General features: G+C 41.2%; 1 protein-coding gene across 1 annotated transcript; it reads left to right on the top strand.

The window, feature by feature from the left end:
* The first annotated feature begins 39,179 nt into the window (after positions 1 to 39,179).
* Positions 39,180 to 67,936, top strand: PPP1CC (protein phosphatase 1 catalytic subunit gamma). The gene is made up of 8 exons (XM_078154304.1): positions 39,180 to 39,302; positions 55,168 to 55,299; positions 56,745 to 56,975; positions 60,303 to 60,407; positions 65,343 to 65,566; positions 65,723 to 65,857; positions 66,535 to 66,595; positions 67,544 to 67,936. Exons 1-8 carry the CDS (start codon positions 39,248 to 39,250, stop codon positions 67,612 to 67,614), a joined length of 1,014 nt encoding a protein of 337 aa, XP_078010430.1. The 5' UTR covers positions 39,180 to 39,247; the 3' UTR covers positions 67,615 to 67,936.
* The last annotated feature ends 4,153 nt before the right edge of the window (positions 67,937 to 72,089 follow it).

The following is a 72,089-nucleotide window of genomic DNA, read 5'->3' as shown; positions in this document are numbered from 1 at the left end:
GGGGGAGGGTTTTACCTTTGTGGATTTGAAACCAGGCAAAGCCTGAGATGGAAAAGGAAGAGTTACTTGGAAAGTTCTGAGCTCTCTAAAAAGGAGAAAGCTGTGGGAGGAGTTTAATATTCTGCCCTTCAGCTCTCCTATCAGAGGGGAGAAGAACCTGAGGGAGCCGAGAAGGTGCTGGGTATCAAAAATTGAGTCAATCTGCAAGGTGATGAGGTTTCGGGTAATCAGCTTATCCTAGGGAAGGCAGCAGGACCGGAGATGGAAAATAGAGAATGAAGGGAAATGGCCACTAATGCCCACTGGGGCTACCATGGCTCTGCTTTCACTGGGCTAGCTCCCTGCTGGATGTGGTGTCTGAGCTAGACTTTGCTCATTGCTGTTCTTATAATGGCTAGTGGGTAGAGTAGTCTCTGTGGGATGCTGCTCTACAGGTTTCCACATAGTCTCATATTAACTACTGAGCGTATAGTCTCTGCTGTGTACTATTCCTTAGCAGCAGCTTCAGGGCTTCATCTCTTCGGGGCCGACTACCAACGCCCTCAGCTCCAATTCGTTGGGGTGTAGTAGTTAGAAGCTGTTCCCATAAGGATAGGCTGACAGCTCTTTACTCACACCCACCAAACCAGCCAGAGTGACCCCAGTCTATAATTATCTTTTCTCTTAGTCCTCCATGTTTTAGAACAGCATTTACTAGCTTAGGGTTAGCTGTTCCAATCTTCTCTGAGCATGCAAATGAATTTAAGTTAAAATAAAAACAAACCAAGGGTGTGAGATCATTGTTCACTATCCACCTACCCTGAATTCTTTCCTTTATTATGTGTGTCTGTCAACAGAAAAATCCCATCACTTTTAGTGCTTTATTTTTGGTCATTGAAAAACCTGAATGGAACTCAAAAATTCTGTGTCCAGCAAACCCAAAAATATAAATAACTTAAGAAAGAAAAACTGGGAAAAGCTCAAAGGTGGTATTGAGGAGGGAGAGAATTAATTCCAAGTATGGGGACAGACAGTGAAAATGCCTGGATTTACAAGTGAATTCTACCAAACATTTAAAGAACAATTAATTCCAATACTATATAAACCGTTTGGGAAAATAGGTGAAGTCCTACCAAATTCCTTTTGTGACACAAATGTGGTGCTGATGCCTAAATCAGCAAGAGCCAAAACAGAGAAAGAAAATGATAGACCAATTTTCCTAATGAATATTGATGCAAAATTTTAAATAAAATGTTAGCAAAGAGATTATAGCAATTTATCACAAGGATAACACACTATGACCAGGTGAGATTTATACCAGGAATGCAGGACTGGTTCAATATTAGGAAAACTATCAGCATATTTGACCATATCAATAACAAAACTAACAGAAATTGTATGCTTTTATCTCAAAAGATGAAAAAAAACTTTTTTTGAAAACATTTATTTATTTTTAGTTTTCAACATTCACTTCCATAAGCTTTTGAGTTTTTAATTTTCTCTCCCTCCTTCCTTCCCCTCCCCTCTCCCCAAGATGGCATGCAATCTGATACAGGCTTTATGTAAACATTCATTTTAAACATATTTTCTCATTATTCGTGTTGTGAAGAAGAATTAGAACCAATGGGAAGAACTGCAAGAAAGACGAAACAAAACAACAAAAAAGAGAGAGCAAATAGTATGTTTCAATCAGCATTCAGACTCCGTGGTTCTTTCTCTGGATGTGGATAGCATTTTCCATCGTGAGTGTTTTGGAGTTGTCTTAGATCCTTGAATTGCTGAGAAGAGCCAAGTCTATGAAAGTTAGTCATCACACAGTGTGGCTATTACAGTGTACAATGTTCTCCTGGTTCTGCTCACTTCACGCAGCATCAGTTCATATAAGTTTTTTAGGTTTCAGAAAGACCTTTTGACAAAATACAGCACCCATTCTTATTTTAAAAAAAAACACTAGAGAGCATAGAAATAAATGGAGTTTTCCTTTAAATGATTAGTAGTATCTATCTAAAACCACCAGCAAGCATTATATGTAATGAGGGTAAGCTAGAAGCTTTCCCAGTAGGATCAGGGGTGAAACAAGGATGCCCCTTATCACCACTATTATTCAATATTGTACTAGAAATGTTAGCTTTAGCAATAAGAGAAGAAAAAAGAAATTGAAGGAATTAGAATAGGCAATGAGGAAACAAAACTCTCACTCATTGCAGATATGATGCTATACTTAGAAAATCCTAAAGAATCAACTTTGAAATTACTTGAAATAATTAACAACTTTAGCAAAGTTGCGGGATATAAAATAAACCCACATACATCATCAGCATTTCTGTGTATTACCAACAAAGCCCAGCAGTAAGACATGGAAAGAGAAATTCCATTTAAAATAACTGTAGACAATATAAAATATTTGGGAGTCTGCCTGCCAAGACAGACCGAGGAACTATATGAACACAATTAGAAAGCACTTCACACAAATGAAGTCAGATCTAAACAACTGGAAAAATATTAATTGCTCAAGGGCAGGTCAAGCTAATACAATCAAAATGACAATTCTACCTAAATTAATTTACTTATTCCGTGCCATACCAAACTACCAAAAATTATTTTACAGAGCTAGAAAAAATAATAACAACACTCATTTGGAAGAACAAAATGTCAAGAATATCAAGGGAATTAATGAAAAAAATGCCAAGGAAGGTGACCTACCAGATCTAAAACTGTATTATAAAGTAGCAATCATCAAATGTATTTGGTATTGGCTAAGAAATAGATCGGTATATCAGTGGAATAGGTTAGGTACACAAGACACGATAGTAAATGACTATAGTAATCTACAACCCAAAGATTCTAGCTTCTGGAATAAGAACTCACTATTTGACAAAAATTGCTTGGAGAACTGAAAAATAATATGGCAGAAACTAGGCATGGACCAACATCTCACACTGTATACCAAGATACGTCAAAATGGTTATGTGATTTAAACACAAAGGATGATACCATAAGCAAATTAGGAGAGCAAGGAATAGTTTACCTATCAGATCTATGGAGAAGGGAAGAATTTATGACCAAACAAGAGATAGAGAACATTATGAAATGTGAAATAGTTCATTTTGATTACACTAAATTATGGGGGTTTTACACAAACAAAACCAATGCAACCAAGATTAGAAGGAAAGCAGAAAGCTGGGAAACAATTTTTACAGCCAATGCTTCTGATAAAGGGCTCATTTCTAAAATATATAGAGAAGTGAGTCAAATTTATAAGAATACAAGTCATTGCCCAGTTGATAAATGATCAAAAGATATGAACAGGCAGTTTTCAGATGAAGAAATTAAAGTGATCTATAGTCATATGGAAAAAAATGCTCTAAATCACTATTGATTAGAGAAATGCAAATTGTGACAACTCTGAGGTACTACCTCACACCTATCAGATTGGCTAATATGACAAAAAAAAAAAGGAAAATGATCAATATTAGAGAAGATGTGGGAAAATTGGAACACTAATGTATTGTTGGTGGAGTTGTGAACTGATCCAACCATTGTGGAGAGCAATTTAGAACCATGCCGAAAGGGCTATAAAACTGTATACCCTTTGATTCAGCAATGCCACTACCTGGTCTGTATCCCAAAGAGATCATGAAAAAGGGAAAAGGACCCACATGTGCAAAAATATTTATAGCAGCTCTTTTTATGGTGGCAAAGAATTGGAAATTGAGGGGATGCCCATCAATTAGGGAATAGCTGAACAAGTTGTGGTATATGAATGTGATGGAATACAATTGTGCTATAAGAAATCAAGAGCAGTTGGATTTCAGAAAAACCTGGAAAGACTTACATGAACTGATGCAAAATGAAATGAGCAGAACCAGAACACTGTATACAGTAACACTAACATTGAGTGACAATCAACTGTAATACATTTAGCTCTTCTCAGCAATACAATGATCCGAGACAATTCCAAAAGACTCATGATGGAAAACGCTATCCAAATCCAGAGAGAGAATTATGGTGTTTGAATGCAGATCAAAGCATATTATTTTCACTTTTTTTTCTTGTAGTTTTTCACTTTTGTTTGATTCTTCTTTCACAACATGACTAATGTAAAGATATGTTTAATATGATTGTATGTGTATAGCCTATATCACATTGCTTGTCATCTTGGGGAGGAGAAAGGGGAGGGAGGGAGCAAAAAATTTGGAACTCAAAAATCTTATAAAGGTGAATGTTGCAAATTATCTTAACATGCAATTGGAAAAATAAAATACTATTAAGGGGGAAAAAATAAATAAATTTGGTGGTTCTGAAATAATTAAAGTGACAACTTTAAATTTAAAACTCTTCAAGACCTTCTATAATGGGCTTCCAACCTACCCATCCAGCCTCATTTCACATTATTTCTCCTGCATATAGTTTTTGTTTAAGTCAAACTAGGCTACTGTGTAGTTGCTGTCCTTGTTCTACTATCTCCTGCCTTTGTGTTTTTGTGTCCTTTTTGCTTAGATTCATCTTTCTCTATGTTGAAACATTGGTGACTTTTTCCTGAAACCTCCATTTTGAGGAAGTGCCCAGACCAGTCATGTTTCACTCTCCAGGCTTTGTCACCAGAATCTTTCCCCTGCCCCTCTTCAGCTCCCTTTCACACATATTCTCTTCCCCCATTAGAATATAAGCTCCTTGAGGGTAGGGCCTGTTTTCTTTTTCTTTTTACTTGTATTTTTAATCCCCAGAGTTTACTTAGCCCAGTTCCTGGCTTGTTGGCCAATGGCTGAAGTCCCTTCCTGGCTTTTAAGAACCAGCTCAGGAGCCATCTCCTCCATGAAGCCTTCTCAGACACTCCCTTCCCTTAATCCTCCCTCATCAAGGTTTTCATGATACTTTTCCTGGATAATCTTTGCTCCTATCCCATTCTACTTATGCTTATTTGTATATATGTTGTATCTTTACTGGGATACTCCAGTCATGGGATTCATGAGCTAGGGAGGTAGTGCCCCACTGCCACCACCAGTGTCATTGCCTTGGGGCAAAGTCCCAATTGTTGTAGTTGCCCCACCCTTATTATGGCTCTGGATCCTATGATCCATGACCTCTTTGTTTATTCTGTGGACCTGTTATGCAGACCTGTTGGCAATAGCCTACATGGATCTGACAGGTCAGTCAGCCATCATATTCACTAAGAAGGGAATCCAAGTGGGGTTTGATGCAGCCACTGAAGAGGCAACAGCTTCCTCCATCACCATGCCTGGAGGCAGCCATCCTTCCACACTTCAGCCTCAACATCACCATGCAGGAGGCCTGTCATATCATCAGATCCCTGTTGGGTGGGCAGGAGGGGGAGGACAGGGTTCAGCAGGTACTGACCAGGCTGTATGCAGCAGGAGGAGGAAGGGCTGACTCCCTAAATCCTCACCTTCCTGCCTGCTCATTCTCCAAGTGACCCAGCCCACCTCATACCTTCCCTTCTGCCCAGGCCCAAAGCTAGGTCACCAGGAAATAAGGAGCAAGCCAGTCCTACCGGCTGTCCTACTCTGGGTACTCCCTGCCCAAGGCAGGGCAGGCTCCTCTCTGCTTTCAGAGCTGAAACCTGAACTTGCCATAGGTCCAACAGCCTGACATGGACAGTCACTTAATTATACAGAGAGAGGAACACCTGGAGTCAGATGAATGAGGAAGAGTCATTGGGGATGGGGGAGAATCCCAACAGCCATGGTTGATTTCCTTCTGAGCCCCACCTGGGAAGCTGGTGAATAGCTCAGGCCTAAAAACCTGCAGATCTTGGGAGCTGCTTCTGGCTTTAACCCCATTCTGACCCAGCATCTTGGATTCCCTAATGTACGCAGCAGGGGAGGGAGGATTCTGAAGGAGGACCAGCACCATCAACTCAACCCACCTAGCCCAAGGTGGGCAATGACCACAGCAGCTACCTGGGCAATATAGCTAGGACTCTCTCCATGTAGGAGAAAAATGGGACAGCCCTGGGGGCTGAGAGCAGATTAAGATAGGCCCAGCTTGGGGTGGTACCTTGTCTCTTATGTTTGGGTAGGGATGTAGACCAGGGCCCTAAAGTGAGGAAGATGGACAGGCAGCTAGATGGTGCAGTGGATAGGGTGCTGGACCTGGAGTCATGAACACCTGAAACACTTCCTAGCTGTGTGACCCTGAGAAAGTCATTTTATCTGTTTGCCTCAGTTTCCTCACCTGTAAAATGGGGAGAATAACTGAACCTACCTCCCAGGGTTGTTGTGAGGATCAAATCAGTTAATAATTATAAAGCACTTAGCATAGTTCCTGGCACATAACAGGTCCTATAAATGTTAGCTATTATTACTATAAAAGTGTCAGCACTTAGCACAGTGCCTGGAATAGAGTAGGTGCTATATATATATATATAGCATAGATATAGATATAGATATAGATATAGATATAGATATAGATATATAGATATAGCATGTAGATATAGCATATATATATACACACACACACACATATATAGTACACACACACACACACACACACACACACACACACACTGAATGTTACAAAATTATGAATAACAAGCATGGCTATAAAGAAGAGATATGAGGAAACATTCCCAACCTTTGAGGAGGTGGAAGGTCCATGGGTGCCATACATTGAACTTTTTTTTTACTCTTTCTATGTACTAATTAATTTCCTCTCTTTTGTCTAAAAAATGCTATTTGTTTGTGGCAGGTGGGTGGCACAGTGGATAGAGCAGTGGCCTTGAAATCAGGAGGACCTCAGTTCAAATCTGGCCTCAGACCAAACACTTGACACTTACTAGCTGTGTGACCCTGGGCAAGTCACTTAACCCCAATTGCCTAAAAAATAAGAATACTATTTGTTATATGGGGGGAGGGATTTTTTTAAAAAAGACATCTTTAAAAATTGTTTTTAAAAAACTGGATGTTGTGGAATCATAAAAACCAATCTTGGCTCCAAAGAAGAACTCTGCAAAGACACTTCCCCTTATTCCTTTGCAAAGAGGTTGGGATCCAGTGGGTATGAAACATTGTATATTACATGAGAGTTTTTTCATTGTGTTGATCAGTTTTGTTGAATTATTTTCTCTTCTCTTTTTCTTTTTAAATTCTTTATTAGAGATTGTTCCCTGGAAGAGGTAAAGGGGATAGATAAAAGAGGAAATCAAGGTGCCCATAAAAAAGATAAAATTTATCAATGAGAATCTTTTTTAAAAAGTCAGAGTTCAAGAGGAAAAAAAAGGACAGGAGTTAGTGCTTAAAGTATGCTGCTGACCTCCACTCAGGATGGAGAATGAGACACATTTTTGGATCAGCCAAGGTAGGAATCTATTTTGTTGGCCTAGGTATATTTAGTATGAGGATTTTGTTTTTTCTTTTTTCTTCAATGGAGGAGGGAGTGGAAGGGAGAGAAAATAAGTGTTTGTTAATTCAAAATAATCCTTAAATTTCTAAAGAAAATTGAACCTGAGATTTAATACAGAATTTGAAGTAAAGACCCTAGCTTCTGGTGAGAGTGCTGCCACTTACCAACTGTAGGACCTTGGATAGGTCCCTGCCCTTCTCTAGGCTGTCTGCGGGAAATGGTGGTATCAGGCTAGATCTCTAAAAGCCCTTCCAGCTCAAGAACTCTGAGATCCTGGAAGAGAAGAAAGGGGCGTCCCACGGAGGAAGCCCATGCCACAGGCCAAGCAGCAAATAAATCCTAGGCTAGAAAGGGAGTGCCCCACCCCCGATACCACCCCACCCCCATTAAAGCCACAGAAGAGATTTCTCTGTAATTACCCCAGCTCCAGCTGCAAAAGAAAGTCTCTCCTCCAAGCACTCCAGGGAAGCGAGTGGGTGTATTGGTTGATTCTTCCGTACTGGGAGTTTGCAGCCAAGGCATTTGGGGAGGAGGGGGGCGGTCTGGGCTGTCTTCTGTCAACCCCTAATAGCATCCTCCCCCCCAAACCTAGCAATTCTGATTCATCCATCTAAAGACTTCTCGGGTCAGTGTGCACCTTTGCCTGGGGGAAGGGCAGGTTGTTGCTTTTCTTATTCAGTCACATCCCATTCTCCATGACCCCATTTGGAGTTTTCTTGGCAGAGATATTGGAGTGGCTGGCCATTTCCTTCTCCAACTCATTTTGCAGATGAGGAAATTGAGGCAGATAGGGTTAAGTGACTTGCCCAGGGTCACACAATTAGTGAGTGTCTGAGGCAGATTTGAACTCAGGAAGTTGCGTCTGTTTGGTGGACAGGGCGTTGAGTCTGGAGTCAGAAGACCTGAATTGGATATTCCTATGTGACCCTGCCTAAGTTATATAATTATTTTCCACCTCAGTTTCTTCAGCTACAACATGAGAATAACAACAGTACCTACCTCATAGGGTTGTTGTGAAGATCAAATGTAATAATGTATATACCACACTTCGCAAACCTTCAAGGAGCCCAAGTCATTGGGGAGAGCTCTAATTGTTAAGAAGTTTTGTCTGAGCCTATATCAGATTGCTTGCCATATTGGGGAGAGGGGAGAGGAGGGAGGGAGAAAAAAATTTGAAACTCAAAATCTTATAAAAGTGAATGTTGAAAACTATCTTTACATGTAATTGGAAAAAATAAAATACTATTAGGTGGGGGGAGGAGGGAAAGAAGTTTTTGTCTGACTTCAAGCCTAAATTGGCCTCTTTGAAATCAGGTGTTCCAGCGTCAAAGGTTGGCCTCTGTGGTTGGGTAGATGGCCTGGACTTGAAATCAGGATGATCTGAATTCAAATCCTGCCTCAGATACTTCTTAGCTGTGTGACTCTGGGCAAATCACTTAATATCTCTTGACCTTAATTTCCTTATCTGTAAAATGGGGATAATATTAGCATCTATCCCATAGAGTTTTGTGAGGCTGAAATAGGATGATGTGTAAAATGCTTTGCAAACCTTAAAGCACTCCATAAATGGTAGTTATTATTATTTCCTGACTGAAATCAGTTCTGTATCTGCTATGACACCTAGCTGCCTCCAGAATTAAAGACAATGGACAACAAATAGCTTTCCTTCCTCCTACTCAAAGCTTCCTGCCTCCTGTCCAACTGACCAAAAAGTCCTTTGGTGAATCAAAATTACTAGGTTAAAAATATATCTAGATAGGCCTAGAATTTTGAACCTAGGGTCCACAAACTTATTATAACAAACATTTACTGTGTTCCAAGCACTGTACTAAATGCTTTACAATTATTATCCCATTAAATTCTCTTCATTTTGCAGATGAGGAAACTGAGGTGGATAGAAATAAAGTGACTTGCCCAGAATCACATAGTTAGCAAGTGTCTGAGGTCAGATTTGAACTCAGGTTTTCCTGACTCCAAGTCTAATGCTCAACCCACTATGCCACCCAGGTTAATATCCAGGGATACCATTGACATTATATATATGTGTGTATGTGTATATACGTATATTATATATATATATATATATATGTATGTATATATATGTATGTATATATATATGTATGTATGTAAATATATATAGAATGCGTAATAACTGTTTACTTACTTGAATTGAATTAATACCAGGCCAAGATGGAACCCTTTGTCCAACTCCTCATAAATTAGTGTGACCTTTGCCTTCCCCTCTTTCCATCCCCACCCACTCACACCCAGCAAGTCCCTTTACAATTGACTTGTTTGCACTTTCACAAACTCAAGTAACTCTTATCTGCCACTCAATGGATTCCCACACTTTCCTTGTTGACCTCCAGAAGAAATGCTGTCACTGATGAGGTTGTCCATCCCCTCAATGACCAAAAGCATGGTTGACTTGGGTCTTCAGAATATCAGTAAATTGCTTGCTCTCCTACCCTGTCCCACGTGGAACATTGACCATTATGTTCCTTGTGTCTCATACAATGGTTAAAGACTTTCTTTCCTGTTAGAGAAACACTCAGATGGAGTTTCCTTAGAGGCAACTATGCTCTGGGTCACGGGTAGGCAACCTGCAACCTCAAGGCCACGTGTGGCCCTCTAGATCCTCAAGTGAGGCCCTTTAACTGAATCCAAACTTTAAGAACAAATCCCTCTAATAAAAGGATTTGTTCCACAAAACTTAAGACTCAGTCAAAAGGCCGCACCCAAGGACCTAGAAGGCCACAAGTGGCCTTGAGGCTGCAGGTTCTCTGCCCCTAACCCCATTCCTGGTTTAAGATTTCTCTTCTAGCTAACTTCAGGTGCCCATCTTGCCACCCATACCCCATCCCTTTTGGACTGTGAGCACCTTGAGAGCAGGGTCTGCAAACAATGACAATTATCTTTGCATCCCTGTGGCCAAACACAGGGGCATAAACACTGTAGATACTAGAGAAATGTTTGTAAATAACAAATTGGAATGAGTTACCAAGTCCCATGCTGGGATTAAGGGAGAACGAAATATCACAGAATCTCCAGCTCTGAGATTCTATGATTCTGACATTCCCTGTTCTAAGACCCCTCCTAGCTCTGACAATCTCTGATCTAAGGCCCCTCCCGGCTCTGATATTCTCTGTTCTAAAGTCCTCCCACACACATTCTCTCTTCTAAGGGCCTTCCTAGCTCTGATATTCCTTCTCCTAAGGCTCCCTCCCAGACCTGACATACCCTGTTATAAGACCTCTCCTAGCTCTGACATTCCATATTCTGACTCCTCCCAGATTTGACATCCCCTGTCCTAAGACCCCTCCCAGCCCTGACATTCTGTGTTCTATGGTCCTGTCCAGCATTCTGTGGCTATGATTGTCCTGCTAGAACCAGCATGATTATACTGGGTGTTCCAAAAGCTATTAAAGGTTAAAACTCGGACTTCCGGAACGCCATATATTATTCTCCTCCCGGCAGCCAGCTCTGTTCCTCAAGGTCTGTGTCACTTCAAGGAGATTTTTATAGGTTGTTTGTTGTTGAGAGCTTCCACACTGCCCCCAGCCCCCACTCCCTTTCTCCATAGCATGTAGGTCACCAGCCAGCCTCGGGGATCCACCAGCTGACATTCACCATCAATTGCAAACTCACCCCTGTGTCCAGTTTTCTTGAGGCAATTGGATTATGGACACTGCTGATGCCGGAGCTTCTGCAAATGGGATAGAAGTGCAGTACAAGTGCTGCTGCTGGTGAGTTACTGAACGTCAGAGCTGGGACAGACCTGGGAACATAGAAGAGCAGAACCAGGAGGCCCTCACAACAAAGAATCTCAGAATCAGTCATTAAGTGCCTACTATATGACAAGCATGAGACTAAACCTTTGGGACACAAAGAAAGACAAAGACAGCCTTACTTTCAAGGAACTCACGTCTCATGGGGCCTTTAGAACATAGATTGTCAGGGCTGGGAAGGCTCTTAAAACAGGGAATATCAGAGCTGGGAAGGCCCTTAGAACATAGAATGTCAAAGCAAGGGAGGAACCATGGAATAGAGAAGATAACTGGTCTTTAGAACACACAACACCATTTCAGAGCTAGAAGAGTCCTTAGCTAATTCTGCTCCCCTGGCCCATTTCTCATATGGGGAAACTGAGTCCCAATGAGTAACAAATCTGAGAGCCTAGACTTCATGGGTCTAGGACCTCTTCTTGCCCTGGCAAAAAGCCTTAGTTCGTGGCCAGACCCCATCCCAGTGTCCGCAGACCTCTCTATCTGTCACCTTATGCTGATCTGGGCTGGAAATGTGATTCATTGTGACTTTTCATTGCATTTCCCTATCAGGACTAGATCAGATACATTTTCTAGATCTTTGTGGAGGAACTGTATTGGGTAGCTCAGCCATACTTCTTGCCACTCTGTCCTCTTGGCTCTGTCTCCAGGGAGAGAGAAGGGAGAGTCTTTCTTTGTATCATAATGCTTAGCTCAGTGTCTCGCATACAGTAAGCCCTTAATAACTGCTTGCCAGTTAGTTGATTGCTTGGTTAATTGCTGATGTCTGTAAATAGCCCATGGAACAGCTCTTGATCTCTGCTCCTAGGCTCCTATCCCAGCTGCAGAGTAGTAGAGAGCCCTTCCTTCCTGCAACAGACAATGGCGGCAAAGTACAATGGGCAGCTGGACTGGTGTGGGGAGGGAGAGGGCAGGGCAGGTAAAATATGAGAGGTATAGAAGATTTGAAGTCTATTCTCAAGAAGCTTACTGTTTAGCTGACAAGACAAAAGTCTGTCATTTCTAACCCTCTCCCACACATTTAAACATCTGGGTATTGTAAACATCTGTATGTCTGATTGACCTTTTCACTTTCATTCATGTTCATTATTATCTCTATAACAGAGAGTGATGTATAAACAGAGAATAATGGAAGTAGGAGGTGGGATAGATAGATATAGATATAGATATATATATATATAGATAGATAGATAGATAGATAGATATAGATAGATAGATATATATATATATATGTATCTTTGCCTAGGCCTCCACTCTGACCAAGCTGTCAACCTTTTTGTGGTCTCAGCAACCCAGGGTAGCTCCTAAGGAAGAAAGTGAATGGGGCATTATCTTCTAATCAGCTAATGAAACACATTTGAACTGACTGAGGCCACCTAAAGATAGCCCCTGCCCCAGCCCATCACCGGTGGGATGAAAAGACAACACTGACGCCGACCCACATTCTGATCAAGTCTCCCAGTTACCGGTCTGGCTGCTTTTCCAAAGGCGTGATATGTCAACAAGCAAAGAAAATTGGACTTGAAAAAATTCCTTGCTTTAAGAGCAATTGCTTCATATTAAAATTTAAAAGCAAAACACTTCTATAAAGAAATGAATGTTTTGCATTAGGGCCTAAAATTTTTCTGACTCACTAGACTTTTGGCAGGACAGATTCATTAAAAAAAAACCCCAACAACTATTTGGCCCTTTCCTGTTTACTTTCTCTGTCTCTCTCTCTGTCTCTCTCTCTGTCTTTCTCTCTCTCTCTCTCTCTCTCTCTCTCTCTCTCTCTCTCTCTCTCTCTGTCTCTCCCTCTCTCTCTCTCTTCCCCCTTTCTTTCTCCCTTCTGTAACCATGCCTGGCCTCTGCCACCATCACTACCATTTTAAAAATCCCACCTCCTACTTCCATTATTCTCTGTTTATACATCACTCTCTGTTATAGAGATAATAATAAACATGAATGAAAGTGAAAAGGTCAATCAGACATAGAGATGTTTACAATACCCAGATGTTTAAATGTCACTTCAGAGCCGATCAATTGAAAGCATTTAAGTGTCTATTATGCACTAGGGCCTGGGGATACAACTATGAAGAATGAAATAGTCTCTACTCCAATGCAGTTTACATTCTAACAGGGAAATATACATGTGCGTCTCAGAATAAATATAAAGATAATCGATACAAGACAGCTAGGGTGAGTTGGGGAGGCTCAGGAATGGTTTCCTGTAGAAGGTGGTGCTTGAGCTGTATCTTGAAAGAACAGAAGAATTCTATGAGATGGAGGTGAGGAGGGTGAGCATTCCAGGCATGAGGGATGGCCAGTACAAAGGCAAAGGTGTGGAGGTGAGAAATGGAGTATTGTGTGTGAAGAACAGAGGGAAGACCAGTTTGGCATGATTGCTGTTGCATGTCCTTTGTCCTCGAAGATGACCATAACATCGGGAAGGTGATGTCATGACTTGTGAGTGAATTGGATTTAAGTGAGGCAAGGCTGTGCAAGGTCACCAGCCTCAGTTTCTCCTCCAGAGCCATCTGGGTCCAGTGGCCAGATACAGATCAGGATGACTGAAAATGGACCCCAATTTGGCTTGATAGCAAAGCATAGAAGGGAGGTTATAAACATAGGTTGGGACCAGGTTGCAAATGGCTTCGAAAGCCAAGGAGTTTATATTTGATTCAGGCAATAGTGAGTCATTGGAGTTTGTTGGGAAGGAAAGTATCGTGGTCAGATCAGCACTTAAGGAAAGTTTGTTTGGCAGCCATATGTAATGGGGGACTGGAGTGGGGAGAGACTTGAGGCAGGAGCTCAAATAGGAGGCCTATGCAAGAGGTGATAAGGACCTCAGCTAAGCTGATGCCTCTGTGAACACCAACTCTGTGAGGGGTCAGATGTGAGAGATGCTGCAGAGACAGAAAAAGAAACGATTTGGCAACTAACTAGAAATATAGGATGAAGAAGAGTAAACAAAGATCATGAACAAAGCAAAGTTCTTTTTCTTGCTTTTTTATTTGCAGCATAGCTAATGTGGATTTATGCTCTGCATGGCTTTATATGCATAATGGGTATTATATTTCTTGCCTTCTTGATGGGTTTAGGAGGGAGTAGAGGGAGGGAAAGAATTCAGAACCAGAAAATTTTTTTTCAAATTTAGAATTTTTTTAAAAGAATAAAGTCAAGATTATGATCTTCAAAAACTAGAACAAATGTTTTTTCTTTTAAAAAGTTATTTCTTTAATCTATCCTGCCCTACAGTAAAAGAAGGGGAAGAACACAAGAGAAGGGCAGAAGATAGAAGGGAGGGCAGATTAGGGGAAGGGATATTCAGAACGCATGCTGTCTTGGGGTGGGGGAGAGATGGGATGGGGAGAATATTTGGAACTCAAAATCTTGTGGAAGTGAATGTTGAAAACTAAAAATAAATTAATTAATTAAAAAATTTTTAAAAGAAAAAAGTTATTTCTTTACTAAAAATAGGAAAGTTTGGAAGAAGGCTGGGTTTGGAGGAAAGATGAGTTCTGTTTTGGGCATTTGAGATGGGTTTGACATTCCTCTAGGATGTCTAATTGGAAATGTCCAACCAGCTATTGTCAATGTAAGGATGCAGCTCAGGGGAGAGAAATGAGGTCATCAGGTGACACAGAGGATAGAGCACCAGGCCTGGAGTCAGGAAGACCTGAGTTCACATCAATCCTCAGACATTAGCTGTGTGACCCTGGGCAAGTCACTTCACCTCTGTCTGCCTCAGTTTTCTCAACTGTAAAATGGGAATAACCAGAGCACCTCCTTCCCAGGGTTGTCTTGAGCATCAAATGAAATATTTGTAAAACACTTAGCACATTACCTCACACATAGTAAATGCTTAATAAATGCTTGTTTTCTCCCTTCCTTCCCAGATAGGTAGATCTGTGAACTGCCTGAGTGAAGATAATAATTAAACCAATCAGGACTGATAAGGTCACCTAGAGCAAGAAGAGAAGAGAACCCAAGGCAGAGCCTTGGGAAACCCCACCCAAGGATGATGGAGAAGGAGGGATCAGGCAGGTAGCAGAAGAGAGAGTAGCACCCCCAAAAGTCAGGAGATACTATCCAGAGGACAAGATGGTCAATAGAATCAAAGGTTGAAGAGAGGTCAATAAAGTTGAAGACTTAGAAAAGACCATCTGATCTGTCCATGAAAATCTCTTCATTAATAACATGCAATTTAGACAAACATATAGAATGGCAGGGATGGGAAGGAGTCTGGATAACTGAGAGACTTCTTCAGTTTCCATCTGGATTATTGACCTTGTGGACCCAACTGGTATGCATGTGTGGGCAGGGGTGGGAATGAGGATCAGCTCTCTCATTCTTCAGTGTCTCCATCCTTGATCCCATAAGGTCATAGGATCATAGATTTACTCCAACTAGTTATTTTTGAGTACAATCACGACTTTGGAATGTCCTTCCCTAAGACTCCAGTGATCATTCAGTTCCTTCCACTTGAAGATGACTGAACTCAGGGAGTTGTTGGGCTGGGCAGGCCTGAGACGGGATTTATCTTTCATTGGGTGCCCAAAAGCCTAGCCAGTCACTGGAAGAGGAAACCAAGCCTCACCCACCCCCAGCAGACTACGCGTCACCAATGCCATCAAGTGTTAGGACACGAGACTGCCTGACCCTTTGCAAGCCTTTCCAAGGATCACTCCACCCATAAAAAGTGTTTGACCAACGGGCTGACATGTTTTAGCCCTCTCCATGCTTCTCTTGTGTTGGAGTCATTAGGCAAGGAGCAGCAGGACATTCTGACCTGCCAACCTGACCTCAGACTTTATTAAAATTCTTACTATGTTCACAAGATTCTTGAGGGTTTTCATTATTAAATTCTCATTTTATGAAAATATTTTGGGGGCTGATTTCTTCTAGGCCTTGGGCCTAGTGTTAAAAACCCATATGCTTTAGAGCCTAATACGTTATTCCTTGAGGCAATATTGTACAGTGGGAAGAGGGCTAGATTAAGAGTCATGTAACCTGAGTTCAAGGCTAGCCTGTATGACCATAGGCAAATCATTTAACTTCTCTGGGCTTCAGCTTCTTCATCTGTAAAATGAGATGGCTTGACAACCAAATCTCTGAGCCTATGATCTACCAAAGCCAAAGGGCCATGCTAGCCAGGGTAAAAAAGAAATGAATGAAAGAAAAAGCATTTCTATAACTCTTGCTATGTGCCAAACACTAGGCTAACACTAAGCCCCTTCTAGGGCTCCTTCCCTAGGTCCCATTTCAAAACTGAGGAAACTTCAATCCAGAGAAGTGACTTAACCAAGGTCAGATGTGTAGCAAGTGTTGGAGATGAGATCTACCCTGAGTTCTGCCAGCTCCAGAACTGGAAGGGAACTTAAACATTGTCTCGCCCAACCCCTCCCTGAGTCAGTATCCTCATTCCATTCATGTTGATTTCCCGCCAACCTACGTTCCTCCAGATTTCTCCATCATGCCCCACTCTTCATCCTGAAAGATCTCCTCAGCCCTGGAATTCACCCTCCCCTGCAGCCCTTCTCTCTGATTGGATGGGTCCACACACAACCTCCATTTGAGGTGGGTGTCCAGGCCAATCATCTCTTCCTTTCTCGCCAGGCTGGGTTCCTCTGGAGTTCTCCATCATTCCTTCTCTCTCTTCTCTCTCCACCCACCCACCTCATATGCCTCTTAACTACACACACACACACACACACACACACACACACACACACACACACACACACACTGCTTGACAACCAGAGCTGTTTTTCCTTTTTTTTTTTTTTTGCTTATCAAATGTTTATTGACCAACTCTTCTACAATATCCTCAGCGAGGAGTCAGCCAGCTTTTATTTGAAAACCTATAGTAAAAGGAACGTACTACTTCCCAAGGCAACTCCTTCCACTTTTGGACAGCTTTGCTCATTAGAAAGTTTTTACTGACATCAAAGCGTGCTCTCCCCCTGCCCCAAATGTATTTTTTTATATCTTCAACCCAACATCAAGCCTGGATTTTCCTCTTTATATATAGTTGTTTGCATATCCCTCCCCCTCCTCACTCCCCCCCCCATAGACTGTGAACTCGTTGAGGACAGGAACTAGCTTTTGCCTTTCTTTGTATCCCTAGCACTTAGCATAGTGCCTGGTACATTGGTGTTTTTCAGTCATGTCAGACTTTCCCTGTCCCCATTTGGGGTTTTCTTGGCAAAGATGCTGGATTGGTTTGCCATTTCCTTCTCCAGCTCATTTTACAGATGAGGAAACTGAGGCAAATGGGGTTAAGTGACTTGCCCAGGGTCACACAGCTAGGAAGTGTCTGAAGCCAGATTTGAACTCGGGGAGATGAGTCTTCCCTAACTCCAGGCCTGGCACTCTATCCATTTTACCACCTAGCTGCTGGACCTGGTACATGTTGTTGTTCATCACTTAATCCTGTTTGCCTCAGTTTCTTCATCTGTAAAAAGAGCTGGAGTGGTAGGTACTTAATAAATGACTGGCTAACTTTATACTTCCATCCATTGTTCTGACCTCTAGGGTCAGATTGACATGACAACCTTTAAAAACCTTAAAGACAGCTATCATGCCTTACCTCATTAAGTTTTCTCCTTTCCCCACTAAACATTCTCTGTCCCTTCAACTAGCTGTCACAAGGTTTTCTGACAGGGGAGTCCTGGGGTGGAGAGGGGGAGGGGAGAGGGAGTTATGCAAGACACACTTTTAAATTTAATTTACATTATTAACATTTTCTTCATCACTTTCTTCAGTCTAAACCATTAACCAAGCCCTGATTTATAACACTCGAAGAGATTTCCAGGTGAGAATGTTCACACTGAAAATTTAACAATCAGCTCCTGAGAGCTGGTGGGCTGGCTCCAGCATCTCCCTGTTTCCTGTACTCTCAGCATATTAGTCACCCTCTTCTGGATGTTTTTCAGCTTGGCTGGTAAGGTCCCTCCTAAAATTTAGTGCCCAGAACCGAAGGCAACATTCCAGAGGTGGCGTGGCCTCCTTTCTCTGGATTCTCCATCTCTCTTAATGCAGCTGCCAACTACATCAGCCAAAAAGGTAGCCACATCCCTCCACTGATTCTCACTGATCCTACTCTGCCCTAAAATCCCAAGGCTTTGTCACGAAAACTGTGGCCCAATCCAGGCTACCCATATCTTGTACTTGCGAGGATGATTTTTTGAACCCAAACGTAGAACTTTACATTTATCTCTATTTCAAAGTCATTATCCATTTCCTCCCATCATCTTAGACTGTTGAAGTTGGCTTGGATCCCGATTGACCCATATGCAGTGGCTAAAGTTCTGGGTCTAGAGTCAGGAAAACCCAAGTTTAGATCCAAACCCAGACACTTGTGAGCTTTGTCACTTCACATCTATTTGCCTTAATTTCCCCATCTATAAAATGGGGATAATAACAACACCTATTTCCCAAGGTTGTTGTGAAGATCATATTTGTAAAAAGCACTTAGAACAGTGCCTGGCACATGGTAGGTAGTTAATAAATGCTTGTTTCTTTCCTCCCTTCTTCCTTTCCTTCTCTCTTTCCATCCCTCTTTCTTTCTTTCTTTCCTTTTCTCCTTTCTTCTTTCTTCCCTTAGTCCCTCCTTCCCCTCCCTAAAAAACTGATATTTTTTTCAACTCTTCAAAGTAGTTTCCACAGCCTATTAAGAAGGAACAAAACAAGCATTTATTAAGCACCTACAATGCACCAGTAACTTTATAATTACTGTCTCATGTGATCCTCACAACAACCCTAGGAGGTAGGTGCTATTATTATAGTGGGAAAGGACAAATGACTCATCAGGGGTCACACAGCTAATAAATGTCTTCCTGACTCTAGGTTCTATCCAATTGCCTCATATTAATCATCATAATAACCCTGTGGATGAATTAAATAGAGAAAATAAAAAGAAGTAGCATATGAGAAGGCACTAGACAGGCATAATAGCTAACAGCCCATTTTACAGATGAGGGCCATGTTGGATGAGGACTCTCCAAGGACACACAACTAAATAATATCAGAGCCAGGACTCTCCTGGAGCCCAGCCTTGGGCTCTTAGAATTCCAAAAGGGCAGAGCTGGAGGAGACCCTAAAGACAGAGACAGAAGAAAGAGAATAAGTCTTAGAGTCAAACCCTGCCTCCCACTCAAGTCATAGCCTCAATTTCACTCTGCTCACCTGTAAAATGGGCGTCACAATGGCATCTACTTTACAAGATTTTTGTTGGGATTTGATGAGAGGATATGCAGAAATTCTTCCGCAAACCTCAAAGCATTATATAAATGTAAGCTATTATTAGCTAGTCATAGAATAATGGGATTGAAAGTGGGAAGGGACCTTAGAGATCATCTATAGATAATAATTTACAGTGGCAGAAATTCAGATACAGAAAGTGAAACTGACTTGCCATAGAGGCTACATGGGCCCCAGAATCCCTGCTCGACCTGATTCATCAGCCCATTTCCCCCTTCTCAATGATGATGGGCCCATCTATTTCAATGAGGTTAGCACCCCAGTGTACCCCAGGGATTCCCAGGTACGGCCAACTGCCCTGCTACTGCCCCTTTAGGCCCTCCAGGCCTTGCCATCTGCCCTGTGACTGAGCCCTTCTATGTGTGCTGTCTCTTTCTATTAGATGGCAAACTCCTTGACAGTAAGAATTTTGTTCTTTTCTCTTTGTACCCTCAGCTTGACACATAACAAATAAAGTAATGATTAATAAATTAAATTAATAATGCTTACTAAATGCTTTTTAAAATTCATTCATCCATCTAAGGTTTGCACCCAGGTTCTCTTTTTCTTTTTTTTTTAAGCTAGGTAATGGGGTTAAGTGACTTGCCCAGGGTCACACAGCTAGTAAGTGTTATGTGTCTGAGGCTGGATTTGAATTCAGGTCCTCCTGAATCCAGGGCTGTTGCTCTATTCACTGCACCACCTAGCTGCCCCACACCCAGGTCCTCTTACACCAAATCTATCAATCTTTTCTATACTTGGAGAAGCAATGGTAAGCGTACTGGAGTTGGAGTCTCAAGATCTGGGTTTGAATGTTGATTGATGTCTGCTAGTTATGGGCTTTTAAATCTCTCTTCATCTCAGTTTCCTCATTTGGAAAGTAAGAATTTGAACTGGAAAAAATCTTAGATAGTATCTAGTCATAGGACCATAAATATGAGCTAAAAGATACTTTAAAGATTAACTAGCCCTGGGGCAGCTAGGTGGCGCAGTGGATAGAGCTCTGGCCTTGAAGTCAGGAGGACATGAGTTCAAATCCAGTCTCAGACACATGACACTTACTAGCTGTGTGACCCTGGGCAAGTCACTTAACCCCAATTGCCTCACCAAAAAAAAAAAAGCGAAAAAAAACCCCAAAGATTAACTTGTCCAACTCCTCATTTACAGATGAGGAAATTGAGGCATGAGGATTAAGTGATTTGTGCAAGGTCACACTGCTAAGTATCAGAGCCAAAATTTGAACTCTGGTCCTCTGACTCCAAATCCAGCATTTTCTCCATTTTACTATGCTGCATCTAACTCTCTCATTTTACAATTTAGGAAACTGAGGCCCAGAGAGGTAAATAACTTTTCCAAGATCACACAGCTTTGTAAAAATTGTGATAATAGCATCTGTACCATCTCTCTCATAGGATTGTTGGAAGGAAAGCACTCTATAAATCTTAAAGGAATTCATAAATGGGAATTCTCATTATTGGTACTACATTATAAGTCCAAGCCTCTTGTTTTACAGAGGAAGAGGCAAGTGATCTACCCAAGATCACACAGTTAGCTAGTAACAGGACCAAGACTAGATTTCAGCTCTCATGCCTTGTGAGTCAGCATGGTATAAATAGATTGAACACTAGACTTGGAATCAGAAAGACCTGAGTTTTGCCTCTGACACGAGGTGGTCAAATCCATGATCCTATCATGATAAACTGCTCCTGAATAGCCATGAATTTATATATACATATGTGTACGCATGCAATACACCTATTGCATATATATGTGCATTTGAATGCATGTACAAATATGCACATGTGCACAATACATATATACACACATTTAACACATTATACATATACACACTGCGTGTGTAGTCTGCATTGTGTGCATGTATGTGTGTAGGTATGCATGTGTATATGCGCTGTACGTATAATACATGCACATATGTGTATATTGCACACATATAGGCATATATTCATGTGTACCTATATTGCATTGTGTGAGCATATATGCATGCATATGCACATGTGTGTGAACACATGTGTATAATATATAATATACTCATGTGCATTCCTATCTCATGCTATGTACATGTTTAGGCATACGTACGTCTATTTATATATACACACGTGTATACACGTGTGCTTATACACGTGCACATATAGCTTGCATGTATATAATTTATGCGCTATGCATAATTTGTAATATTATTTCTTATTTATTGCTATTTGGTAGCAAAGCATGGGACCCAGATGCTTATGAAGAATCTAAACTTGGTATCATACCAAGAGTGATGGAGAAGCATTGAGTAGGTGTGTGCAGGCTGTACAAGGCCGCCACCACCATCCCACGATCTAGTTTTTCTTTGGATTGACACTCAGTGCCACAGGATGTATCTGGCTCCAAATTATTAAATTCCAAAGTTGGCCATAAAAGCTTGAAGCTATTAAAAAAGCTGTAGATGAACTGGTAATCTTTCTTGCTGCAAGTTAGATATTACTCCTACCCTAAAGCTATAGTTCAGCTATTTGAGTGAGATGACTAACTTAATGTATCTTAATATTTTTTAATGTTTTATATAAAAAAAAGGAAAGGAACCTAAAACACAATGAACTGGATCTCAGACATGTCTACAACTGTAGGTACTATTTTTATGCCAGCATATTCTCATATCTAATAAAGATATTTATGGTAGGGGAAAAAAAGCTGTGGATGCCAAGAAGAAACTCCTTATCCCTTAATGCCAACATCTAGTACTGTTGTCTGGATGCTTTCCTATTTCAGACAAAAACTCCTATTCTCTCCTCCAGTACTGGATAGCTTTCTTCACCCTGAGATACATGCCTTTGAGCTACAATACACCATAACCCCAAAACCACCCTTTATTCCTTCACCCCAGACTCCTCTGACCTCTCCACCTGTGTGGGAGATTCTAAGGCTTGAATCATGGGGCTTGACTAGGAAATGCTAGTTTTGATTAGTGGTCTCTTCCCTTACCTTTTTAATTGTGGATTTCTTATAATTCTAGTAAAGAATAAGGCATTATGCATTGTGGCATTGTGAAAGAATAGGAATAAAGAATGTCAATGGGGAATTGTATGATAGAAAAAGGTGGGCTGGTCAGGTGGCAACAGTGAGGAATGGGCAACCCAGATTCTCTGCTGGTGCCCTTGAAATGTTGAGAAAGACCAAACTTATGGGAGAGCAGGACCAAGAGTCATACAAGAAGAGCAGGCATGGATAGGTTCCAATCTGCAATGTTGAAGGAAACTTCCAGACTGATGAAACCACAGATCGAATGGAGCTGAGTAAATCTGCATACTAAATATGATTTATATGCTGGCCTCAGTGACTATCTTATTCAGGTTTTTAAAGAATGGTTTTATTTTGTTTTTCTCAATTCCATGTAAAAACAATTTTAACATTCATTTTTTATCATTTTTGAGTTCTAGATTCCCTCCCTTCTCCCTCCTCCCTCCTTGAGAAATCAAACACTTTGACATAAATTCTTATTCAGTTTTAATACCTATCCTTCTACCCTACTTTAGAAATCACATAAAGTAGTGAGTAGAGCACCAGCCCTGAGGTCAAAAGGACTGAGTTCATCTGGCCTCAGGCACTTACTAGCTGTGTTACCCTGGGCAAGGGAAAGAAAGAAAAAAGAAAGGAAAGAAAGAAAGAAAGAGAGAGAGAGAGAGAGAGAGAGAGAGAGAGAGAGAGAGAGAGAGAGAGAGAGAGAGAGAGAGAGAGAGAAAGGGAGGAAGGGAGGAAGGGAGGAAGGGAGGAAGGGAGGAAGGGAGGAAGGGAGGAAGGAAGGAAGGAAGGAAGGAAGGAAGGAAGGAAGGAAGGAAGGAAGGAAGGAAGGAAGGAAGGAAGGAAGGAAGGAAGGAAGGAAGGAAGGAAGGAAGGAAGGAAGGAAGGAAGGAAGGAAGGAAGGAAGGAAAGAAAAGTAGCCCCAAATCCCACCCCTGGGTTCAAATCTCATGTCTGACACTTGGTAACTATGTGACCCTGGGAAAGCTAAGTAACTTTTGTGTGTTTCAAGAGATATATTGAGATTTAGAAAGTAAATCAACGACAGGTTACGGTCTACATTGGTAAAAGAAAATTCCACACTAGGAATTCTCTACATAAATGAAATCATAGCTCACTCTTGTGATTTATACCCAGAAGCAAGAAATTAATCAACAAACGTTTATAAAGTGACTATTCTGTACTGAGTACTGTGCTAGGTACTGAGGATATAAAGACAAAATTAAAACAGGCCTTACCCTCAAAGAGTTTCTCTTCTATGGCAGAAAACAACATGTACAGTTATAAATTTTGTATGCAAAATATATTCAAAATAGAAACAATTGACTGGGAGGCAGAGTCATAGCATCTCATGAAAATAGAATGTAAGCCCTCTGAGGGCAGGCACTATTTAAATTGTACCTTTGATTTCCAAGCTTAGCACAGAGCCTGACATTACTAAGCTATATACATAATACATGCTCATTGGTCAATTGATTAACTGATTAAAAGAGGCTCGGATGGAATACCCACCCCCAGGAAAGCTTTTGAAGTACTGGAGAAAACGATAATATAATTATCTAGTTTCAATCCATCAGATCCTTATTAAGCACCTAACTGTATCCCAGGTCCTATGCAGGATGTACAAAGCCCAAAAGAAGAGTTCCTACCCTACAGGAACTTACTGTCATTGACAGAATACTGTATCAACTGCCCAGTAACAATGTTCGCAGTTGCTGCTCTCGCCAAGAGATAGTCTTTTCCTGGAGTCTGTCTAGAACTCAAAACAGAGCTCCCCAAGTTTGTTTGTCCTGGCCTTGGCTGGTCATCCTGACACTCTGAAAGGTGTTTTTGTCCTTGAAGTAGGAGCCAGATTTGCGCGTAGCCTGTTACATGCACACACACACACACACACACACACACTCACACACATACAGTGTCGATGGATGGATGGATGGGTGGATGGATGGATGGATGGATGGATGGATGGATGGATGGATGGACGGACGGACGGACGGACGGATGGATGGATGGATGGATGGATGGATGGATGGATGGATGGTATGTTGGGCAAGAACACAGAACTGTCACTTCCCATGAGAATTAATGAAGGAACAAATGAGTAAAATGCATTTATTAAGCATTTACTAGATGCAAAGCCAGTGAGTGTGTGAGCAAGTAAGGCATAATAAGTGTGTAAGAATTGTTCATGGGACAGCTAAGTGGCGCAGTGGGTAGAACTCTAGCCTTGGGGTCAGGAGGACCTAAGTTCAAATCTGGACACAGACACTTGATACTTACTAGCTGTGTGACCCTGAGCAAGTCACTTAACCCTGATTGCCTAAGGGGGAAAAAAAAGAGTTGCTCAGAAGAATGGAAATCTTTCCATTTTACTTCAAAGAGCTGAGAATATAATTTTCTGATGGTCTAATCTCTTGTGGAAAGGAATGAAGGGAACAAGCATTTATTAAGCACCTGCTATATACCTGGCACTGTGCTAAGTGCTTTACTTTTTATATTATTACCTCATTTGATCACAACAATGCTGGAGGATAAAACCCCATTTTACAGTTGAAGAAACTAAGGCAGACAGTGGATTTGATCCCAGATTTTCTTGCTTCCAAGTCCAGTGATCTAATCACTGACTGAGTCACTTAGTTGCCTAGGGTTGGGGACTCTTGAGAAGGAAAGAACCAGTTCAGGGTCAGGAAGCTGATCTCCTTTGGAAGGCTAGGAATTCAGCAGGGCTTTTGGGAGTGGACTCCCAGGGTGGTCATTCACTTTGTCACTAGGCTTTGATTGATTCTTTTTTATTATACAAATTCAGCTTGGGATCTGTGCTGAGAGCAAAGAAAAGTAGCAAAGAGAACTTTCTTCTAACCCAGAAACAATGGCTTTCTGCTCAGAGTCAGTGGGATGTGATGCGCCTTCTATATACCCATGAAAAAGAAAGTCAGACAAATAATTGCACATTCAAGCTTACAAAGAATCATTCCGGGGGCACACATGCTCTGGCCCCTTACTGAAGGATATATGCCATACATCAAGGTGCTAGAGCACATGCCCAACTCTATGGGAAATGCTCCAGGGGCAGCTAGGTGGTGCAGCAAATAGAGTTCTGGCCTTGGAGTCAGGAGGACCTGAGTTCAAATCCGGCCTCAGACACTTGACACTTACTAGCTGCATGGCCCTGGGCAAATCATCAAAAAAAAAAAAAAAGGGAAATGCTCCAGTCAATCTATCAATAAACATTTATTAAGCACCTACTATGCATCAAACACTGCTGAAACACTGGAAATACAAAAAGACAATCCCTGCCCTCAAGGGGCTTACAATCTAATAGGGGAGACAATAAGTACAAATAAGCTATAGACAGGGATAAATAGGATATAGTCAAGAGAGGAAAGGCACTGCCATTATGTGGAGTTGAGAAAGGCTTCCTGTAAAAGGTGGGATTTGGATTTGGATTTAAAGGAAGCCAGGGAAGCCAGGAGGTGGAGATAAGGAAGAAGAGCATTCCAGACATGGGGACAGCTGGAGAAAAAGTCCAAAGCTGAGAGATGAAGGGTTTTGTTCACGAAACAGCCAGGCCAGAGTCACTGGATTGAAGAGTAAATGTAAGGAGTAAGGTGTAAGAAGCTTGGCAAGGTGGGAAGTAGGGCTTTGAATACCAGAGTATTTTGTGTTTGATTCTGGAGGTCTTAAGGAGTAAGGGGAGTTCATTGAATGTGTGTGTGTGTGTGTGTGTGTGTGTGTGTGTGTGTGTTGGGGGGTGGGTAGGTGATATAATTGTTTCTGAGCTAATCACTTTAGTGGCTGAATGGAGAATGGATTGGAGCAGGAAGAGACTTGAGGCAGGCAGCCTCACCAGAACTATTGCAATAATCCAGGTGTGAGGCAATGAGGGCCTGCACTAGGGTGGCTGGCAAGAGAGTCAGAGGAGAGGAAGGGGTGTATTCAGGAGACATCGTGAAGGTGAAATCAACAGGCCTTGCCAACATATTGGATATGGACAGTGATGAGAGATGGTGAAGAATTGAGGATGACTTCTAGGTTGTGAGCCTAAAAAACCAAGAGGACAGTGTTACCCCTTGACAGTAATAGTGAAGTTAAGAGGGAGGAAGTATTTAAGGAGAAACCTACTCCTCCATCCCTGACCCTACACACACATTAGGTAATTTCGGCCTCATAACAAGCCTATGAGATGGTTTCTACATATATTATTACCCTTACTTTACAGATGAGGAAATTGAAGCTCAGTAAGGTAAAATGACTTGCCCATGGTCACTCAGCCCGTATCAGAAATAGAACTTGAATCAGGTTCTTCTCGACTCTGACTCTAGTGCTCTGGCTACTCGAGCAAGCCGTGAATCCATCAGGGAAGACAAGCATTTGTTAAGCCTCTTCTAGGTGCCAAGCACTGTGGTATAAAGAAAGTCACCTCCCATTTCCCTTTCCTGGCATTCCTTTTCACTTTTTTTTCCCTAGATGATCATCGTCTGGGCACCACTCTGGGGATATTGATAAGCTAGAGTGTGACCGGGACAATGGAGGGCTTTGAGTTCATATCATATGAGGATTGCTCAAAGGAACTAGGAAACGTTCATCCCGAAGAAGAGAAGATTCGGGGAGACACAATCAACATCCTATTTAAAGTGTCATCATGTGGAAGAGTGATTAGACTTTTCTGTTTGGCCTCAGAGGGCAGAATGAGAAACAATGAGTAGAAGTTTGAAAGAGACAAATTGAAGTTTAAGTATCCAGGATTTCCCCAGAAGGAGAGCTGTTTAAAAGTAGAATGGATTGTCTCTGAGAGGTGGTGGTTTCTCTCTCCTTGGAGGTCTTCAGGTAGCAGTTAGATGACCACTTGTTGAGTACGTTATAGTGCGGATTCTTTTTGTATGGATTGGATTTGGTGACTGCTGAAGACTCTTCTGCCTCTCAAAATCTGTTGTTCCTCCAGCTCACAAAATGTGGATGTCCCCTCAAGTTTCTCTCCTGGACACTCTTCTCTCTCTAAACTTCTCCTGTAATGATCTCATCAGCTCTCATGAGTTCAGTCATCGTGTCTTTATGGATGACATTCCCGACTTTATAACCAACCTTAATCTCTCTCCTCAGTTCCTATTTTACATCCTCTGTTGCCTTCTGGACATCCCTACCAGTATGTCCCAAAGACATCTGAAACTCAACAGATGTAAAACAAAAGTCATTCTTTCCCACCTCCCCAAGCTCACTCCTCTTCCAAACTGCTCTGTTTCTGTTGAGGGCCCCATCATCTTTTCAGTTAACCACATTCATTATCTGAAGTCATCACTGAACCTTCAGTCCTACTTCCGATCAGTGACCAAGACAGCTCACCTCCCATCTGCATAGCTCTGATTCTTAGGAAAGCTGCCTCTCTTCAGTTTCCAAATGTTGCTTCCAACTTTTGGGGTCAAATAAAACAAATCTAATCATCCCTTCACATGACGGTCCTTGAGATACTTGAAGACAGCTGTTACAGACGTGGAAACACACTCCTATCTCAAAAATTCTCCAAATTCTGGGCACACTGGCTTCTCATTGAGCGGTATTTTATTCACGATAAAGACCTTTCTGCACTGCTTAGAAATGCCAAGTCAGGTAACTGATATGAGATAAAGCTTGGCCTGGGCATCACAGCACATTCCAACTACTGGGATTACTCCATGGGGAGTTGCACCTGAAGCCAAGCGTCATACTCTCCAGATGCCCCCAGGCAGGGCTTACTCACCTTAGCCAAGCCTAGAACCCACCGCACAGGTACCCAACACAGAATCAGCACCAAAGATTTGGCCTTGGAGCCACTCTGGCTATACTCGGGCATTGAAGTGCTGGGGAGAGGGGAGCGCGGGGGAAAGGCCCATACCCACAGGCTTTTCCTTTCTGCACACACTCATCTACTTCCCCAACACATGTAATGAACCACACCATTGTCTCTCACTTCATTATGGCTCTTGCTCTCCCCTCTTTCTCTCTCTTCATCCCTACTTTCTCTCCGTAATCTCTCTTCTTCTCCATCTGTCTGCCTCTCTCTGCCTCTTTTTCTCCACTTCTGCGTCTCTCTGGCTCCATCTCTCTGCCTGTCTCTCTAATATCTCATGAACCAATGACCATGTAGAACACCCTCTGCTGCTTTAGGGTTTAGGAGGCAATCAACAATACCGAATAGATGTTCAGCCATTGTGCTAACGATGTGCATTTGTTCTGACTCTACTTCCTCAGCTGTTAAATGGGGGTAATAATACCCATAGTACCTATCTCACAGGGCTGTTGAGAGACGAGCCATGATAGTCTCATCATAGGATCATAAATTTAGAGCTGGAAAGGACCTCAGAGGTCATCTCTTCCAACTCCTTCATTTTATAGATGAAGGAACTGAAGCCGAGGGAGGTCACGCAAATAGTGTCAGAAGCAAGATTTGAACCCAGGTCCTCTGATTTAAGGGCCAGGGGTCTTTTATGAGTTAAACTAGTTAGCCCCAGAGGCCCCCTCACAACTCTGAGATTCTGTGATTAGCTGACTGGCCATCTGTCCATAAAATTACTCTCTTGTTATAAAAAAAGATATATAGATATATATATGCGCACACATACACACACACACACACACACACACACACACACACACACACTCGCATATATTGACTTTAACCAGGTAGTATCCAAATGGTCCACCCTAGTTCCATGACCCCATTCAAATTTCTTTTCTTTGTGTCTGACATGAACTTGTTACTGTTGTCACTGCCTCCAGTTACATAGCTGTTAGACATACAGCTTTCATTTTGTTCTCTGTATCACTTCACATGTCTTCCAACAGTTACTTGAATTCCCCACTATGGACTCTGGTGCAGTAGTAATTATGCTTTGTATCCGTCAACCATTCCCCAAATGCTGGGAACCCAGTTTGTTTCTGGTTTTATTGTTGTTTTCACAATTATAAGAAGGGCTGCCAAGAGGCATGGTAGCATGGTGGGATTTGAGGCCAAAAGACCTGGATTCAGATCCCAGATCCCTCACTTATTCTCTGTGTGACCTTGCACAAGTCATTTAATTTCTCTAGGCCTCAGTCACTTCATCTGTAAAATGATAGCGTCAGACTGGATGACCCTAAGATCCTTTCCAGCTGTTTCTATGATGGTTCTTTTATTCCCTTTTCTATAATTTCCTTAGAGCTCTCATTTTATCCAGTCCATGCTACTAATGTAATTATTATAGTATTATAAGATATAGAAATATAGCTTTTCTTCATAAAAAAAAAGCCCAAGTACTTTATAAATGCAGTCAATTATTTGGCAAGACAGCAAAAGGAAAGGGAGAGGCGTCATGAATCTGGAATCAAAGGACCTGGGTTCAAAGCCCAGCTGCACAAAAGAGAACAGAAAGAGGGCCAGATAGAGTCACAGAAAAGTAGGATGTTTGAAAGTGACATGTGGATTTATTATATATTGTTAAAGGAAATCAAGCTTATGTAATAGAGATTCACAGTTTCACATTTGATCCTCTTTTTCTAGGCTATTGTGTATATGAAAATGTCTGGTTTATTTTGTGTCTGTTAAGTTCAAAATTAAAAAAAAATATATGTTTATAAAAATCCTGAGTCATTCTTTAGTAGACAAATGGTCAAAGGATATAAACAAGCAATTTTAAATTATTTATTTTTCCCCAATTGCATGTAAAACAATTTTTGAGATGTTTTTTAAAATTTTGAATTCTAAATTCTCTCCCTCTCTTCCCTTCCCCTTCATTGAGAAAGTAAGCAATTGTATGTAGCATATATATGTGCAGTCATGCAAAATATATTTCCATATTAGACATGTCGTGGAAGAAAACACAGTAAAAAAAACCCCTAGAAAAATAAAGGTTTTTTTAAGTATATTTTGATCTGCATTCAGACTCCATCAGTTCTTTCTCTGCAGATGGATAGTTCTTCAGAATTATTTTGGATCACTGTATTGCTGAGAATAGCTAAGTCATCCACAGCTGATCATCTTACAATATTGCTGTTACTGTGTACAATGTTCTCCTGGTTCTACTCATGTCCCTTTGAATCAGTCCATGCAAATCTTTCCAGGTTTTTCTGAGACCATCCTGATCATCATTTCTTATAGCACAGTAGTATTCCAGCACAATCCTATACCACAACTTGTTCAGCCATTCCTCAGTTGACGGGTATCCCCTCAATTTCCAACTCTTTGCCACCACTAAAAGAGCTGCTCTAAATATTTTTATATGTACAGGTCCTTTTCTTTTTTGTTTTTGTTTTTTACTTTCTTTGGGATACAGACTAATAGCAGTATTGCTGGGTCAAAGGGTATGCAAGGTTTTATAGCCCTTTGGACATATGAACAAGCAATTTCAAAAGGAAACAACCAAGCTATCAACAAACATTTTTAAATACTCTAAATTACTAATAGTTAGAGAAATACAAATTAAAGTAACCGTGATGTTCCATCTCATACCTACCAGACTGGAAAAGATGGCAAAAGAGAAAAATGACGAATGTTGGTGGCACTATGGGAAAACGGGTATATAGTCCAATGCTGGTAGAGATATGAATTGGTCTAGCCTCTCTGGAAAGCAATTTGGAACTGTGCCCAGAAAGTTACTAAACCCTTTTATTCAGTTTAACCATTACTAGACCTATATCCCAAAGAAATCAAAGAAGGAGGAAAAGGATAAATATGTATGAAAATATTTATAGCAGCTGTTTTCATGGTAGTCAAAATTTGGAAACTAATGATGGGTCATCCTTTGGGGAATGGCAAAACAAATTGTGACATATAATGAAGACAAGGAATATTATTGATGATCAATGATGACATTGATGATTATAAACTGATGCAGAGAAAAGTGAGCAGAAGCAGGAGGACAGTTTATAAGATGATTACTTCATAAAGAGGTACAGCTTTGAAAAACTTCAGAACTTTGATCAATACAATACTAAACCACAAGTCCAATAGGGTGAATATAAAATGCACCACTCATCTCATTATAAAAGAGGCAATGAACCTAAAATACGTAAAAAGATATACATTTTTAAACATGGTTAATGTGGGAATTTATTTTGCCAGACTCTGTTCATATATATTAAGGAATTTATTTTTAAATTGGCACAATTAGGGGAGGATAGTGGGAGGGTCAGATTAATTTTCTAAAACTTATTACTTGAAAAATAAAAATGATAAACTATAAAAATTGAATTAAAAAACCCCAGTGGTACCACTCTCTGTGTGAATTCAAGTATATCACTTCATTTCTCTAGGCCTCAGTTTCCTCATCTGCAAGATGAATGTATTGAAGGTCCCTTTTATTTCTAAAATTCTGTTTTATAACTTTCTATATTCTCAGGTCTCTCCGAGCTCCAGCATTCTAAAGTCTCTTCCACATTCATATCTATGATCTCATGACAAATGAAAAATACCATAAGTGGCTGAAAGAAGAATGTAAAACTTAGAATCAGAACCCTGCCCAGAAACCTGAAACAAAAAGTCACAGTTATTAAATCATCTATAAATAAAATGTAACATTATTTAAAAAAAACCTAAATACTATTTTAAGGTTTTATTTTTCTCAATGTTCTAAAGCAAAATAGGATGTCATGTAATAAGTATCAAACTAGCCATTAGGAAGGAGATAGGGGTTTATGATTTGTCTCTGTCATTTATTAGCATTTTGACCTTGGCAGGTCTCTTAATATCTTGGGTCCTTATCTATATCATCTTCCTAATGCTGTCCTGGGCATTGACCTTCTCCAATCCATCCTTCTCTCAACTATGAGAAAGATCTTCCAATGACAGATCCAAGGAGTATGTTGGTAAATGTTTAACAACTAGTTCTCGGGGGGAAGGGGCAGAAGTATATACATGGAATTTTAAGTTAAATTTGTGTTATTAACATTTTCTCTATCACTTTCTTAAATCTAGACAATCAAGAAAATAATAAATCAAGCCTTGATCTTGTGATTTCCAAGGATTTAAGTTGAAAATTTAACTCACACTGAAAATTTAAACACCTGCCCTCATGAGCCGTATGAGCTGACTCTAGCATATCTCTGTACAGGTATGACTATTGTTCAAGCATCTTCTGTGGCTCCCTTTTGCTTCTAGGATAAAAGCACAAAATCAGCAGGCTGGCACTGGAAAACTTTCCCCAGTCTGGTTCCAACCTACCTGTGTTTTTGGTTTTGTTTTTTTTCATCATTTTTATTTTATTTTATTACTACCATACCCTCTCTCTCCCTGCCATTTTTCCTAATTGGAAAAAGAAAGGAAAAAAAGGGTGAAAAACCTATATAATGAATATGCATAATTAAGCAAAATCAAATCCCAATTGAATTTTGGCCATCTCTGGAAACCTCTCTCCTATTCTGCTTCTTCAGTCCATCACCGAAAGGCACTTCAAAGTTGTTCTAATCCAACTCTCCCTCATTTGACAGAGGAGGAAACTGAGGAACAGGGAGGCAGAATGTTGCCCAAGGTCACATAATTCATAAGGTTCAGAGGCAGGATTTGAATTTAGGTTCTTCTACTCCAGAATAGGTGTTCTTCCATTTTTTTCAAATGTGACATCTTCTAGTCAATGTAAGAACTCTCAAGGCAGGGCTTGGGTAGTTTCTTAGGCCTTTTTCACCATGCTCCTGAAGGCAGGCTTGGGACTGCTACAGCTCAAAGACTCTTCAACTCCTCCATTGTCCAAGAGGCCTTTCCCAGTATTCCTCCCCTCACACAGCTGCAAATACCACCCCTCTCAGCCTTGAAATGCTTATTGACTGATTCACTAGGCATCCCTCCTGCATGGAGGGGAATCTGGTGCCCCGCCACCAATAGGATATATGCTTCGAATATGCTGTTTCTTCCAGCAGTGGGGAGGGGTTGGCACCCCACCAGCCACACTCTCACTCTCCTCATGTCCAAGGACCACACCTGCAGGTTAACTGGCCAAGGACACCATCTCTGCTCAGGCTGTGTGGCACCAAGCCTGCAGCCTCCTCCATACTGCAAGTTAACCAAATGAGCTAACTAGCTGTGACAGAGACACTTCAACTCTGGGAGAAGGAGGAAGCAGTGGGACACTGACACTCAGCCTCTGGCAATGGTTCTGTGATATATAATGGTATCTAATGAATCCGGAGGAGACAGCTGCTCAGTCCTGGCTCAAGAAGGCAGCTCCACTGAAGCAAATCCGAGGACTTATGACCACCATTACATAATATCAGCCCCCCCTCCCGTGTCTGCTGGTTTGTACAAAGAGCAGAGTGGCAGCTAAGCCATAGAGCAGGTACAGTGTGAGATTTGGAGTTAAAAGGACCAGAGTTTGAATCTTCCCGCAGACACTTACAAGTTGTATGATCCTGGCAAATCGCTTCACCTCTGTTTGCCTCAGTTTCCTCATCTGTAAAATGGGGATAATGATATCACCTGCCTTGAGGAATTGTGATGAGCATCAAATGTGATAACACACGTAAAGTGCTTGCAAACCTAACATACTAGCTATTATTGGTGAGGTAGAGAAGGGGAGATTTCAACACACAGGGAAAGGAGCTAATTCCAAGGAAAGATTAGTCCTGAGGCCTGCTTCACACACACACACACATACACACACACACACCCCTTCCCTTCCTCTCACCCCAGCCGTGTAGTTTGCTCCAACAAACTCCCTTAGGTATTAATGCCTCTTCCCAGGAGACTGAACAGGAGCCATCCTGTAGACAGATGGAAGGATTTGCAGAAAGCATTTCAGAGACTCCATCAATCCTGATCCTAGACACGTGAGATGAGGAGGTGGTTGGAGTATCAATGTATCTCAAACTGTTACAGGGCAAATCCTCAAGAAAAGCTGCAGGCAGTAGAATAATATCCAAAGCCCAGCCAGTGGCCCACTTACTTCAAATATTCTTTCTTGCAACAACAGCATCAAAGATCAGTAATAGCTAATATAATAATAAGTGATAATAATAACTAATCACATTTATAAAACATATCAAGGATTGCAGAGTACCCTATCTGTGTTATTCTCATTCAGTGCTCACAAAAATCCTGAGATATGTATTCCTAGTGGCATCCCAACAACAACCTTACAAGGTAGGTGTTGTGGGTATTACTGTCCCCATTTTGTGGATGGGAAAACTGAGGCTCAGTAAGGTTAAATGTTTTACCCATGCTCACATATGTACTAAGTTTCAAAGGCAGGATTTGAACTCAGGGCTTGCTGACTCCATATCCAGTGTTTTATCCACTAAGCCTCACTTTCTCCTCAAAAGCAATTCTCTATGGGTCCTACATCCATTTATTCACTTACCAAGTATTCATTATGCATCTTCTATTTGTCTGAGGCTGTACTAGATGCTTGGGATACAAATATTCTTTGCCACCAGAGATCTTACCTTCTAATGGGTAGAATTAGATGCACATAGACAAATAACTATGAAAATACATACAAAAATAAATACAAAGTAATTTTTCACCAGGGAAAAAACTAACCACACGGAGGATCAGGAATGGGCATGCTGGGTTATAGCACTTGAGCTGAGCCTTAAACTTCAAATAAATTCCCACTCCTACCCCCATGTCCCCAGTAAACTGTAGTAGTCCATTCAAGATTGAACTAGTCCTTTCACCCAGAGATGCCATGTTGGGCCTATGCCCCAAACATGTTAAAGACAGAAAGGCCTCATATACATCAAAATCTCCACAGGAGCACTTTTTTTTGTCAGTAATCGAGAACTAGAAGCTAAGTGGGCACCATTGACTGGGGAATGGGTAAGCAAATTGTGGCCCATGAATGTAAAGGGCTATTACAGTGACATAAAAATGAAAAAGAATTCAGAGAAGTATGAGAAGGCTTGGATGAAATGATTCAGCATATTGTAAGTGGAATCAGGAAAACAATAGATACAATGGCAATACTGTTGTAAGTAGAAAAAATGACAGTAGAAAGGATCAATCATATGCTCCTTAATGATATTGATAAAGCTTGACCCTGAAGAAAGGAAGAAAATGCAACTACCTCCCTTCTTTGCAGAGGTGGATGACTATGAATAAGGAACCTACATATGTCATCTGATTCAATCGATGTGTGAACTGATTCTGCTAAACTGTCTTTTTTTTCTTCTTTTTTTGATTGTTTTTGGTTATACTGCACATAATGGCATATAACAAGTGTTTAATAAATGCTTTTCATTCATTCACAGAAGGAATAGGGAATTGATCAGCCAATCTTTAACAATCATTTGTTCAAACAATGTGGCCAGCCCATCAGAGTCGTGTTCTCTGAAGCAATGCTGGCCACATTGTTGGAATGCCAAAACCTACGCTTGCCTAAAAGACTGTTTTATGGAGAACTCACACAGGGCAAGCATTTACAAGGTAGTCAGAAAAAGTGATACAAGGACACTCTCAAGGTGTCTCTTAAGAACTTTGGGATTGATTGTCTGACATGGGAGACATTGGCACAAGGCAACTTAGCATGGCGTGTCCTCATCAGACAAGGTCCTGTGCTCTATGAGCAAAGCAGAACCGAAGCAGCTCAAAAGAAAGGCTAGATGTGCAAATTTAGAACACCCCAACTGTTGACACGGACTATCTGTGCCCTGCCTGTGGTAGAGCCATCTGAGCTCCTATTGGGCTGATCAGCCACAGTTGGACACTGAAACTTGACTCTAGAATAGGGATGTCATTTTGGTCCTCCAGGAGAATGAAGGATGATAATGAAGGATGTTAAGTATCTCTTATACCTACAGCACCAGGCAAGTGCTCAGGTACTGGAGACACAAAGACAAAAGAAACAGTCCCTACTCAGTCCCTACTCTCTTCTGTGAGGAGTGCTGGGCCTGGAGTGTGAACTCAGACCCTTAATGTAAAAATGAGGATAGTGATAGCACCTACCTCCCAGGATTGTTATGAGAATCAAATGCAAAGAAAAAAGCACTTTGCTAAGCTAAGTATGTAGCATCCATATAACATGCTTACAAATACTATCACATTTGATCCTGACAACAACCTTGAAGGGTGTGTGCTATTATTATTTCCATTTCATAGGTGAGGAAACTGAGGCAGACAGTGACTTGCCCCAGGTCATACAGTTAGCAAATGTCTGAGGTAGGATTTGAACTCTAGGTCCAGAAATGAGAGTATATAAACACAAGAAATGTCAATTAGGTTTTTTTTTAATTAAAGATTGAATCAAATATTTCTCTTTTCCTGGTCAGGGTTGGTTCTGGCATAAAAATGTAAAACAATGAGCGTCTCTCTCCTCTGCCCCTACAGACCCCCAGCCAACAGCATCCCCAGGAAGCTTTGTTCTCGGCAGCTTCTTTGGCTCTCTCACCATGAGGTAGTGTCTGTCTTGAACTCCTCAGCCAGTTAATCAACTTCTCCAAGTGCAAAAGGAGCACAGAATCTTTTTTCTGCAGGTAAATTACACAACTAGACCGGCTTCAAAGCTTCAAAATGTGCCAAGCCTTTGTGGTGACCTTGGCAGGCTTGGGAGGATCGTGTTAATACTCCTTGTAATTTGGTAGATCGCACCCAGTTCTCCATCCAACAAAAATTATGGGCTTCTTGCTATGTATAGTGCTAAATTCATGGCATTCAGACATGAGCTGTCTTGCAAGAACAAGCCAGCTGTGCACAGCTGTGCACATTGGAAACGTTTGGGGGAAGGCCCATACAACCTCCATTGAAAAACAATAACATGTCTTGAAACCCTGCATGGAAAAATGGCTGGCTGTGGGGCTGTTAAATTGTTCTCTTGTAACAGAGAAAGACCATGAGGCAGTGGAGAAAAAGGCAAATGATTCTTTTTTGGTGTCAACTGGTGATGAGGCTGGGCCTGGCTGCAACCCCTTAACCTCCAAGCTTTAAAGATAAAGTGAAACATGTACACAGATTATATTGTACAAATATAAACACTCTGCAGTTTCCAGGTCAGAACGCTAATGCACCACCGTATTTATTTGGTTTTTGGTTTTTGTTTTGTTTTGTTTTTCAGAAAATGAACCTTCATTGCCCTGTCTTTTTTACTTTCTGCAAATAAAAGTCTTCCTCCTTCCCTGCTTCTCCCTCCTCCCCCATCCCCCTAGCCCAGGCTGATCCCAGGCTGTGTCTGAGAACAGTGGGGAATTTTAGGAGGATGAACAGTGAAGGAGCAAGAGAATTTGACTTTTCTTCCCATTGAATGAGGTGAATTCAGTAACCCTTTATTTATTTGGTCAGTTCTCTTAACTGACATCAAGAGGTGCAAGAGATACTTGAGACTCTTCTCAGAGCTCTCCCTCACTCCTGGAAGTAATGAGGTGTCTCTGCCCCACGGACAGTTCACAGGGGTGGGCTACCAAGAGGAGAAAAGGTGGGTTAGGATGGGGGAAAAGAAAGAAAGATTGAGAGGGAAAGGAGGAAGAGAAACAGATACAAAGGAAAAAAGAAAGGAGAGTCTGAGGGGAAAGGAAGCAGAGAGAGAGAGAAGGAGAAGAAGAGGAGGAGGGGAGAGAAAAGGAGAGGAGAGGAGAGGAGAAACTCACTAAAAGATGGAGTAGATCGGGAAAAGAAGTGGGAAGGAGAGGGAGCAAAAAGTAGGGAATAGAGAAGGAGGGGAAAGAGAGGGAGGAAAAAGGAGAGAGCAAACGAGTGTAATAAAGGGAAAGACGTGTAAGGAAAAGAATGAAGAAAAAGAAAATGGGAGGAGGGGACAGAGAGAGTGAGAGACATAAAGAGGAAGAGACAGAAACAGACGAAGAGACAGAATGAAACTGAGGCAGAGGCAGACAGCAGGCTAAGCGACTTTAGTCGCCCACGTGCCCCTGGCTCTGGACAGAAAGCCCTGCCCGTCGCTCCCAGCGCCCTCTCCTCGGACCCTGGCGCGCCTCGCTTTCTCCTGGACAAAATGGGGGCATTTAAAGCATTTGCTTTTCTTCTGTACCAGCCCAAAGTCCAAGCCCCAGAAAAGAGGAGAAACTCCCAGCAGGGCTGCGGGGCTGGAGAGGGGCAGGCCGAAGCCCCGAGAGAAATACTCCACCCCATGCCCCTTTAATCCGGACTCCGGCCAAATGCGCTGCGCTTGGGGCTCCGAAGCATGCACGAGTGTGCAGCGGAACCTCTGGACTGTGGGGAGGGAACACCTGGCTGGACTGCAGCATCAGCAGCAGTCTAGCATGCTCCCGTGCGCCCCGGGCTGAAAGTGCCCGTGAGAGTCGGGGAGAGGAGCCCTAGAGCCGGTCCAGCCAACTCCAGCTCCACCATCCCTCCCACGTTCCTCTCTGGTCCGCGCGGCTTTTCGAAATCGCTCCCTAACCGGGGCGCTATTTGTTTCCTGGTTCGCGGAAGGACCCGGCGCGGAGCACGGAGCGACGCGTCAGACTCCCCCCGCCCACTCCTGCCTCGCGCGCCGAGTCCCCGCCCCCTTCTCCTTTGGCCCTAGCGCCCATAAAGAGGTCCCGGCCGGACTGCCGCGCTGCTCTCGCGTATCCGTACGCCGCCCGAGGCTGGCTGAGGAATCGGCGGCCATTTTGTCCCTCTCGTGGCTCCTGCGGGAGAGAAGGAGGAAGAGGGAGCCCGGGGGGGGGGAGGGAGGGGACGGGAAGGGAGCCGGCCGCCGACTCCTCCACTGCTGTCTCCACCACAGCTACCCCCGGCGCCGCCGCCGCCGCTTCTCTGTGCTCTGGAGCGTGGGGAAGGGGCGGACGGGGCCGTGAGTCCGGGGGCTGGGGGGCAGGCGGCGGCGCCGCCGCTGCTGCTGCTGCTGCTGCTGCTGCTGGGGCCGAGCCGGGCCGGGCGGAGCCGAGCCGGGTCGGGCCGGGCCGGGGGGTGGGGGGAGGGCCGGTGAGGAGGCGCCGCCGCCGCGGCCGGGGCCGGGGCCGGGGCCGGGGCGCAGGAGGAGGCGATGGCGGATATCGACAAGCTCAACATCGACAGTATCATTCAACGGTTGCTGGAAGGTGAGCTGCCGGCGGGGGTCTTGGGGCCGGGGGCGAGTGTGGACGAGGGTGAACGCGCGCCCGCCGCTGCCCCGGGGGGCTCCAGGCCACCCCGGGCCGCGTGGCCTTGCAGGCTGAGATGGAGGGAGGGGAGCCAAGAGTGAGAGCTCCCGCCCCCCGTAACCCTGAGCGCCCTCAGCCCTCGCTACCGAGGGGCCCCTCATTCATTGCCCCCGCCGGTGATCCAGGGGATGCACGGACACGTCCTTGATGCTCAGCCCCAGTCCTTGCTTTCGCTCCCCCGGCCCCTTGCTCCGAATTAGAAACCGAGCTGTGGAGTAACTCCTTCTCCCCCCTCCCGCACCCCCACCACCGCACACTCTCCCTTGGCCGCCCCAAAGCCTGGCCGGTCTCTGCAGACTTTTCTTTGAGCTTGGCAGGGCTCGTCCAAACCCGCAGGACGGCGTGTTCCGTCCCTTTCTGCTGGGGAGAGCATCGGGTTTCTCATAGTGGCCTCCACAAAAGCCGTTTTGTGGGGTGCTTGGTTCACTGGGTTTCTAGGTTTGCGGGCTTTTGTCCAGACTACCTACCCTCTTTCCCTCCCTCCCCCCGAAGACCTTAGTCCTGGAGAATCTTCTTTCTAAAGTTTATAGCTCAAGAGCCCTGGACTTAAATGACTTCACCTTCTCTCCCCACTCCCCGATTTAAAAAAAAAAATACAATTCTGTTAAGTAAGTAGGCACTTATTTCACTTTCTGGCATAAGACCTGAACCAAGGAGGGAGAAAGATTCCATTTGTTTAAGGGGGGGAAAGGAGATTCTCCGGCCCCCCTCCCCCCAGTAATTGAGGGCTAAAATGCACCAGTTTTGGCTGACTGAAGGATTTTTAGGTAACGTGATTGATTGGAGATCGATGTAAGGGAAAGCTGCGGATCGTTTCAGTAAAGCAGTCTGAGATTCAGGGCGGATGAAATCAGGCTAACATTTTATCCAGACTTTCGAAGAGCTCTTGGCACTAAGTAACTAAGCTTAGCTAAGTTTCCTCTAGAGTGCTTATCTGCTGTCCTGTTAAAAGATACTTTGTAACGTGAATGATACTGGGGCTGAGAGGAGAAAGTAAGCATGAACTATGTGGCATGAAAATTCCCATCTCTTTTGGGACAAATGACTTACATGTAAATAACCAAAATGAAATTTTGTTTTCCTTCTAGTAGCTTTCTTTTTAAACAGCAACCAAAAAACCCACCTAAGTGAATGTGTCTGTGTGCCCTGAAGTGTTCTTGACATATTGCTACTGTTAGGTGGGAGCTCTTTGTCTTGATGTTTGTTACGGATATTTTACAAGATAAGATTTTCCCATTTTTATGAGTGTTTAGTGTAGTTCTTTGCTTATGTGAAATTGCAGTTTTCCCTTAACCAGAAACTGATGAAAGCAAACTGCATTCTGTGATGAGCAAAGAATCTGTTTAAATAATTTGGCAGTGAAAATTATCTGAAGTTGAAATTGAATAAATGAAAGAAATTGAAAAGACAGAAGAATTCATCCTTTTTCCTGTTCATTTCTTAGGTGGCGGGTTGCTCTTCAAAAAGAAACTTCACAGTATTTACTTTGCCGATTAAAAGGTCTTAATGTGATACTTTCATGAGTTATAGCCATAAAAATTAGAGTCATAGTTAACCTATGAATCTATTAAATTATGATTCCTTTGCCTTTACTTAATGTTTCATTTATTCATACAGTTTTTTTATTGCCATTGGAAGCCACGTTTTACATTTCCTTGCTTGTCATTTAGAAAATTTGTCATTGCAAAGCTTGTCCCGTCACATTTAGCAGGAGTTGGTCATTTAAATAAATGTAATAAACTAGTATTTCCTTAATGCTTAGGTACTAAGGAAGGGGCGGGCACACTGAATATTTAAATAACCCGTAGCATATGCTTGAAATTGGTAAACAAATCATTGCTTAAGCACAATAGGCTTAGCATTTAGGCAGTGGCTCACTACCCAGGTAGGAAGACTCAATGATGAAGTTTAGTAAGTTTTTGTGGCGGTTTCTTTTTAAAACCCTTTTTAGCCATTTAGATATGTCTGGAAATTCAAAGAAAATGCTTGCTCAGCAAGTACTAGAGTTTTCCTTCAATTTTCCTTGAGGCAGACCTTTTACATAGTCAAAATGGACCGGCCTTTAAATTGTTTAGAATGTTGTGTGCTTGTAATATGTGGCTCAGCAAAACCAATAGACACTCGAGAAACCAACGCAAAATGGATGACTTCCTTAGGTTGGATAGAGGGTCGGTTCTTTGCAAAAGAGTTTTATTTTAGATTTTACTCATTTATGTGAATTTTGCCAGTTTGAGTGCAGGGGTACTAAGCTTTTTCATACTATTTTTTTCCCATCTCAGGAATGGTATTTTATTCAGAAGAGAAGTTGCTATGTACAGATAGTATTTTGTAAACACTTAACAGTGAAATAACTTAATATTACTAGCATTCCATTATTTAAGCTATTGTAAGATGAAAAATAAGCTTGTTAATTATCTCAGTAAAAGCATGGAGATGTTTGCATATTTAAGAGGTACACTCAGCTCGTTAAAGTATAAGATGTGCACATTAAGGAGCTCAGAACCTTTGCTCATGTTTCCTCCTAATAGTAGTTGCCACATTTTCCTGGAAACTTAGAATAGACTGTTTATTTCTCTTTACTAGTGGAGGCAACTTTTCTCTTTCCTTTAGAGTAGTTCTTTCCCAAAGTCATGTAAATAAGTCTGTGGGCAGGGCTCCACTCAGATTAGAATTGCCTGACTTGTTTTGACATCATAGATGCAGCCTTTCTATAAAAAGTATATCTATAATAACCTCCTTCTATTTAATCCTTTGAAAGCTTCCTCCTGAATAAGTACATTGGCTATATTAATAACATTAACTTACATTGAAGCAATCAGTTCTGAGGTGGAAATTCTAAAATTAAATAAATTTCAGTTTTTAGAGCATCAAATACAAATTAGCACTCTTAAAAGTAGAAATACTTGTTCCTAGTGAACCTTTTATTGTTTGGCATTCCAGGAAAAGGAAAAATGTTTACAATGTATTTAGTACAAGTAAGTTTAACATGTGGGTTAAATTCAACTTGTTAAGCACCTGCAGAATAGGCTGCACAGTGAATTGAGTGCTGGGCCTGGAGTCAGGAGGACCTGAGTTCAAATCTGGCCTCAGACTTGTATTACTTGGATGACCCTGGGCAAGTCCCTGTTTGCCTTAGTTTCCTTATCTGTAAAGTGAGCTGAAGGAAAAAATGGCAAAAACACTCCAGTTTCTTTGCCAAGAAATCCCCTAAAGGGGTCATTAAGAGTCTGACACAACTAATTGACTAAAAAACAAGCAGTCTGTAAGAAATTGTGACTGGGAAACTAAGATAAAAATTCATACAGTCCCTGCCCTCAGGTTGCTTAACAGCTAGCTTGTTAGGGAGCATGGTGCACATATAGATGTTTGTCCTGGGCAGAGAATGTTAAATGCAAAGGAGTGTCCCCAAGTGCTGTCCTTGGCTGTGAGTTAGATGGAGTCTTGTTTTTGAAGGTGGGAGAAATGTCCTGGTGGTCAGTAAACCCAGCAATGAAGAATCAGGTCAGAGAGAGATGACTAGATGGTACAAACTGCAGAGGAAGTGTATTGAATGTTGGTAGCAAATCAAATGTCTGAAAAGCAAAAGACATTTTCTAGTGATTCTCAATGACTGGAATAGAACTGGAGGTTGGGATTTAGCTTCAAGGCTCTAAATAGACATTTCATGTGGTTGGCATCTCTCTGGTGAATACAAAGGGCCAGTGGTTCTTTCTGGAGAGAAGACTCTTAGTGAGGAGGCATTAAAATTTTTGCATTTCTTTTCTTGGATGTAAAATATGGTTTATATTAAGTGCAATAACAATTCATGCAGGTGTTCCTTTCCATCTCTCAAAATAACTCCTAGCACACTGATTTTTTTTTCTGCAGCTTTGTTTAACTGATGTCCTCTGATTATGCCCTTGCTAAGACATTGGAAATTGTACACCAGAATCAGATAATCTGCTGTTTTGAGGCAGGGTTAGAGAAGAGTTTAATTGTTGGTCTGTGGTTAAAGAGAATTTCTCTCCCTCTAGAACTCTCATTGCCTATATCAAGCAGGAGGCAATGATGAAACTGAGATCATGTGTTTGATTTTGCTGCTCTTGAGAGGAAGCACTGTGTACAAGAGTAATAACATAGCTATTCGTTTTCCTACAGAATTGTGAACACAGGAGGTGTGTGTGTGAGTGTGCGTGCGCGCTTGCCTGTCAACAACAGTGAAGGTCTGGGAAAATGTTTATATTTTTTAAATGGTATGTGCTTGTGACAAAAATTTCAGTTAACAGTATTATATGATTAATTTGACCCAGGGAAGAATCATTGCAGTAATGTTTAAATGTCACTTGTAATTATGACTTTGGGCATCTCTTGAAGACAATTGAAGAATCCGGTGTGGCTTACTTGAAAGGTTGAGGGGAGAGGAACAAACTTGGAAGCTTCAAGAAGAATAAGTTTTGTAAAAGGTTAAATTTATCTAATAGTTTTGGCATTCTAGAAAGAAGACCAAATCTACTGCTTCAGGATATTCCTTGTGAATTTAAATTAGCTTAAGGTAAGGTAGGGCTCCAAATTAGTACATATTGATAGTTCTATTGGTGGGTATCCAAGTTGCTTGCTACCCTACTCCCCAGGGTTTATGTGACTTTTCATTCCCAGAACAAAGGATCACAAATGGTTAGCGGTTCCCTTTGCCCTCTCTTTTGTTCTTGAGACTTCTCTTATCTCAGGGCTTCAGAGAACGGAAAAGCAGTTAAAGAAAAAAGGTAGAGGTCCCAAATTGAGTATTTCCTGTAAAGGGCTATTTTGTGTGTTTGCTAAGGAAACATAGACTGAATACTTTGTATTTCGTTGTTAAAGTGTGTTGCTTACAACAACCTTGTAAGGTAGATATTGGAGATGATCCACACTGTTCAGATTAAGAAGCTGGCAGAGCAGTTAAGAGACTTGCCCAGGGCCTCACAGCTATTAAGTTCCAGCACTAAAATCGAGGAGGGGGGAGTCAGACACTGATTCATAGAATCACAGATGTAGACGTCGTCTAGTTCAACGGGGGGGGGGGGGGGGGGGGGGGCAGGAGGAGAAAGAGAAATACACTGAGGGCTATCCAGAGGTGTCACCCAGAGGAATTTGAACCCAGGGCCACTGATAGCAAGTTCATTTTTCTTTCCACGGCACCGTGTTTCTGCTTCTCATTCCTCTGGAATTCTTTTTTGGCTTTAATATTTCAAATTTTATTTCTAAGTGTGTTAAAGTGTGATAGTTGTGTCTGCTCGGCTGCCGTTGTTGTTGTTGTTTACTGCCGTTGAATTTAATATAATTGGGTGTATTTAAAGATTACTGTGTGATTATTTTAAATTAATAAAATCTATGCCACACAAAACTTTCTAACTAAATATTTCCATGTGGCCACAGGTCCTAAAAATTGCATCATAATCTTTCTACCTTCTTTGTATTGTTTTTGTATTTATGGAGTAGTAGAAGTTTTTCTATAGCAGTTCAAAGTTTTCCTGATTGTTCACTTTTGTGCTCACTATAATAACTCTTCAGTAGTTTTCATTCCTCTTTTTGTTGTAATATAGCCACCTCCAAAATTCATCCTGTAAAATCCTTCCTTACATGAGTAGCTTATTTGTTTCATCATTGTGCCCTCGATAAAATCTCAGGTGTTTAAATGTTGTCATCTGCACAGTTAAATAAACTATCCAATAACATTTCATTTCCTCACATGCACAGTTACAGAGAATTAAGAGGGGGTCTGCTAGACAGGAAATTATTTGAATATCTCCCTCAAAGTTCCTGTAGCACCTATGTAGACTGCTCATTTAGTACTTATTTAAGTCGGTTGGTTGAGTACACACTGAGAATTATTGTACAGGGCTTGGTGGTGAGGTGACAAGGTATTTTTAATTATCCAAGTGACCCTACATCAGCATCAACAGATGAGGGCTGTTACTGTGGCGGGCCTGGGCTTGCTGCTGTGATCTCACAGCATTTCTGGACCCTCTGTAGTCCTTCAGAGAAGTGAGAGTGTCCTTCCAGGCACCTACAGTGGTGCTTTCAGCTTCACTGCTCATCCGGTGAAAAAGACTGGGTGCCCACATCGAGGTGTGCCTAATCAGAGACAAGATTGATGTCTTGTAAAGTCATTCTGAAATCATATCTTCTCTTCCTCACCTCCCTCCAAAAAAAGTTTCAAAAATACTTTGAATAATTGGAATAATAAGCTAATAATATTAAGCTATTACTAATATAATGCTTACTATATGCCAGGTGCCTTACCATCATTATTCCATTTGATTCTCATAAGAACCTTGGAAGAAAGGTGCTATAATGATCATTATTATTATTATTATTCCCATTTTAAAGATGGGGAAACTGAGGCAAACAGGTTAAATGACTTGCCCAGGATCATATAGCTAGTAAGTGTCTGAGGCTGAATTTGAACTCTGGTCTTCCTGACTCCAGGCCCAGAGCCCTATCCACTGCCACCCAGCTGCCGACAGAGTATAACCTCCCAAAGTAATGTGCATTTGAAATCTATGACAGTAACTTTTGGATGGTCCCTGCCGTCTCTAGAGGCTCTCATTCTGTGATGTCCATGCGATATGCATGTCGCTTTTCAAATTAGCCTCTCTTTTATGTGTGGTGCTACATAACATAGACGTGGTTCCACCTGGTTTATTTGCCAGAGTCCCATGTTATGAATTCTCCAGTTAGGTCGCTCATCAGGAGGTGGTGCGAGTTTTTTGGTGTCCTTGATCTTAGTGATTCGCTGTCAGCCAGATGATGCTTGACAGCCTTTTATTGCCGACCTCTAAAGTCCTTACAAACTAGTAAAGGCCTAATGCTTTCAAGTCAGTATAACTGAGTGCTTTTTTTCTTTATCAGCAAGTCAAGTTTTTATGGTGGAAATAGAAGTTTTTGGTTTTCTTCTTTTATGTTCAAAATGTTTCTTGTTTTATTCCTGTGAAATATCTAGATAAATGGAGCAGAGGAATACATTTAACTTCATCCTTTGGATTCAGCTGACAGTGAAATAATTTGACTTTGCTGTTAGGTAGAATTACTATTTAAAAGCTGCAACAAAGTGGTAAATTTTGAGTGTTTTCACCTCTGGGCTCCGGTGTTTTGGGGTTATTTTATTTGTTTGCCACCACCCCTTGTCAAATCAAATAATATTTTGTGAGATTTTTTTCCCTCAGATTCAGTTTCATATTACTGATCTTCATATTTGAGTAGTACTTAAATTTCCTTTGTCATTTCTTGTAGATAATAAAAATATATGGCGTTTCCTTCTGTGAATTCTCTCATTTAGTTTGATCATACTTTTTTGTACCGGTTTTAGTTTCATTCTTTAGTTTTCTGCATTAGATGAAGGCAGTACACATTTATGCTAAGGGTCTTGTAGAGTGAGTGATAGAAGAAGGTTTGTTTTTGCTTATTTCTGGCCTAATTAGAAGTGTAATGTTTATCTGCAGAAATCAATTTAAAAAGCAAGTATTTTAAGATATTAGCCCACACTGCCATTCAGTTAGCGCAGCTGTCACATCTCTGCTCGATGTTCCTCACGTGAAGGTTGCCCTCAGTTCAGAAGTTAAATGTGTAACAGAAATTCTTAAATTGCTGCATTTAGTGGCAGTAAAACAAGCTTGTAGTCCAAAAGCACTTATATGTAGTTTCTCTGTTGTGAAGATTTTAAAGAAATCTCCAAGGGTGTCGGGGAATGGGGAGGATGTTTTTGGTTTGTTTGTTTTTCTTTTTTGAGGTTGACTTGCCAAGACCTGATTGGAACTTTTTGTTATCTGTCTTCTCAGGCCATAGTTTGGAGGAGACAGACAGTATTTGCACTTAGAAGAAAACTTCTACTAATCTCTATTCGTTGTGCTGTTCCTGTGTCCTCCTAAATACAACTCCTACCATCTATAAACTTCCTAAAGGTGGGCAGAGTTTTAGTCCCACAGCACTAAATACAGTGACTTGAACAGAGGCAAATACTGTCAAATAGTATAAAATTAGCGTTCGTGTTGGGTACCTTTTGAGACCTGGAAACTGAAACCCACAAAATAAATAACATCGTTTCTCTCTAGAGACAAAGATTATAATAATGGACTCAATTCAATGGGAAAGTATAGTTCAATGACAACCATATAAACCCAGTATAGTGAGCTCTGTCTTTCTTCTGACATTGTCATCGGTCACCATGAAATAGGCCCTCATCACCTCATACCTGAAGTATTGCAGTAGCTTTGCTGATTGGTCTCCCTGCCTCAGTCTCCCCACTCTAATCCATCTTTCCCTTGAGTTTCAAATTAATCACGTCAGACCCCTACTCATTGTCTCCAATTTATCCTTTGTCTCTAGTTTATTTGTACACGGTCGTTTGCGTGTTATCTCCCCCATTAGATTGTAAGCTCCCTGAGAACCAGGACCGTCTTACCTTTCTTTGAATCCTGAGGGCTTAGAGAACAGTACCTGACACATAGTCGGTATTTAATAAATGCTTACTGATTGACTGTCAAGCACGGGGAATGCTAGCAGCAGTTCCTAGTGTGGTACAAATAGCAAATCTATATAAAATGTCTCTTGTAGTTAAGAGTCCTTACCAGGAATCCTAAAAATACAAAACACAATTTTTTTTTACTTTTCATTAATTTATTTTGATTTATCAACAATCACTTCCATAAGCTTTTGAGTTTTAAATTTTTCTCCACCTCCCTCCCCAAGACAGCACACAGTCTGATATAAGCTATACAAATACATTGCTATTAAACATAATTTCACAGTAGTGATGTTGTAAGGAAGAATTAGAACCAATAGGAGGAACCACCAGAAAGAGGAAACAAAACACAGCAGAAGGGGAAAAAATAGCAAATGGTATGCTTCCATCTGCATTCAAACTCCATAGTTCTTTCTCTGCATGTGGATAGCATTTTCCATCATGAAGCCTTTGGAGATGTCATAGATCCTTGTATTGCTGAGAAGGGTTAAGTCTTATCAATATTAGTCATTGCACAATGTGGCTGTTACTGTGTGCAGCGTTCTCCTGGTTCTGCTCACTTCACTCAGCATCAGACCGTACAAGTCTTTCCAGGTTTTTCTGAAGTCTGCCTTCTTATAGCACAATAGAATTCCATTACATTCATATACCACAACTTGTTCAGCCATTCCCCCATGAATGGGCATCCTCTCAATTTCCAATTCTTTGCCGCCACAAAAAGGGCTGCTATAAATATTTTTATACATGTGAGTTCTTTTCCCATTTGTATGATCTCTTTGGGATACAGCCCTAGAAGTGTTATTGCTGGGTCAAAGGGTCACAATTATTTCTGAAGGGAGACTAGTAATGGACTATTGAGCTGGAAGTCAGTGAGAATTTAGCCTCTAGCAGAAGGAAAGAAAAGGCTGCTGGTCTCTTCTGGCTGCCAGAGAGTAAGGCCAACAGAGAGACTTCCAGCTCTTAAGACTGGTCCCTAAGAGACGTCACCTAAGTACTTCTCCAGCCTCTCAGGGCAAGTCAAGAGCTCTTCCACCTTCCATGCTGTGCCAGCTCTGAAAGTTAATGTCAGTTTGGAATTGAAGGAGTCCTGTTTCCACTAATCTAGAAAGAAGCTACTTCAGTCCAGCTCACATGACTCTTTGGGGACCCTGGCTTTGAATCTAGAGGGTTCTGCCCCCTTTGAAATAGGAAGCCATGCCCTCAATCGCAAAATCCCTGGGCACCTCTCCTCTGTTGCCTGGAGCTAAGTGAGAGAGGACTGGCATTCTGCATCATCTCCAGAAGTTCATTCCAAACTGCATGAGGGAAACATTGCCAAGAATGACTGGGGAGGTGACTTTATTGCATGCCTTCCTCTGAACTCTTAGCTGGGACATTTTGGTAACAAGGAAGTTTTCAAAAGGCACGGTGGTGGTCAGGTATTTTGAATCCAATCACAAAGAAAACAGGAGTAAATGAATATTACTGAGTTTTCTAGTCCTTTCTGTTTTCTGAGTCTTAGATCAAATTTTTTTTTCCTTATTGGTCACTGTGTATTTGCAGGTAAAGTGGTTTTAGCACTGTTGTGGTCAACAAAAATCTTAAAGTATGACTTGAAGAAAGATTCTGAATTATTTCCCCTTATATTTTTTACTTAAACATTAATTGTTCAAGGGAAAGTCTGAAACCAGGCAGGTCATAGCTGCCTGCCAATCAGCAGTGTAGTTGGGGTGTGAATAGTGGCCAGTATACTTCAGCTAGACAAGATAGGGAAATCCAGCCCTTTCTTACACCCCAAAATGCCACTAACTGCTTTGCTAAATTTTCTTTAAAGATTTTTGCTTACAAAACCAGTAATATGTCCTGTCTGATTTCACTACTGTCAGTCTTATTATATTAGGTCTATAACAGGACTCATTTTGAGAGACTTTTATTCTTAGCTGGTTGAGGGAGATGGGCAACTTCTTGAGGCCATGTAAGTGTTGCTTATAAAGCAATATTTTTCAAACCTAAGTGAACCTTGGTGTGTTCTAGAAAATTTTTAATCTGTATGACCCTGGACAAGTTACTTAGCCCCGTTTGCTTCATTTTCCTCATCTATAAAATGGACAGGAAAAGGAAATAGCAAACCACTAAAGTATCTTTGCCAAGAAAACGCCAGATGGGATCACAAAGAGTCAGACGTGACAGAAACAACTGAACAGCAACAGCATGGAGAGGAGCTGTAGTGTTATCTGTAGGGCTAAGTCCCGTTTAGTGTTTAGTTTAGTATTGGGGATGTATCAGTTTTCTTGGGGAAACAAAGAACATAAGAAGGCAAGAAATACTATCTGGGGGTGGGATTATATTTTACTTTTTTTTTTAAGGCAATTGGGGTTAAGTGACCTGCCCAGGGTCACACAGCTAGTAAGTGTCAAGTGTTTGGTCTGAGGCTGGATTTGAACTTGGGTCCTCCTGATTTCAGGGCCGGTGCTCTATCCACTGCGCCACCTACCTGCCCCATATTTTACTTTTAATAAAGTGAAGTCTCTGGGTACAAATAAGTCATCACATAAATATCCCCCAAATCAATCTTAAAAGAAACAGAGCTGGAAACACTTTTATGGACTGATGTTGAGTGAAATGAGCAGAACCAGGAGAACATTGTACACAGTAATAGCCACATTGTGCAATGACTAACTTTGATAGACTTAGCTCTTCCCAGCAATGCAAGGATCTAAGACATCTTCAAAAGTCTCATGATGGAAATACTGTCCACATCCAGAGAAAGAACTATGGAGTTTGACATGAAAAGACTTACATGAACTGATGCCAAGTAAAATGAGCAGAACTAGGAGAACGTTATACACAGTAACAACAACATTGTGTGATGGTCTGTTGTGAATAACTTATTCTCAGCAATGCAGTGATTCAAGACAATTCTGAAGGACTTATGAAAGGTACCCTCCAATCTCCAGTGAAGGAACTAGATAAGTCTGAATACAGATTGAAGATACTTTTTCTTTACTTTCTTTACTTTTGCGGAGGGTTTTTTTGTATGTGTTTTATTTCACAGCATGACTTACATGAAAATGTGTTTTGCATAACTACACAGATATAACCTATGTCAAATTGCTTGCCTTCTCAGGGAGAGGGAGGGAGAGAATTTGAACTCAAAACTTTAAAAGAAATACTAAAAGTGTTTTTACATATAATTGGGAAAAATAGAAATTAAATTATAGAAGAACTATGGAGATCGACGCATACTAATTGCTTTTTTTTCTGTTTTGTTTTGTTCTTTTTTCTTGTGGTTCCTCCTATTGGTTCCAATTCTTCTTTACAACGTGACTGATGTGGAAATAATGTTTAATAGGAATGTATATGTAGAGCCTATATCGGATTGTGCACTGTCTTGGGGAGGGAGAGGGAGAAAATTTAAAACTCAAGCTTATGGAAGTGAATGTTGAAAACTAAAAAAAAAATAATAAATTTTTTTTGAAAAGAAAGAAACTATTACAGAGCAATAAAGTTTGTATTTGTGCCGAAACAGTATATAAATCGACAATGTCACCAACTCCCTATATGCTGCAAAGAAACCTCTTTTCTGCTGGGAAGACTGCCTTAGCTTCTTAGGTTCATAACCTTCCTGCCAGATGGCAGTATCTTCACTATTAGGTGTGTTTTTTTCTTTTTTCTGGTTAGAAAAGCAAGAATCTTTCCATAGTGAGTGCTTCTGAAGGAAAGAACGCACCACTGCTTTTTTTTTGAAAAACCATTTCATCTTAATCATATCACATCTCTAATTGAGTGTCATAATGTAGTTTTGGTATTTAGTGGGCACTGAATTCCATAAACTTAATATTCATCGTTAAAGATTTTTTAAAAAATATTCCACCACCACCACCACCACCACCACCACCACCACCCCTTTAATAGAAGTTTAGGATCTTTAATAGAATTGTAGGATTTTAGATTTGGAGGGGGGAAACACTCGTAGATCTAGAGCTGCAGGGGGACTTTGACCTCCTTCATTTTATAGATGGACAAACTGAGGCACCCAGAGAAATGAAATAAAATTACTTCCCCAGGGTTCCCACACTATTAAGTGGCTGAACTGAGACTTGAACTCAGCTCCTGTTACTCCAAATTAAGGTTCCTTTCCACTGCCCTGTGAGAACTCTGTTTTATAGAATGAGGGAGCCCCTGACCCAGAGAAGTAAAATAATTTTCCCAGGCTCACATAGCTAGCTTATCTCTAGGCAGAGCTCTGACCATAATCAGATGCTGGGTCTCCTGACTCCTGTCCAGTGTTCATAATACCCTTCTCTGTATTCAAGTGTGCTCTTCCACTGTTGTAGTCTGCCCTCTTTCTACTGTTACCTTTGTTTATCATGGGTGGGGGGGGGGTCCCTTTTAATAGAGTGTCCCAGTTCTGATCAGGACATATTAGGAGAGAATACTGGGCTACCAGCAGAAGTGCCAACCTTAAGGTGTTTGTAGAGCTTCCCTGTCCTTTACCCCAGGTGGCTGGAATTCCTTCTCCTGGAGAGAGAGGGAGCAAGACTCCCTTACCAGTATGAAGTAACACACTTTTTCCTAATGATGGCCCTGATGACCTGTTTTTGTAGGTTTTTACTTAGGCACTGTTGGCCTATTGTTATGTATATTGGGTGAAAGTGTATGGTTTTGTCTTAGATCTCAATGGTATACTCTTCACTTTTTCTGTCGTCCAATAAATACACTGCTGTTGTAGATCTTTTCTAATTTATTTGGGTCATTTCAATTTGAACAGTTGCTAATTCAGTATTACTTGCAGACTTAAAGAACATATGTTACATTTTGTTTGTTTAGGTCATTGGTAATTATGTTAAATAATTGTGACATTTAAATTATAATGAAATCATTGAAGGTACCTGATAGGAAGCAAAACTAGTAATTTTACTTACTGAGTGTAGAAATAGTTTCTGTAGCTTTTATCATCTAATCACTGCACGATTATAGAATTTTGAAAAATATGGGGAAATGGAGATAGAAAATGTGTGTAGTCATCTAGGCCAGGCCTTGAACCCCTCAAATAGAGCTGTAGGTCTGTGACAAAGTTTCTCTTCCGAAGGAAGTAGTGTCTGAAATTATCTAACGTTTCAGTTCAACAAGTATCAAATGCCTGCAATGTATGCGAAGCACTATGGTTTTTTTTTTTTAAACTAACATCTGTAAAATCTCAGTTCACTAAAGTAAATTACTTATTGGAAGTAGACTGTAAAAAGAGGATAATTGTAGGTGGGCATTGTAGGTATAGTAAAGTGGCATTTTCAAATTTGTTTATTGGTATGTTTGCTGGAAATGGACAAAGAGGAGAGGTGAACCGGGAATCTTGGGAATTGGGAAAAAAATAAATTTGGAAATAGTACAAAAATATTCAGTAGCAATAGCAAAAGGAAGCGAGATCTTTTAAAATTTCAGATATTCACCCAAGAAATGTTGTTAGGGTTTGGGGCTGCAGATGAGTGAATGAATGTAAAAATATTTGAACATAGCTAAGATATATAAGAGATTGTTTTGCTTGACTATACAAGGGTTTTTGTTTTTAAATACTTACTAATAAAATTTAATTTAAGCAGATCTATAGTATATGGTCAAGTAGGACATTTCAGTGTCCTACTTTAGCAATATTCATTTCCTTTTGCCTTTCATTGTGAAAATGACTAGCCTTGAGATTTTATTTCATCTCTTTGCCTGAACCTTCATAGATCCCCTGAGGACTGGCTAGTGATAGAATGCATCTTGATATGACTGTTTCCTGTGGTTACCCATTTCTAATGGAGCTGGAATAGGTCCAGAGCAGGTCAACTCAGTGATCAAAAGGATGGAAGGGCTGCTATATGAGGACATTTTTTTAAAACTAAGACTTTTTTATACTAGTGATAGAAGAAAAGATTGAGGTCTATAAAATCATGAAAGATGAAGAGGGATTTGTTCAGTAAATTGAATTCCAGAAAAAAGTGCTTGTTTAAGTTTGAAGGAGATAGAGGACAAAAAGTAGTAGGTTTTGGAATGTCAGTAATAAAGAATTTAGCCCAAGAATTACTATTGGGTAAAAACCCTATGGTAAATTGAGGTAAAATTGTGACTGCAAAATCCGTAATTCATTGGTCTGAATATGGACCACATTGCTAAAATGATATCTCTTTAGAAAGGAAAAAAAAATCACTAAGCATTTATTAATAATGATAACTAATAATAGTAGCTAGCATTTATATAGCACTTACTGTGTGCTAAGTGCTTTACAATTATTATCTCACATTATCTTTACAACAATCTTGGGAGGTAGATGCTGTTATTATCCTCATTTTGCAGATGAGAAGACTGAGGCAAGCAAAGGAGACTTGACTTACCCAGGATCACACAGCTAGTAAGTGTCTGTGGCTAGATTTGAACTCGGGTCTTCCTGACTCAAGGCCCAGCACTCTGTCCACTGCCCCTATAGTGCTTACTATGTGCCAGACGTTTTGCGTGGTGCTGGGGATACAAGTACAAAAAATGAAGAGATCCTACTTGATAAGAACTGTATTTGGATTCTGTGTGGAAAATATAGTTCTTATTGCCTTTACAGACATCAAAAAAGGAAAAGGCTGGTGGGGCTCTGGTGGTAACACTATTTCCGTCTAGCTCCAGTGGGCTGCAGGGGACTGTAAATACTGCAAAAAGGAAGCTTTAGACTTGATAGGAAGAAAAACTTGCTAACAATTAGAATTGTCCCAGAATGGAGCAGGCTTCTCCCCCGCTTGGGAAGTGTTGAGGCAGAGGGTGCTGAACAGCTGGTGGCCTGCTACCACAGGGATTCCTTTCAGTTAGGTGTTGGTCACACGCTGTGATTTTGTTATACTCTATAAAGTCTGAACACTGTAATCTTAAATTTCAACAAATTAGTTTAAAGAATCCTTCAAACTCAGTATGGATTTCTGTGATGTCTGTCTTTCCATGTAAATGTCAACTGTTAGATTAGAAATAAGTATTAAAATTACAGGTTCTTTTAAATACTGTACTAGAATGTTCTAATAAAAATAAGAAAACTACAATGTTGTTCTTAAAATTTTTGCTGTGAAACGCTAAAAATATCTGAGGAAACTATTATGTAAACATTTCATATGTTTTGCTTATTTCACATGTATATTGAAATGTTGCTTGCCTTCTCAGTGGGTGGAGGAGGGGTGAGAGGGAGGGAAAGAATTTGAAACTCAAAAAAATTTTTTTAAAGAATGTTAAAAATAAATAACAAATAGATGTTTGAAAAGGCATTTCACCTGATTATATTTTGTCTTTCCTTAGTGAGAGGGTCGAAGCCTGGTAAAAATGTCCAACTACAAGAAAATGAAATCAGAGGACTGTGCTTGAAATCACGGGAAATTTTTCTCAGTCAGCCTATCCTATTAGAACTTGAAGCACCACTTAAAATATGTGGTAAGTTCTGATACATTACTAGTTGAATGTGTGTGTGTGGGGGGGGTAAGTGATTGAATTGAATCGTGGATGTGTTTATAAGGCAGTTACTAGGTGTCTCATTCTGCCTCCACCCATTACCCCTTTCTTTAACGCAGGGGGGGGACAGGTTCTAGTTTCATTGGCTTGGAAAATTGCCAGTCAACAACCTTGATGTCCCGTCCATGTGGGCACCTGCTCTGAGCTTAGGGAGTTGTATGGGGCACAAAGAAGCCATGCCTGTCCAGGGTCACACAGCCAGGTCTGGACTCTAGGTCTTCCCAGAGTGCTGGGCCAGCTCCCTATCTCTTTATCATGCTGTGTCCTACTCATTCATTAGGCATAAGGATTTGAGAAATAGTTCAATTCTTGAAGCCTTACTCCTGTAACAGCTGACTTAGTTTATGTGTCCCTTCTATCTCTACATCATGATCCTCTGTTATTTAGATATTGAGAAGTCCTGGTTGTGTCGGAAACCCTGGGGTCAAGTCCTACCTCTGACAGACAGGAGCATGGGATGTGGAGCTAGTCACTTACCCTCTCCACACTCTCCCAACCAGTCTGTATTGATTAGAGGGGATTTCATCACTGGAACTTCCCTACATGAATGAAGTCTCTCTATAGGTTTCCTCTTCCCCTCCTCTCCCACCCCTGAGATGTGGGAGGGTGAGAAGTATGCTAGATAGTTTCCTTAGTGATTTTGATGACCAAGTAGAAGAGGGTTGTCAAGAGGAAAAGAGACGGAAAAAAGTATGAAGAAATGTAATGGTTTGGAGTTGGGGGGGTGAGGTTTATCTCTCTCTTCATTTCAGTTTCCTTATGTACAAAACAGGGCTAAAATACTACTTATACTACCCATGTCACTGGGTCAGACAATTTAAAACTGGAAAACAGGCCTTAAAGAGATCATTCCCTACTCCCAGTTCTCATGTTTTTATAAATGAGGAAACTGAGTTATAAATCTGAGTTATTATTTTATAGTAATTCCTACATGCAAATGGGGTATTTAAGCCTGAGGACTAGAAGTAAAGGCCTCCCTAAATAGCACTTTAAAATCTATTGGCTATTAGTGCTCAGCAGACCTGAAAGAAAAGCTATTATTTGACAAGAAGATTCAGGAGTATCTCTTAACGAGACATTTAGTCCCTTGGTCAGGTGTGATTTTCTTCCTTTGGTGAAAAGATTTAAATAATAAGTATACTAAGTTGCATGAATTGAATGAAGTAAGTACTAAGCTATACGGTATGTAACACAGGGTCAATTTGCTAAGGATTACGGAATTTTAGGTCAGACATAAAATTAGAGGATATTTAATGCCATACGGCATGGAAGAATCTGCAAAAGATATGTTTCCAAAGGTTTGACTAGCAAAAACGAAGTGACTTCAGAGCATTAAAGTGCCATATAACACAATTCTTATTTTTTAGGTGATATTCATGGACAATATTACGATTTGCTTCGGCTTTTTGAGTATGGTGGTTTCCCACCAGAAAGCAACTACTTGTTTCTCGGAGACTACGTGGACAGAGGGAAGCAGTCCTTAGAAACTATCTGCCTTCTACTGGCCTACAAAATCAAATACCCAGAGAATTTTTTTCTTCTTAGAGGGAACCATGAATGTGCCAGCATCAATAGAATTTATGGATTTTATGATGAATGTAAGTAACTTGTCTACGTGAGGAGTTATTTATGTCTTTTAAAAGTTCTTTGTCCTAAGAGGCAGTGTCCATCATCACCAGGGAGTAACACTGTCTTTGACAGCTCAGGTACTTCTCTCAGAAGACTGGAATTTTGGGGCTACCCTGTGTATTGCTGTACACACTCCAACATAATTCCGAGACCTTTTTTAAATGAGTTCTTAAAAGCACTTATTAATGTGTGTTGGTTTTCCTAGTATATATGTGCCAGTGAAAAGTGAATTTGCTAACTTCAGAATCGTGCAGTGAGAAGCAAAAATTTCATATTGCCAGGAATTCCATGCAATATCCAGAGTGGTTTGTTATAATGGATTTTTGTTAAAATGTACACATTGATTGAAATTCTCTTATGAAATTATGTCGCTAAAGTGTTCGGCACAGTGTCTGACACATTGTAGGGACTTAATAAATACTTATCCCCTTCCCTCCCTCTGTCCCTCATGCCTTAGAGATGAACCTCAGCTTTATCTGTAAGTAGAAAGAAGGACTTTGAATTGAAGGGAGCAGAAGGATGCTCATTCTTCCTCTTTTCCTTTTGATTCTTTCTGCATATAAAACATGGTTTGAATTTTACCGGGGCTGGCTTAAGGTGGCATTAGGAAGAGTTACAGGGTAACCAAAAAGTGACAGCACGCTATAAGAACTGTTTTACGTTTCTGCCTCAGAAACATCCATTTTCCAAAGCAGATTTGTTTTGTTGATAACAATGAAGCCTCAGTTTTAACTGTTTACACAGTTTGCTATGGAAGGTCAATGATTTGGTTTTTTCCATACTCTGTGATTATAGTTCTTCCATTCACCAACCCTTTAGGAGATAGTAATCATTCAGGCTCTCGGGATCCATGACATCTGTAACAAAATCAGACACTGTGTGCTTAAAATCCAAGTGTTCTATCTTCTTAAAAGTTATTTTAAAACTGATGATTACTGGTGTCGTGCCTTGATTAGCTGTTGACACTCAACCAGGACCACTATGTTTATCTTTGAAATTATGATCTTCGTAATTTTCCATTTGTGTACATTGATTGTTCTTGTTCTGTCATTTTACATAAAGCATTTTCTGTGGCATATTCATCGAGAGAGAGTTATTCTTTTTTACAGCATCTCTCTGTAATTATTCATTTGCCTTTTTCTTAAATTTAAGGAAGTTAGGGTGTTGATGAGGTTGAAGTCCAAGCATGAGTTCACAGAAAGCCCTAGCTAATTTGTTTGCTCTGACCTTGCCTCTGATGTTGGCCCTGGCTCCCTGAGCTGCCTTTTCCAGACTGATTTGTACATCACTCTCCCTCACGATCCTCCTTATCTCCATGCCTGTAGTGCTCTCCCTCCCTACCCCCACTCCCCCCCAAAAAATCCCTGATTCCTTATATTTTAGTCCTCCTACCTGTCCCCCAATTACTCTGCATATATTTTATATTTACCTGTGTTCGTATTTTCCCTTGGTAGACCCAGAGCTCCTTGAAATCAGAGATAATTTCATTTCTTTTCTATTACCCCAATCCCTAGCACAGTCCCGTATCTACAGTAAGTGCTTAATAAATGCTTGTTGGATGCTTTTAAGAGATAGGAGTAGGTGGAAAGAGTATAGATAGAACAATGTAATCATTACTCATGAGTAAGATTATGGTTTTTGCACAGAGCATATATTTATGGAATATTTCTTTTTACCAGTGATGCATTTGGCTTCAGAAAATAAATATCAACATTTTGATATTATAAAGAGTCAGCATGATCCTCTTACTTGAATCTGCCTTATCATTCATGGACTTCTGATGTGCTATGATACAGTTGTGGGTTTGGAAACATCCTTACAACGAGATGTTTTTCATAATGAACTTGTCTCTAGAAAGATAAATACAAGCATACTGCGTCAGATACCATGATTTAAGTATTTTGAGCTTTATGTTCTTAGTATGAAATGGTACACCTTTATGAAGTCATCAAATTAGTGGTTTAATGGAGTATGAGCCTGTCATCGCATAAAGATTTAATTTTCCCCTTTCTGACTCCAGGAGCTATACAGCACATACTCTGCAGTAATTGGTAGTGTATACTTTGTACCAGAATAGAAGCCAGTTTAAGTAGTTAGTCCCAGAGCTTAGAATAAAGTCATAGATATCTGGTGTTAGGTCAGAACTTAGATCATCTTTAAAACAACTAGTGGAAGCCATCAGGGCAGAGAGAAATCACTGTAGAAGCTTACAGTGTCGACGTCTAAGAGACAGTTTCATTCAAGAAGGAGGGAATGGTTCACGGTGTCAGATGCAGACTGCATACTTAGAAAAGACCATTGGGTTTGCCAAGAAGAGAACCATGAAGACATATGCCAGTTTGCCAGGGGAATTATTATTTGGAGGAATTGGGGGTGATGATTGGTCTGCAGACTCTCTTACGATTTGCAATGAGATCACATTTTAAATGTTTGCAGGTTGGGTTAGCTTCTGAGACACATTTCCCTAGAAAACTCTTAAAGAGAACTTAGTTTCTCATTGCCTCTGAATTCCAGCAACAGTGTATTTCATATACTTTGTACATACGCACTGATGCTTGAAAAACATTCTTTAATTGCGGTAGACCTCTCCGTCACTAATCCTGTCTTTAAAAGTCCAATGATCCCCAAAGAAAAAGCCTTCCCTGGTGGCCGGCTTCTGGTGAAGAGCTCCTCTAACCTTGGCTGCGTTGGTACTCGATCTACATATAGTTTACCATCGAACCTTTCCAGGTTGTGAGGCGCAGCAGACATCATACCTCACTGCATACGGAGCTTTGGAATATTCAGCAGCAGCAGGTCTACGCCAGGAACAGGCAAAGTCTGAAATGTAGTTCTATACTAGGGATGTTCAGCCTAGCCCCTATTCTTACCTTCTCCGTCTTCTTATTCCCTCTGCTCTCCTATCCACCAGCACTGGCCTCCTTGCTGTTCTTCACAGGAGTAATGCAGTAGCCATGACATGGACTGGCATTTGGGTTCACAAGCGGAGGATGCCCTGTGGGGTGTATAAAACAGGAATTTCAAGTGGAATTTGTGTTATATTCTCGTGTCAAAACCTGATTTCACCATGAAATTCAAAATGCGCTGGTCCATCTAATAAGAATTACATTTGATGTTGTTGATCAGATACCTCCAAATAAATGGTCTAGTTCTCCTAAGTCCCTTCCAAACTCCCTAGTGGTTAGTACTTGAGGTGTTTTTAAATTATCGTTAATAAGATGTTTAGGATCTTAGTATGTTGAAAATTATGTTGAACAAGTGAATCTGCAGATTAAGTCATTCTAAAATCTTTATAGGTAAAAGAAGATACAATATTAAACTATGGAAAACCTTTACAGACTGCTTTAATTGCTTACCAATTGCAGCCATTGTGGATGAGAAAATATTCTGCTGTCATGGAGGTATGTGATTAGAATTTGATTTCTAAGTAGCTCTTTGGAGGGAACAGAATTGATTTTGTATTCATGTTTGTGGGTCTCATAATATTGGGCCTGACTTCCAAAATCCAATTCTCATTGTTGATTTTAAATCACCTGTCTTCCCTGATTCACCCTTGTGTATCAAGTTGGAATTATTTGTCAAAGGAAAAATTCAGGGTAAACGGCCTGTTTTGTGGGAGGGTGTTTTTGGTTATGTGGATTTCTAATCTTTTGGTTCTAGTTCTCTCTCTCTCTCTCTCTCTCTCTCTCTCTCTCCTCTCTCTCTCTCTCTCTCTCTCTCTCTCTCTCTCTTTTCTTTTTTTCTGGCTTTTTTAACCTCATTTAAAGATGTCATTGAATTATTCCCTTTGCCTTATGAGCTCTAACCCTGTTCTTTGTCCTCATTCTCTATTATATCAGTTGGATTGGAATAAATTTAAATTTCCAAAGCACTTTACAGTAGAATCATGGTACCTCTACCGTCTTACTCCTCCTCTCCTATTCATGTGCTATGGAACTGAGCCTGGAGGAAATCACAGAACCATGATGAATGTGTCTACTACAAATTTGTTACATATCACAGTGGCCTTCACCCGATCAAGGAAGTCTTGCTGCTCCCTAACCAGTTCTCCATATGCATTGTTCTAAACCTGTCTCCTCAAGCCTCCCACATCACATAGCTGAGACCCTCACTCATAATTTCCTCCCTCCCCCACAAAAAAATTTTTTTTAGCCATTCAGAGACCCTCCCTCTTCTCCCCTTCACATTTTACACATTTCGCATCCCTCTGGCAACATGCCCCATTAACTCTTCCTTCACTCCTGAAGAGGTGGCCTTTCTCCTTGTCCAGACTAGCCTCTCCATGCACCCTTGATACCATCCCCTCCTTCAGCACTTTTCTAATATTTAATCTTCCCCAGTCTACTGAATTCTTCCCTCCTACCTACAAACATGCACATGTCTCTCTCTTCCTTAAGTTTTCACTTAATCCTGCCATCTCCACTCCTCTCCCCTCCCCAAAAGCTAAACTCCCGAAAAAGCCATGGTACCCCCCATTTCCTCTCCTCACTCTTTCAAACCTTCTGCAGTCTGATTTCCAGCTTTAAAACTGAATGGAAACTTTTCTCCAAAGTTACCAGTGCTCTTTTAATGGCCAAATCTAAAAGCTTTTTCTCAGTCCTTATCCTTTTTGGGAAGAGACAGCATGTTGTGGTGGATAGAGCTGGCCTAAAAGGCATGTGGGCATCGGCTCAGCTTCACCCCCTGCCTCCCTTTCTGACCCTGGGCACAAGCCACTTAAGCTCTCGGGGTTTGAGGTAAGTCTCCAAGAGGATAAGTTGCAGATAAAGTGCTGGTCTGTATTGTTAGAGGGAATTTCATGTCCTTTCCATGAAATCAGTCACAGATCCAGATCCCATCCCTAACCGTTCTTCTTGATCTCCTCTCCGGGCTTTCGGCATGTGTCTCCTTCTGGATTTCCTCCTCCTTCTCTAACTGCTCTTCCTCAGTCTCATTTGTTGGGTCTTCATCCATGTCATACTCACTGACTGGATATTCTCCAGGGCTGTGTCCGGGACTCTTCTCTTGATGCCAGGAATCCCTAACCTGGGGTCCACAGGCTTGAGGTTTTTGTTTGTTTTATAACTACATTCCAGTGTAATTGATTTCCTTTATAATCCTATGTAGTTTGTTTTATGCGTTAAATAACGTTCTGAGAGCGAGTCCATGGGTTTCACTAGGCTGCCAAAGGTCAGTCCGTGACGCAGGAAAGGCCCAGAGCTCCTCTTGTGTATGTACTGTCCTCCTCAGTGAGCCGCGTCCCCACCTACCCCGTGGACATCTCAAGGTGACTGTCCAGGAGATGGCCCAGGTGCAGCATGTACAGAACGGCTTCTCTTCTCTAGCCCACCCTCCCCTCTTTGCAACTTCCCAGTTTCTGTTGAGGTCACCGTCATTCTCAGCTACCCAGGTCCAGTCTTGGTGCCAGTTCCATTGCCAGATCTTGTCAGCTGGGTGCACAGTGCATAGAGCACCAGGTTCAGAGTCTGGAAGCCCTGAGCTCAAATCTGGCCTCAGGCACTTACAAGTTGTATGACCCTGGACAAGTCACTTAACCCCTTTTTGCCTCAGTTTCCTCATTTGTAAAAAGGAGGTAATCACAGCCCCTACATCCCAGAGTTGTCATGGGGATCAAAGGAGACAACATTCGTCAAGTGCTTAGCACACCGGAAGCGCCTGTAAATGTTAGGTAGCAGTGGTGGTGGTAGCATTTCTGCCTCGCTGCAGTCCACCGCCCTTGTGGAGTGCTAAACTGTTCCATGCACCCAGGCTATTACAGTGGCTGTGCTTGGTCTTCAAGTCTCCGGCCTCTCTCCTGCCCACCCTGCATTCTTCTGTCAGGTCGATCTTCCTAACGTCCCGCTTTGACCGTGTCACTTCCTGAGTCGGCGAGCTCCAGTTGCTCTCTGTCCCACTCCCAGTGTTTATAAAGCCCTCCACAACTTGCCCCTCTCCTTTCTTTCCAGTCTATTTTACTTCTTTACACACAGTGAGTGCTGATAGTAAAACTACTATTTAAAAGTGATCCCAATATTCAAAAAGGTGGGGAGCTGCTCGTTTACAAGACATCATTTTGTCTGTAGTTGAAACTGATGTTTTATGTGTCCATTCTCTTTGTAATTTACAAAACTTCACTCCAGGTGTCTCCCCTTCTTTCTGATTTAATCGTTGTTCTACAATACTACCATTGTGCCTACCAGAATTTTATTCCACAAACACAAAGCAGAAAATAACATTGATTTAAACCATTGCTTCTTAAACTGTGGGTCAAGACCCCATGTGGGGTCACAAAAAATTTGGCAACAGTAAAAGGTTTCTGAACACAAGGACCAGAAATTAATTCAAAATCAAACACAAAATGAAACCAAGATGTTTCTGGCAATGCTTGCCTGTGCTGCATAGCAAGTTGGCTGCAGCCTTGGTTCTGAACACAAAGCACCCACACGCTTTGTATTGCACATGCCCTCAGGCCACGCATCAGCAAGGAACGCCCTTGAAAAAGGGGTCTGAGTGGGAAAAGTTTAAGAAGGCTTTATTTAAACAATAGTAAATTTAATCCAAAATAGCAGAAATGAGCAAGATTTTTAATATACTCTACGTGCGTGAAAAGAACACAAAATTTTTAAGGGGGGAAAGAGGAAAAAAATTAGTGTGTGGTGCCTCCTCTTTTCTCCACTTTTCTTTCCAGTTTTTGTTATCACAAAAAGTGCTGCTATAAATATTTCAGTGTATATGGGGATTTTGTTCTTTTCAGTACCTTCCTAGGGGTATAAACCCAGTAATGGAATCTCTAGGTCAAAGGGTAAGGACAGTTGAGTTGCTTTATTTGCACAATTCTACATTGCTTTCCAGAATGGTCATACTGAGTCACAGCTCCACCAACAGTGCACTTCCCACAACTCTTCCAACACTGACTGTTCTCATCTTTGCTAATTTTCTGGTGTGAGATGAAACCTCAGGGTTGCTTTGACTTGCATTTCTCTTATTAGTGATTTGGAGCTGCCTTTTATGTGGTTCATTGTTTGCAGTTCTTCCTTTGAGAAGTGCTTGTTCATATCCTTTGACCATCTATCAGTTAAGGAGTGGGTTTTGGTTTCCATAGCTTTTTATTGGCTGTCTGTCTTGCCTAGAATGCTCTTTCTTCTCCTCTTTGGCTTCAAATGCCACCTTCAGCAGGAGGCCTTTCCTGGTCCTCCCACGTGTTAGAGCCTTCCCTTCTCAATTTAACTTCCATCAGTTCCATCTGTATTTTGCACGTAGCTGTTTATTTACATATTGGCTCTCCTTTTAGAAGGTAAGCTTTCTGAGGACAGGTACTGTTTTTGCCTCTCTTTATATTCCCAGCACTTGGTGGCTGGCACAGAGTAAACATTTAATAAATTTATTAATTGTTGACTGACAAGCTGAGGAGACTTAACGTGACATACACACATACTTCACCTTCTTTTAAAGGCTATGTAAGTCAAGTATTAAACATCCAGGGAGTTGTGGGTTTAAGGGGACCTATATATTTATAATGGAAACTGATGGTGATATGCTTTGAAACAGACATGTTCTTTACCTTCTAGAGCTATGTTTGGGTTTCAAGGGCATATATGTTCTGGATTCTGTGGTTTTTTAATATTTTAATAATGTAGCAAGTTTTAATGAAGTGGGATGATAGGTTTGGAGCTAGCAGGAACAGTTTATGTTTCTGAGTCTAGCCTCTTCATTTTACAGATGAGGAAACTCAGGCCCACAAAGGTTAAGTGACTTGACCAGAGTCACACAGCTTGTGTTTTGTTCCAAGTGGAGCTGTTGGAAGTATGAGAAGAAACTAAAACTGAATTGGGTGTGTAGAAGGGAAGACGTTGAGTCTGGGAAGCTGGCTGCCATTGGACAATCTGGGGTTTTAGAAGACACGTCTCTAGTCACTTAAAATCACCTATATCTATAGCCATTTAAATAGCACTGGTGGTAAAATCTAGAATTTACATGGCCTTTTAAGAAAAAATCTCAAGCAGGAAAATACCAAAAATAGATTCTATTTTTAATTTGAGAGAATGAGATAATCTTTTAAAGTAGGTTCCTCCAAATTTTAAGAGCACTAAATACCTTCCAAATGTTAACATTGTGGTTTCTACTTGAAAGTGTGTGTGTGTGTGTGTGTGTGTGTGTGTGTGTGTGTGTGTGTGTGTGTGTGTTTAAGGTAAATCTTGATTTAAAATAAAAACCTAAAATTTTAAGGCCCTCACTGGCAAACTTTAACCAGTTCCAGGCCCTCCATGATAGGACACTTGATTATTTAAATTAAGTTCCTCTACCCTAATTTTTGGTTTGTTTTTTTCCCCCAAACATGTTTTCCTTTTGTCCTATAGGTTTATCACCAGATCTTCAGTCCATGGAGCAGATTCGACGAATCATGCGACCGACTGATGTACCTGACCAAGGTCTTCTTTGTGATCTCTTATGGTCTGACCCTGATAAAGACGTCTTAGGCTGGGGTGAAAATGACAGAGGCGTGTCCTTCACATTTGGGGCCGAAGTGGTGGCCAAATTTCTCCATAAGCATGATTTGGATCTTATATGTAGAGCCCACCAGGTATTAGATTTTGAATTTTACATGCAAGTGCGTGTGCTAGCCCTTTAACTGTTTATGAAAGGTTTCCTTAAGCAGCCCACAAACTTAAAAGGAAATTGAGGACTGGTTTTACCATGTTTAGAAATTATGCCTAATTACAAAATTTTTTTCTCCAAGGTGGTTGAAGATGGATATGAATTTTTTGCAAAGAGGCAGTTGGTAACACTCTTTTCTGCCCCAAATTATTGTGGTGAATTTGACAATGCAGGTGCCATGATGAGTGTGGATGAAACCCTAATGTGTTCTTTTCAGGTAGAGTATTATAAAAATTTTGCTTATTTCTGCTGTTTTGGGTCAAATTTACTATTGTCTAAATTGAAGTTATTTTCTTCTTTGTGTTTGTGGAAGAAGTTTTTGGTAGGCACAATGGTAATATTGTAGAGCAACAATTAAATCAGAAGTGGCGCTACCTAGCGTGACTTTTTGTAAATACAAATAGAATGCGCATATAACATCAGTTTCAACTAGAGACCAAATGATGTGTTGTAGATGAGCAGCACTTCCCAACCTTTTTTGAATATTGGGATTACTTTTACTACCAGCATTCACTGATTGAGAAAATACACAGTGAAAAACTATGAATGCAATAACATATTTCACACATTTTTAAATCACAATAGTATTTATGTACATTTGAGAAAATACTTCTAGATTTCTTGATTGTTTACCCCCCAAAATTTGCTTAATTCATATGTGAGTCCCTGGCCCACAGGCTGAGGACCACCAATGTATAATTACCTGTGTCACCTTGATGCTTGAGTCTGTATCACTGAAACGTGTTCCACATGGGCCTGTCTCCTACACCTTGTGGCGGGGCGGAGGGGCGCCGCTGAGCTAGGTTAAGTGTCAGAATTGCCCAGGCATTCTAGCGTCCATGTCATAAACACCATTGCAGCCACCTCCTAAAATGCCTGTGTGACCGTTTTCAGATTCTGAAGCCTGCCGAGAAGAAGAAGCCCAACGCCAGCAGACCTGTCACGCCACCACGGGGTATGATCACAAAGCAAGCAAAGAAATAGTCAATTTGACACTGCCTAGTTGGGACTTGTGTGATAGGACAGAGCCTTCCTTCCTTTTTTCTTTCCTTCCTTCCTTTTTAAACTGGAACGTGCACTGGTCAGCTTGCTAAATAGATCCGTGTTTGTGGTTTCTTTTTCCCATTTTTGATTCAATGAATGGCATTTGCTGGTTTCAGCAGCAAATGAAAGACTTTCTCTACTCCCAAGGAAAGTTTCTTTTTTGAAAAACGATTCTCTGTTCCTTTAAAAAGCAACTTCCATTGGTGTCCCTGCTGCACACTCCATAGCAGTTGGTCCTGTCATTCGAGGTAACTGTACGATTGACTTTTTATTTTTTTGATTCAGTACAATATATGTGTAGTGTAAATGCTTGGGTTTTTGTTTATTTTAGGATCTAAGGAGGGCACTAGTGTTCTCTGAGACTAGACATATGTTACTGTCATAAAATGCATATTGTTTATACAAACCACTGTGAATGTGTTTTTCCTGTGTTTTTTTTACACTTTAAATGATTTGTTTCAAAGGGATCGCTTTTTCTTTTCATTGTCTTGTCATGTACAAACTAGTTTTATTGCTCAACATTAGGAATAACTTTCAACCTTGCCAGCATCACTGGTATGATGTATATTTAATTAAAGCACACTTCCCCTGCCGTATACTTTTGACAATTAAAGCCATTATTTTAAATGTTTGTGACTTTCCTAAAGCCAAAGTTTCTGTTGAAATATGTTATTGACACAACCCATAAATACACGTTGGCATGGTTGTATGTAAATGCCTTCCTCTTGGGGATTTAAAAAGAAGTTTTGATTTTGAATAGCCAATAGTAATGCAGTGCTGTTTATGCTATTAATGATTAAAGTTAATAAAATTTTGTACAATTTCCATATTGCCTATTCATTAAGTAATCTTTTTACAGTTGCATCAGGCCTGAACCCGTCCATTCAGAAAGCTTCAAATTATAGAAACAGTACTGTTCTATACGAGTGATCGGTTATGCTTTCTTTGGCCTACATGCTTTATTCTGCGGTGACGTTGAGGCTTGTAAGTCAAAAAACAAAGGAATTAACTTAATGTTCACCAGTTTATACAAAACTCACAGTATCTATGACTTTTTTAAACTAAGATCTGTTAAAGAAATCTGTTTGAACAGATGACAGTGTACTATACCATGTGGTGAAAACGAATTCAGACTTATTAAATGAAGAACTTGTTAAATCCTCTCAGTGTCAATTTATCAGCACAATACACACAAGAAAACTGTTGATGGCATATTGAGTAGATTTTAATGAATAAATTGCTCTGGAAATCACCGTGTCTCCATTTGGATTTGTCTCTTCACATTCAAATACACTTCTTTGAGAAAAGAAACTGTAAAATGGAAACTCTGAGCCTCAATTAACCTGGTTAAAGTTCCGAGTCTGAGCCTTAAAGCTGCAGTACAACGCCATTCTAGTGGTGGAATGGGGAGGTGTGGCTGACCCCTGAATTACGGACTGAGCATTGTTTTGGGCAGCGCTATTTATTAGCTTTGGATGGCATCCGTGCTTTGTAGCAATAAGCTGTACCGTAACAGGATTCTGTTGTGCCATAAAATCCTTTTCAAAGTTTAAAAGATTCATGTTGGGCCTTAATTTGAAGGTGTCAGGTGAGAGGCCATTGCAGCAATTCAGGTTTAGAAATAAGATACCTGGAGAGTGTGTGAAAGGACAGCAAATCTGAGGGGGCTTTCATGTCCGGGAACCTTGGCTTATCTTTGTCTCCTCACATGTGTGCACATTCACAGCCCATCGCACAGAGTCAGTACTGAATGAATGCAGAGTGGAAAGGACTGGGGGGAAGGACTGGTTCAATTCAGTCAGCTCTTAAATTTTTGAATGGTCTCCATTTCACCTGGAAAGATTAGAAGATGGGCTTAAGGCTCAGGCTTCATGGGGGGGCCGGGTGAGCTGGCTGCTTCTCGCCAGCATCCGTGATGTGTCCTCTCATTTCTTTTCACATGTCCATATGACTTAGCAGTGGACATTACTAGCACCAGCTCCAGGCCTAAAACTGGGCTAGATTGGGAAAGAAAGCATTTATGGGCCCGTGGAAAAGGCAAGTGGGGAGTGGATACTTGTCTGTTACTGACCTCTCTCTGTATTCGACTTTAATACTATTCCCGATTTTCAGCATATCCACTTGTTTTTAATGAAGTACTTAAGGTTGCCTCAGGAGAGCTTGGCTTAATTTAAGACAAAACAGTTTTCCCCCCATACATGTTAACTTCCCAAATGGCACTGTAGTCGGTCTTCTGTGGGTCAGTTTATGTCTATGGAAGAAATGGACAGTAAAAATTTAATGTAAACTATTTTTCAGATAACTGCCCTTAATTCTGTTTGATTCCCAAGTAGCTGAACAGCAAGTCCCAGTAACATTTCTGTTCAGAGTGGGCCAGCCCACACACCAGTTGTTTGGGACACTTTCTCTCCAGTGAACAGCCAACCAGTCCTGTTCTTGGACAAACAGACTGTTTGACCTTTTCTGGGAAGACTTTGGAATGTGTGTACAGCCTGGGTGCCAGCATTCTGTGCACTGTCACTGAAACGTATTCTGCCGGTTACGGGAGGGTCGCACTCACAAAGGTTGCTGCTGCGCCACCTACTGGCACTCACCATAGCGCAGCTCTGTGAAGTCACCACGGGCGTTACAGGGTCTGTCACTCGCCTCACAGTCCACACCTCTCAGAATTTCGTCTTGACCAAGTAGGCTGCTCACTGCCGGCCATGTGCCCTGACAGGTTTGGGGTTTTATTTTTTTACTTCTCCTAGATAAGGAGGAAATTTAAGTTCCCCCACCAGGGGACTGGGAGGTCTCATTTGAATAGGCTTTGGCTTGCAGTGATGAAGAAATGATAAAAGACGTGCCAAGAAACCTTTTAACCTCTGGTTTCACCTGTCATGTACAGTTTCCTTTCAAAACCTCATTGAATGAAATTCTTAGGAACTTTCAAAAATAATATTTAGGGAAAATAGAATAAAGTATTTGGCATTAGGGCTGCATCTTGATCAACGTTGCTAAAATATTCTTGTAGACTAGTCCAAAGATAAAGTGTGTCAGCCGGTCCCAAGTTTTAATTTAAAAAACTCATTCTCTTTAGCTCTTTACAGTTTTATCTTTCATATTCCTGATATGAAATTAGGGCACTTGACAGAGAGAAGAGATTCATTTCCCCTTCCTGTGACACACATTTCCTATGTTTAACTCAAACTGACCAATATCCCCAGGTAGTGAAGTTACACAGGAAAAGGAGTAAAGAATTCACGTTATCTACAACTGAGATTTCTCAGGGAGGAAATTCCCTCTGCTGACATGGCTCGATACCTACCAGCTCTGCAACTTAAAGTCTTGCTTGGGCCACTCAGGTTATGTGACTTGCCCAGAGTCATTCAGCTAGTATATGCAAAGAGAATTTAAACAGGTCTGCCCTCCCTCAGAGGTGGGCTGTCTGCTATGTCATGCTGTCCCTCACAAGAAGAGAATATCTTATAATAAACTTGCTATAAAAAAGGTTTTTGCATTTAAAAATATATTTGCTGGAGAATTCAGTCTCTGGATGAAGTAAGCTGCTTTTTCTTTTGTCTATGTATCCTCAGTACCTACCACTGTCCCTCCAGTGGAATTGACAATAAACTGTTATTGAATAGAATATTCCTCAGGTGGAGAGGAAAGGCCGGATTTAGTAGCCATCCGCAGGTTTTAGCTCTTAGCAATGCCTAAGGAACGTTATGGTAAGTTATGGTGGATAGCACGCCACAGGTAAGTGTAACATACCTCCTGGGAAAAGCATGCCCCCAACTAAGGATCAGTGGGGTTTGTGTCCTTTCAAAAGGTTTAGGAGTGCCAACATGCAGTGAAGTTTACTGGCAGCCCCTTTTGTTCCTTCTTATCTTGGCTCCTGCCTCACTCAGTTCTCTGCTAGGAATTTGCTGAAATTTTTTATTTAGCCTGTTTTAGGCTACCATCCACCAGTTCTTTTAAGATCGGTGTGTTTTTTTTTTTAAAAAAAAAAAGAAAAGAAAAGAAAGAAAGAAACACCACCTGGCATAATTTGTTTTCTGAGGCAGAACTGGAATTCCCATATTTGTCTTCAGCCAGTCACTGCCCATCACTTTCTCAGCAAGGTGGGTAGTGGAAGCATTATCTGTTTCACAGAGGAAGAAATGGGGCTAGAGAAGTAAAGTAGCTTAGCCCAGGGCACAGAGCAAGAATTGGAGGCCAAACCCTGACTCCAAGATCAGAGCTCTTTCCATCACATCATCTCATTATGTTCATTCACCAGGCTCCACATAAAAAAGTTGATGTTACCGTGAAGTGCTGCGCTTATCTGTACCTGATAACTTTATTTCCTTGTGGAGATAGGGACTCATCACCCCGCCAGGGAAGAGATCTTGACAATGTGCTTAGCACAGTGCTGTCCATGCAACAGATGCCATAATTGCTTAGTGATTGATTTACTGAATTCTAACCAAGTGGGATAGCATCAAAATGGAAAATGCAGCCTTGCCTATTGGACAAGAAGTCTGCATTGTGGACTCTTCAGTGGTATCTCAGCTGAGGCTGATTCCTTGACATGGTCTGCTGTGGTGCTGCTGACTTGATCTTTCGTGCAGGTCCTAGCAAATATTGGCTGCCTCCAAGGCATAGTATCGGTCTTCTGCATGGTGGTCCTATTAATTCATCACCTCTAACTCTGGAGGGATTATTCTAGGGTGCACAAAAAAACCCCCTCTTTTTGCTCATTAGCTGATCATATGCTTTCACAGCGCACATGTACTGTAATGCTTCGGAGAAGCAGTGTACATAATGGATAGCAAGTGGGCTTCAGAGTCAGAAAAATCTGGGTTCAAGTCCCATTTCAAACATAACCCATCTGTGTGACTCTGGCAAGTCATTTCACCTCTCGGGATCCCAGAAACCTCTAAGACTAGAAGAGTGCTGACTTGGATTGGTAGAAGTCTTCCACACCAATGAAATGATAGGTCTGGCTTTTTTTTTTTAAGGGGAAAAGGGATACCACTAATTTAAAGTATACCTATTAGAATGGCATGTCTGCACTCATTAATTACAGTTAGTAAATGAGTGCTGGATTGTTCCAAATATGCAATGTCCCCTTTCCCTTCTGGCTGAACGCTAGTCTTCCCTCATCATCACCCTTGTCAGGAGCCCAGAATCTGTCTCCACTCTGACTCTTAGGGATACTCCCCCTTTTTCCGTGGTGGTGGATAAGACACTGTAATATTAGTCTCCCAAGGACTCCTTGACCTCATCATCCCCAGATTTGGCAGTGCCTCTAGTTTCCTCCCTTGGGACCTCCAGGCTTTTGCATCTACCCTGCATAGTGCCATGCACATAGTAGGTCCTTAACGAATGCTCCTTGTTTAGTTTTCTAGTGTTTTAGCAGCAATTTAAGGTACATTTACAAA

Source organism: Phascolarctos cinereus, unplaced genomic scaffold, assembly GCF_003287225.1.
Source record: "Phascolarctos cinereus isolate Bilbo 61053 unplaced genomic scaffold, phaCin_HiC Scaffold_4;HRSCAF=312, whole genome shotgun sequence".
Lineage (NCBI taxonomy): Eukaryota > Metazoa > Chordata > Mammalia > Diprotodontia > Phascolarctidae > Phascolarctos > Phascolarctos cinereus.
The sequence above is the reverse complement of the archived record's forward strand: the minus strand, read 5'-3'. Positions and strand labels throughout refer to the sequence as shown.

Bases quoted from the DNA above. Each gene is read 5' to 3' on its own strand.
- PPP1CC (XM_078154304.1), top strand. From the start codon at position 39,248: ATGGCGGATATCGACAAGCTCAACATCGACAGTATCATTCAACGGTTG. The intron at 60,408-65,342 runs GTATGTGATTAG...TTTGTCCTATAG, and splicing joins AATATTCTGCTGTCATGGAG to GTTTATCACCAGATCTTCAG. The intron at 66,596-67,543 runs GTATGATCACAA...ATCTTTTTACAG, and splicing joins ACCTGTCACGCCACCACGGG to TTGCATCAGGCCTGAACCCG.